At 43.6% G+C, this 57,355-nt stretch overlaps 3 protein-coding genes across 3 annotated transcripts; all 3 read left to right on the top strand.

Annotated features, from left to right (window-relative positions):
- Positions 1–18,305: 18,305 nt before the first annotated feature.
- On the top strand, positions 18,306–20,208 carry LOC139548516 (extracellular calcium-sensing receptor-like). Its single transcript, XM_071358206.1, has 3 exons — positions 18,306–18,505; positions 18,799–19,099; positions 19,197–20,208. Exons 1-3 carry the CDS (start codon positions 18,306–18,308, stop codon positions 20,121–20,123), a joined length of 1,428 nt encoding a protein of 475 aa, XP_071214307.1. The 3' UTR covers positions 20,124–20,208.
- A 428-nt stretch (positions 20,209–20,636) lies between these two features.
- On the top strand, positions 20,637–37,429 carry LOC139548366 (extracellular calcium-sensing receptor-like). The gene is made up of 7 exons (XM_071358001.1): positions 20,637–20,711; positions 33,366–33,609; positions 33,903–34,203; positions 34,301–35,089; positions 35,430–35,657; positions 35,890–36,013; positions 36,145–37,429. The coding sequence occupies exons 2-7, from the start codon at positions 33,392–33,394 to the stop codon at positions 37,059–37,061; spliced, it is 2,577 nt and encodes an 858-aa protein (XP_071214102.1). The 5' UTR covers positions 20,637–20,711; positions 33,366–33,391; the 3' UTR covers positions 37,062–37,429.
- An 11,853-nt stretch (positions 37,430–49,282) lies between these two features.
- LOC139548363 (extracellular calcium-sensing receptor-like) lies at positions 49,283–53,031 on the top strand. Its single transcript, XM_071357998.1, has 6 exons — positions 49,283–49,511; positions 49,801–50,101; positions 50,199–50,987; positions 51,300–51,527; positions 51,760–51,883; positions 52,015–53,031. Exons 1-6 carry the CDS (start codon positions 49,294–49,296, stop codon positions 52,929–52,931), a joined length of 2,577 nt encoding a protein of 858 aa, XP_071214099.1. The 5' UTR covers positions 49,283–49,293; the 3' UTR covers positions 52,932–53,031.
- The last annotated feature ends 4,324 nt before the right edge of the window (positions 53,032–57,355 follow it).

Below are 57,355 nucleotides of genomic sequence, written 5' to 3'. Positions count from 1 at the left end.
CCAATTTGCTTACCGCCCCAATAGGTCCACAGACGACGCAATCGCAACCACACTGCACACTGCCCTAACCCATCGGGACAAGAGGAATACCTATGTGAGAATGATGTTCATCGACTACAGCTTAGCATTTAACACCATAGTACCCTCCAAACTCGTCATCAAGCTCGAGACCCTGGGTCTCGACCCCGCCCTGTGCAACTGGATACTGGACTTCCTGATGGGCCGCCCCCAGGTGGTGAGGGTAGGTAACAACATGTCCACCCCGCTGATTCTCAACACTGGGGCCCCACAAGGGTACAGCTCAGCATTTAACACCATAGTACCCTCCAAACTCGTCATCAAGCTCGAGACCCTGGGACTCGACCCCGCCCTGTGCAACTGGATACTGGACTTCCTGACGGGCCGCCCCCAGGTGGTGAGGGTAGGTAACAACATCTCCACCCCGCTGATCCTCAACAATGGGGCCCCACAAAGGTGCGTTCTGAGCCCTCTCCTGTACTCCCTGTTCACCCACGACTGCGTGGCCATGCACGCCTCCAACTCAATCATCAAGTTTGCAGACGACACTACAGTGGTAGGCTTGATTACCAACAACGACGAGACGGCCTACAGGGAGGAGGTGAGGGCCCTCGGAGTGTGGTGTCAGGAAAATGACCTCACACTCAACGTCAACAAAACAAAGGAGATAATCGTGGACTTCAGGAAACAGCAGGGAGCACCCCCCTATCCATATCGACGGGACAGTAGTGGAGAGGGTAGAAAGTTTTAAGTTCCTCGGCGTACACATCATGGACAAACTGAATTGGTCCACCCACACAGACAGCGTGGTGAAGAAGGAGCAGCAGCGCCTCTTCAACCTCAGGAGGATGAAGAAATTTGGCTTGTCACCAAAAGCACTCACAAACTTTTACAGATGCACAATCGAGTGCATCCTGCCGGGCTGTATCACCGCCTGGTACGGCAACTGCTCCGCCCACAACCGTAAGGCTCTCCAGAGGGTAGTGAGGTCTGCACAACGCATCACCGGGGGCAAACTACCTGCCCTCCAGGACACCTACTCCAGCCGATGTCACAGGAAGGCCATAAAGATCATCAAGGACAACAACCACCCGAGCCACTGCCTGTTCACCCCGCTATCATCCAGAAGGCGAGGTCAGTACAGGTGCATCAAAGCAGGGACCGAGAGACTGAAAAACAACTTCTATCTCAAGGCCATCAGACTGTTAACTTCTCTGGGGCAGGTGGGACGCAAACGTCCCGCGCACCATATTCAAATAACATGTTATGAAAATCAAACTTTCATTAAATCACACATGTAAGATACCAAATTAAAGCTACACTCGTTGTGAATCCAGCCAACATGTCAGATTTCAAAAAGGCTTTTCGGCGAAAGCATAAGATGCTATTATCTGATGATAGCACAACAGTAAACAAAGAGAGTAGCATAATTCAAGACTGCAAGCACGACACAAAACGCAGAAATAAAATATAAATCATGCCTTACCTTTGACGAAATTATTTTGTTGGCACTCCAATATGTCCCATAAACATCATAAAAATTGTCCTTTTGTTCGATTAATTCCGTCGATATATATCCAAAATGTCAATTTGGACCGTTTCATCCAGAAAAACACAGCTTCCAACTTTCGCCAAGTCACTACAAAATATATCAAAAGTTACATGTAAACTTTACCAAAACATTTCAAACTACTTTTGTAATACAACGTTAGGTATTTTTAAACGTCAATAATCGATCAATTTGAAGACGGGATGATCTGTGTTCAATACAAAAAGAAAACAAACAGATGCAACTTTTTTCGTAACGTGACTCTCTCAAAAAATGTACTTAATGTGACCCTCATTTACGATAGCCCTACTTCTTCACTACACAAAGGAATAACCTCAACCGATTTCCAAGGACTGGTGACATCCAGTGGAAGCGGTAGGAACTGCAAGCAAGTCCATTAGAAATCTGGTGTCTCTAAGAAATCTCATTGAAAAGACAGTGACATCAAAAAAATATAAATTCTGAATGGTTTGTCCTCAGGGTTTTGCCTGCTACATAAGTTATGTTATTCTCACAGACATGATTCAAACCGTTTTAGAAACTTCAGGGTGTTTTCTATCCAAATATAATAATAATAATATGCATATCTTATATGCTGGGGATGAGTAGCAAGCAGTTGAATTTTGGCATGCTATTTTTCTGAAAGTGAAAATGCTGCCCCCTGCCCTCAAGAAGTTAAACAGCCACCACTAACATTGAGTGGCTGCTGCCATACATGTAAAAAATTGATCACTAGCCACTTTAAACAATGCCACTTAACTTCTTGTCAATACGGGGGCGCTGTTTTCACTTTGGAAAAAATCGTGCCCAAATGAAACGGCCTCGTACTCTGTTCTAGATCATCCAATATGCATATTATTATTACTATTGGATAGAAAACACTCTCAAGTTTCTAAAACTGTTTGAATTATACCTGTGAGTAAAACAGAACTCATTTGGCAGCAAACTTCCATACAGGAAGTGAAAAATCTAAAAACGAGGCTCTGTTTCAGGGCCTGCCTATTCAACTGGCTTTTATTTATGGATCTGTATGCACTTCATACGCCTTCCACTAGATGTCAACAAGCAGTGGAAGGTGGAATGGGCTGTCTAGCTTGATCTGAGGCCGAACAAGAGCTTTTGGAGTGACAGGTCCGGAATTTTCTTTGTCTTCGACGGCGCGCGGGGGAGCTCGACATTGTCTTCTGAAAAGCGTTCGGTATACACGCCGAATATCTCCGGCTCTGATTTTATTTGATAGATGTGATAAAAACATCATAAAGTAGTTTTTTTCAACCGAGTTTTATCAGTTTATTCAACGTTTATTGGGACTTTTGGAGTTTTCCGTTCTTTGCGCCAAGAGAGGATGGCAATGTTAGCAACCTTGGCTAGCAAATCGACAGAAGAAATGGACATTCTAAAACCAAACAACGATTTATTCTGGAAATAGGACTCCTTGTACAACATTCTGATGGAAGCTCAGCAAAAGTAAGAAAACATTTATGATGTTATTTCGTATTTCTGTGTAAAATGTTGACTCCTATTCTCTGCCGTTTTGGTGAGCGCTGTCTCACAATAACGCAAGCTGTATGTTATGGTAAAGTTATTTTAAAAAATCTAACACAGCGGTTGCATTAACATCTGCTAACCATGTGTATGTGACAAATACATTTAATTTGATTTGATTCGATTTGACTTTTTTACGAGGGTATGTTTGGCAGCATGAGTGAAGGATGCTTTGTTGCGAAATAGGAAGCCAATTCTAGATTTAACTTTGGATTGGAGATGTTTGATGTGAGTCTGGAAGGAGAGTTTACAGTCTAACCAGACACCTAGGTATTTGTAGTTGTCCACATATTCTAAGTCAGAACCGTCCAGAGTAGTGATGCTGGACGGGCGGGCAGGTGCAGGCAGAGATCGGTTGAATAGAAAGCATTTAGTTTTACTTGTATTTAAGAGCAGTGTGAGGCCACGGAAGGAGAGTTGTATGGGATTGAAACTCGTCAGGAAGGTTGTTAACACAGTGTCCAAAGAAGGGCCAGAAGTATACAGAATGGTGTCGTCTGCGTAGAGGTGGATCAGAGACTCACCAGCAGCAAGAGTGACATCATTGATGTATACAGAGAAGAGAGTCGGCCCAAGAATTGAACCCTGTGGCACCTCCATAGAGACCGCCAGAGGCCCGGACAACAGGCCCTCCATTTTGACACACTGAACTCTATCAGAGAAGTAGTTGGTGAACCAGGCGAGGCAATCATTTGAGAAACCAAGGCTATCGAGTCTGCCGATGAGGATGTGGTGATTGACAGAGTCGAAAGCCTTGGCCAGGTCAATGAATACGGCTGCACAGTATTGTTTCTTATCGATGGCGGTTAAGATATCGTTTAGGACCTTGAGCGTGGCTGAGGTGCACCCATGACCAGCTCTGAAACTAGATTGCATAGCGGAGAAGGTGCGGTGGGATTCGTAATGGTCGGTAATCTGTTTGTTGACTTGGCTTTCGAAGACCTTAGAAAGGTTGGGTAGTGTAGATATAGGTCTGTAGCAGTTTGGGTCAAGAGTGTCACCCCCTTTGAAGAGGGGGATGACCGCAGCTGCTTTCCAAACTTTGGGAATCTCAGAAGACACGAAAGAGAGGTTGAACAGGCTAGTAATAGGGGTTGCAACAATTTCGGCAGATAGTTTTAGAAAGAAAGGGTCCAGATTGTCTAGCCCGGCTGATTTGTAGGGGTCCAGATTTTGCAGCTGTTTCAGAACATCAGCTGACTGGATTTGGGAGAAGGAGAAATGGGGAAGGCTTGGACGAGTTGCTGTGGGGGGTGCAGTGCTGTTGACCGGTGTAGGGGTAGCCAGGTGGAAAGCATGGCCAGCCGTAGAAAAATGCTTATTAAAATTCTAAATTATAGTGCATTTATCGATGGTGACAGAGTTTCCTATCCTCAGTGCAGTGGAAAGCTGGAAAGAGGTGTTCTTATTCTCCATGGACTTTACAGTGTCCCAGAACTTTTTTGAGTTTGTGTTGCAGGAAGCAAATTTCTGCTTGAAAAAAATAGCTAGCCTTGGCTTTTCTAACTGCCTGTGTATATCTGTTTCTAACTTCCCTGAAAAGTTGCATATCGCGGGGGCTGTTCGATGCTAATGCAGAACGGCATAGGATGTTTTTGTGTTGGTTAACTTCTTTATGATAGGGGGCAGCATTTTCACTTTTGGATGAATAGCGTGCCCAGATCCTACTCTGTCCCAGATTCTAATATATGCATATTGTTGTTACTATAGGATGGAAAACACTATGAAGTTTCTAAAACTGTTTGAATGATGTCTGTGAGTATAACAGAACTAATATGGCAGGCAAAAACCTGAGACAAAATCCAAACATGAAGTGAGAATTCTGAGACTGGTCGATGTTAAACTCATCGCCTATTCAATTCCCTGTGATATATGGATATGTTTGCACTTCCTACGCCTTCCACTAGATGTCAACAGTCTGTAGAATGCTGAATGAAGCCTATACTGTGATGTGGGACCGGATGGGAGGTGTTTGAGTCAGTGGTCTTGCAGATTGCAAGTTCTTGGTCATGCGCATTCCTCATGTTATCGCCATGCGTTCCATTACTTCTAGAGACTGAAAGGAATTATCCGGTTGGAACGATATTGGATATATATGATAACAACATCCTGAAGATTGATTCTCTACTTAGTTTGACCAGTTTATAAGACTTGTAATATAACTTTTTGAAGTTTTCGTCCGACGTTTGCCTTCATCTGCGCGAGCGTTTGGACACGTGTACTACACATGATAGCAAAAGTAGCTACTTGGACATAAGTAATGGACATTATCGAACAAAACAACGATTTATTGTGGAACTAGGATTCCTGGCAGTGCATTCTGATAAAGATCATCAAAGGTAAGGGAATATTTATGATGTAATTTCGTATTTCTGTTGACTCCAACATGGCGGAGAAATGTTGTTAAATCTGAGCGCCGTCTCAGATTATTGCATGGTGTGCTTTTTACGTAAAGTTTTTTTTAAATCTGACACAGCGGTTGCATTAAGAACAAGTGTATCTTTAATTATGTGTAAAACATGTATCTTTCATCAAAGTTTATGATGAGTATTTCTGTTATTTGACGTGGCTCTCTGCAATTTCTCCGGATATTTTGGAGGCATTTCTGAACATGGCGCCAATGTAAACCGAGATTTGTGGATATAAATATGCACATTATTGAAAAAAACATAAATGTATTGTGTAAAATGATGACCTATGAGTGTCATCTGATGAAGATCATCAAAGGTTAGTGATTCATTTTATCTCTATTTCTGCTTTTTGTGACTACTATCTATTGCTGGGAAAATGGCTGTGTTTTTCTGTGGCTATGTACTGAGCTAACATAATTGTTTGGTGTGCTTTCCCCGTGAATCCTTTTTGAAATAAGACATGTTGGCTGGATTCACAACATGTGTAGCTTTAATTTGGTGTCTCTCATGTGTGATTTCATGAACGATAGAATATTATACTAATATATTTTAATTTGGCGCGCTACATTTTTTCTGGTTTTTGGCCAAGTGGGACGCTACCGTCCTACATATCCCAGAGAAGTTAAGGGCAGTCAGGTCTGGAGAGAACCAAGGGCTATATCTGTTCCTGGTTCTAAATTTCTTGAATCGGGCATGCTTATTTAAGATATTGAGGAAGGCATTTAAAAAAAATAACCAGGCATCCTCTACTGACGGGATGAGGTCAATATCCTTCCAGGATACCCGGGCCAGGTCGATTAGAAAGGCCTGCTCGCTGAAGTGTTTCAGGGAGCGTTTGACAAGGATGAGTGGAGGTGGTTTGACCGCTGACCCATTACGGATGCAGGCAATGAGGCAGTGATCACTAAGATCTTGGTTGAAAACAATAGAGGTGTATTTAGAGGGCATGTTAGTCGGGATGATATCTATGAGGGTGCCCGTGTTTACGGCTTTGGGGTGGTACCTGGTAGGTTCATTGATCACTTGTGTGAGATTGAGGGCATCAAGCTTAGATTGTAGGATGGCCGGGGTGTTAAGCATGTCCCAGTTTAGCTCACCTAGCAGCACGAGCTCTGAAGATAGATGGGGTCAATCAGTTCACATATGGTGTCCAGAGCACAGCTGGGGGCAGAGGGTGTTCTATAGCAGGCGGCAACGGTGAGAGACTTGTTTTTAGAGATGTGGATTTTTTTAAGTAGAAGTTCAAATTGTTTGGGTACAGACCTGGATAGTAGGACAGAACTCTGCAGGCTATCTCTGCAGTCAATTGCAACACCGCCTCCTTTGGTCGTTCTATCTTGTCTGAAAATGTTGTAGTTAGGGATGGAGATTTCAGAGTTTTTGGTGGTCTTCCTAAGCCAGGATTCAGACACGGCTAGGACATCTGGGTTGGCAGAGTGTGCTAAAGCAGTGAATTAAACAAACTTAGGGAGGAGGCTTCTAATGTTAACATGCATGAAACCAAGGCTATTACGGTTACAGAAGTTATCAAAAGAGAGCGCCTGGGGAATAGGAGTGGAGCTAGGCACTGCAGGGCCTGGATTCAGCTCTACATCACCAGAGGAACAGAGGAGGAGTAGGATAAGGGTACGGATAAAAGCTATGAGAATTGGTTGTCTAGGACGTCTGGAACAGAGAGTAAAAGGAGCAGGTTTCTGGGGGCGATAAAATAGCTTCAAGGTATAATGTACAGACAAAGGTATGGTAGGATGTGATTACAGTGGAGGTAAACCTAGGCATTGAGTGATGATGAGAGAGATATTATCTCTAGAAACATCATTGAAACCAGGTGATGTCATCGCATGTGTGGGTGGTGGAACTGAAAGGTTGGATAAGGTATAATGAGCAGGGCTAGAGGCTCTACAGTGAAATAAGCCAATGAACACTAACCAGAACAGCAATGGACAAGGCATATTGACATTAAGGAGAGGCATGCTTAGCCGAGTGATCATAAGGGTCAAGTGAGTAGTGAGTTTGGTTGGGGTCACGGCGATTCAGACAGCTAGCCGGGCCATGGGTAGCAAGCTGGCAGAGAATGGAGGTCTGTTTTTAGCCACCTCGTGCGTTTCCGTCGGTAGATTAGTGGGGTTCCGTGTGGTAGAGGGGACCAATCCAATTGGCAAAAAATATATAGGTATAGTGACCCAAGAAAATTGTATAGTAGATAGTAGGCCTAGTGGTAGTAGTGGTAGGGGTAGTAGGCCTGGTGGTAGTAGTAGTGGTAGTAGTAGTAGTGGTGGTAGTAGGAATAGTGGTAGTAGTAGTAGTAGTGGTTGTAGGCCTAGTGGTAGTGGAAGGAGGCCTAGTGGTAGTTGGCACAGTGGTAGTTGGCCTAGTTGTAGTTGGCATAGTGTTAGTTGGCCTAGTGGTAGTTGGCATAGTGGTAGTTGGCCTAGTGTTAGTGGTAGTAGTGGTAGTAGGCCTAGTGTTAGTGGTAGCAGTGGTATTAGTAGTAGTGGTAGTAGATATAGTGGTAGTAGTAGTAGTGACAGTAGACCTAGTGGTTGTAGTAGTAGTGGTAGAAGGCCTAGTGGCAGTAGTAGTAGTGGTAGTAGGCCTAGTGGTAGTAGTAGTGGTAGTAGGCCTAGTGGTAGTAGTGGTAGTAGTAGAAGTGGTAGTAGACCTAGTGGTAGTAGTAGTAGTGGTAGTAGGCCAAGTGGTAGTAGTACTAGTGGTAGTAGTATTGGTAGTAGTAGTAGTGGTTGTGGTAGTAGACCTAGTGGTAGTAGTAGTAGTAGTCGTAGTAGGCCTAGTGGTAGTAGTACTAGTGGTAGTAGTACTAGTGGTAGTAGTGGTTGTGGTAGTAGGCCTAGTGGTTGTAGTGGTATTAGTGGTGGTGGTATTCTCAAGCATACGAAAAAAGTGTTTCAAGACAAAGGATGGCGAAGAAGTGTATTTCACTGAGAATGGGGACGTGACTGCCAAGTATGACATTGTCAACTGGCAGCCGAAGGAGCATGGCAGTGTGGAGTGAGTTACTGTTGGTCTCTATGATGCCTCGCTACCTGCAGACAGGCAACATACTATCAACAACAGCTCCTTAGTATGGACACAGAATTTTGTAAATGCATGCTAGATGTTGTAGGCTGTCATTTGTAACAGTACACAGAGTAGTTGATTGTGTCACATTGGTCCCTTATGTAAACCACCAACGCTTCATTGCAGGTACCTGTGGATATAGGACTTCTGGCTGTCTTGTGCTTTGTGCTGGATTTTCTGGCTCGAAAGCTGCCTGATAACTTCAATGAGGCCAAATTCATCACCTTCAGCATGCTCATATTCTGTGCAGTCTGGATCACCTTTATCCCAGCTTATGTCAGCTCTCCTGGTAAGTTCACTGTAGCTGTGGAGAACTTTGCCATTCAGGCCTCCAGTTTTGGTTTACTTTTCTGCATGTTTTCTCCTAAATGTTTCGTTATTATGCTGAAGCCAGACCAAAACACCAAGAAACATATAAAGGGGAAGACATCCAATGATGTACGTTATAACATAACATTATGACATTATATCATATAACATTATAACGTGACTAACATATTTTAGAAAATGCCTCCGATCTGAGACAGTATATCTCAAATGTTCTGTAATGAACTATGAGGACAACATCTGCTTCATGTTTCCACCTAATTAAAGAATATAAGTCAATAGTGTGTTTTTAGTGTTGTGTGCATTCAAGTACATCACATTCAACAAGAGTATTGATTATTACCTTTTGTCAAATAATGGATTTTCAAACATGAACATGAGGACATTGTCGAAGATGGACAGGCTATCTCAAGATGTTAATATGTAAACAAAATCACAGGGCAGGAAGACAAACAGACAGACAAACAGACAGACATGCAGACAGACAGATTACCTGCTGCAGACACGCAGGACCTTTGACAAACACACACACACACACACACACACACACACACAAACACACACACACACACACACACACACACACACACACACACACACACACACACACACACACACACACACACACACACACACACACACACACACACACACACACACACACACACACACACACACACACACACACACACACACACAGACAGTAGGATGACTCTCTACAGGTACAGAGGAGCTGCTGCTAATGCCAGAGGGCTCAGCGCCAAGGGAGGAAAACCCTCAAGGCCCCCAGCTCATACTCTAACACAACAATAACAGTAGCAGCCTCCCATCCAGGGACACAGTATCATATACAGATACCGTCAAAAGTTGGCCATCTTTGCATTATTCACTATTTATTCTAAAGTAAGTTGAAGTTGAAATGGAAACATTTGGAAAATTTTGTAGACCTCCACAAGTCTGGTTTGTCCTTGGAAGCAATTTCCAAACGCCTGAAGGTACCACGTTCATCTGTACAAACAAAAGGACGCAAGTATAAACACCATGGGACCACGCAGCAATCATACCGCTAAGGAAGGAAACGTGTTCTGTCTCCTAGAGATGAATGTACGTTGGTGCAAAAAGTGCAAATCAATCCCAGAACAACAGCAATGGACCTTGTGAAGATGCTGGAGGATTCAGGTACAAAAGTATCTATTTCCACAGTAAAACGAGTCCTATATCGGAAATAACCTGAAAGGCCGCTCAGCAAAGAAGAAGCCACTGCTCCAAAACCGCCATAAAAGAGCCAGACTACGGTTTGCAACTGCACATGGGGACAAACATCGTACTTTTTGGATAAATGTCCTCTGATCTTCTGAAACAAAAATAGAACTGTTTGGCCATAATGACCATCGTTATGTTTGGAGGAAAAAGGGGGAGGCTTGCAAGCCGAAAAAAACCATCCCAACCGTGAAGCACGGGGGTGGCAGCATCATGTTGTGGGGGTGCTTTGCTGGGGGGAGGGACTGGCGCACTTCACAAAATAGATGGCATCATATGGACAGAAAATTATGTGGATATATTGAAGCAACATCTCAAGACATCAGTCAGGAAGTTAAAGCTTTGTCGCAAATGGGAATGTGATGAAAAAAATAAAAGCTGAATAAATCATTCTCTCTACTATTATTCTGACATTTCACATTCTTAAAATAAAGTGGGGATTCTAAATGACCTAAGTCAGGGAATTTTTACTAGGATTAAATGTCAGGAATTGTGAGAAACTGAGCTTAAATGTATTTGGCTATGGTGTATGTAAACTTTCGACATCAACTGTACATTACTAGTCAAAAGTTTAGACACACCTACTCATTTAAGGGTTTTAACTTATTTGTAATATTTTCTACATTGTAGAATAATAGTGAAGACATCAAAACTATGAAAAAACACATATAGAATCATGTAGTAACCAAAAAAGTGTTAAACAATCAAAATATATTTTATATTTGTGATTCTTCAAAATAGCCACTCTTTGCCTTGATGACAGCTTTGTACACTGTTGGCATTCTCTCAACCAGCTTTATGAAGTAGTCACCTGGAATGCATTTGAATGAACAGGTGTGCCTTGTAAAACATTTTTTTGTGGAATGTATTTCCTTCTTTATGCATTTGAGACAATCAGTTATATTGTGACAAGGTAGAGGTGGTATACAGAAGATAGCCCTATTTGGTAAAATACCAAGTCCATATTATGACAAGAACAGCTCAAATAAGGAAAGAGAAACAACAGTCCATCATTACTTTAAGACATGATGGTCAGTCAATACAGAACTTTTGCAAAAACCATCAAGCGCTATGATGAAACTGCCTCTCACGAGGCCCGCTACAGGAAAGGAAGACCCAGAGTTACCTCTGCTGTAGAGGATAAATTCATTAGAGTTACCAGCCTCAGAAATTGCAGCCAAATAAATGCTTTACAGAGTTCAAGTAGCAGACACATCTCAACATCAACTGTTCAGAGTAGACTGTGTGAATCAGGCCTTCATGGTCGTGCTGTTGCTAGTACTAAAGGACACCAACAAGAAGAAGAGACTTGCTTAGGCCTAGTAGCACGAGCAATGGACAGTAGACAGGTGGAAATCTGTCATTTGGTCTGATGAGTCCAAATTTGAGATTTTTGGTTCCAACCGCTTAGTCTTTGTGAGATGCAGAGTAGGTGAATGAATGATCTCCCCATTTGTGGTGCCCACCCTGAAGCATGGAGGAGGAAGTGGGATGGTGTGGGGGTGCTTTGCTCGTGACACTGTCAGTGATTTACTTAGAATTCAAGGCACACTTAACCAGAATGACTTCCACAGCATTCTGCAGTGATACGCCATCCCATCTGGTTGGCACTTAGTTGGTCTATCATTTGCTTTTCAACAGGACAATGATCAAAAAAAAGGCTGTGTAAAGGCTACTTGACCAAGGAGAGTGATGGAGTGCTGCATTAGACAACCTGACCTCCACAATCACCCCGCCTCAACCCAATTGAGATGGTTTGGGATGAGTTGGTATGCAGAGTGAAGGAAAAGCAGCCAACACGTGCTCAACATATGTGGGAACTCTTTCAAGACTGTGGGAAAAGCATCCATCATGAAGCTGGATGAGAGAATGCCAAGAGTGGGCAAAGCTGTCATTACGGCAATTTAAAACCACATTTAAAACCTCTCTGGGATAGGGTCTAGTTTCCTGAATTTCCTCCTGACTGACGTGCCCAAAGTAAACTGCCTGTTACTCAGGCCCAGAAGCCAGGATATGCATATAATTGGTAACAATGGATAGAAAACACGTTGACGTTTCTTAAACTGTTAAAATAATGTCTGAGACTATAAGAGAATTGATATGCCAGGCAAAAATCATGAGAAAATCCGACCAGAATATTATGTTTTGAGCTCCCAGGCTCCTATTATGGAAACCTATTGTTTCTATGTACATCCGTCTCCCAGATTGCAATTCCTATGGATACCACTAGCTTGAGGGCGAATATACACGGATGAGACTATAACTTTAGGTTACGACCGTAACCCCGGTTCTCTGATAGTACGAGTGAGGTATTTCACTTATGGGATATGCCCTCAGCGTATTCGTCAGAACCTTTTATTACACTACGCTAACCATGATTGGCTGAACGTTGAGACGTGTGTGTCAACGTCCCTATAAAGGACCCTATAAAGGTCACGCAGCGTTTCTGAGTCATTCAAAAAAAAGCAACACCTCTTCCTCGCTCATGTAAGGAGGATGGTCTGGTGGAATAGCACACTCATATTATCAGAGAACCGGGGTTATGTTCGTAACCTAAAGTTCTCTTTCAAGCATTTGTTTCGGTAGTTCACTTACGGGATATACTGACTCCCGTATTGCCGGACAAGCTTATCCCGACGACCGACCGCCCTGTGCGATATATCACACAAATTGACTTTGCCCCTCAGAAGATCCTACACGTAAAACAGTATGTGCCTGGGTCGGTGCAGTGACATTGAGCCTATAAAGCTTTGCAAATGTTTGAGGTGAAGCCAAACTCGCTGCTGAGAAAAGGCTTCTTTTTTGAAAAACAAACAAGTATTTGATGTTTTTTTTAGGAGACCAACTGAAGAAAATCAGTCTTTCGGCTCGCAAAAGAGACGGCGTGTGCCTATGAATTTTCCTTTCCTATTGAACATACTACTTTCCGTATGAAATATTATAGTTTATTTACATTTTAGAGTACCTGAGGATTAAATAAAAATGTCGTTTGACTTGTTTGGACGAAGTTTAGCGTTAGCTTTTTGGACTCCTTTGACTGCATGTTGAACAAGTGTATTACTGAAATCGATGGCGCCAACTAAACTGACTTTGGGATATAAAGAAGCATTTTATCGAACAAAACGACCATTCATGTTGTAGCTGGGACCCTTGGAATTGCGAACAGTGGACGATCTTCAAAGGTAAGTGATTTATTTAATTGCTATTTGTGATTTTGTGAAGCCTGTGCTGGTTGAAAAATATGTTGATGTGGGGCGCCTTCCTCAGACAATCGCACGGTATACTTTGCCGTAAAGCCTTTTTAAAATCTGACAACGCAGTTAGATTAACAAGAAATTAAGCTTTTAAATGATGTAAGACACTTGTATGTTCGATAATGTTTAACTTATTTTGGGTATGTGGGACGCTACCGTCCCACCTGGCCAACATCCGGTGAAATTGCAGAGCACCAAATTCAAAAACAGAAATATTCAAAATAAAAATTAATAAAACATACAAGTGTTATACATCGCCTTAAAGATTAACTTATTTTTAATCCAACCGCAGTGTCATATTTCAAAAAGGCTTTGACGGCGAAAGCATACCATGCGATTATCTGAGGACAGCGCCCAGCACACAAAACATTACAAACAGTATTAGAGTTACAAAATTCAGAAATAGCGATAAAATTTTGATAAAACTTTGATGATCTTCATATGGTTGCACTCACAAGACCCAGTTTTACAATAAATGTTCATTTTGTTCGATAAAGTCCCTCTTTATATCCAAAAACCTCAGTTTTGTTGGCACGTTTTGTTCAGTAATCCAATGGCTCAAAGGCAGTCACATCAGGCAGACGAAAAATCCAAATAGTATCAGTAAAGTCTGTAGAAACATGTCAAACGATGTTTATAATCAATCCTCAGGTTGTTTTTAGTCATAATAATCAATAATATTTCAACCGGACAATAGCTTCGTCAATATAAAACAAAACAAGAAATGTGCACCCTCTGTCGTGGGGACTTTCCACTATCCACTGACTCAGAGTGGTCTTACTCCCTCATTTTTCAGAATACTATTAAACCACCTTATCTCAAAACCTGAATATGAATATCTTTGCTGCAAATGTGCCATATGTCATTGCCTGTACACTTTACCGAAATTACACAAACCTTAAACACAACAAGGCAATTATCCAGGCAGACCAGTGGTTGCAGGAATAGGCTCAATGCTAGAGCCATTGTCGAACTTTGTAGACTCTTTTATTATGTGGTCCCGTGTAGCTCAGTTGGTAGAGCATGGCGCTTGCAACGCCAGGGTTGTGGGTTCATTCCCCACGGGGGGACCAGGATGAATATGTATGAACTTTCCAATTTGTAAGTCGCTCTGGATAAGAGCATCTGCTAAATGACTTAAATGTAAAATGTAAATGTATTAAAACTCATGTGCAAGCACTGCCAGCATATGTAAAAGACTCTATAGACTTCATAAACAAGATCTCACCAATAAAAGGTTTAAAAGAAGACTGTATTTTGGTCACATTAGATGTCGAGAGTCTATATACCAGCATTCCACATGTGGGGGGGCTGGCAGCACTAGCACACGATTTGTGAGACAGAGATAGTAATGAATATCCACCAACAAACTTAATTCTAGAGCTGGCTGAATATGTTTTGACGTATAACTATTTTAGGTTTGATGATGAATACTACCTCCAAATGATTGGAACTTCGATGCGCTCCACATCCGCTCCGAGCTATGCTAACCTTTATGTGGGTCTTTTTGAAGAACGTTTTGTTAATGATGAAAACGAAAATCAATTTTTGAATAAAGTCCTGAAGTGGTATCGATATATTGACGCCATTTTTTGCAGATGGGAAGTAACTGAAAAAGAGCTGTCAGATTTCATGGCACTACTCAATGACATTGACCGCAATCTCAAATTCACTATTGAATGTGACACTCAATGTGTTAATTACCTCGATATGTGGATTGAGAAATCAAATGTAACCCTGTTTACAACTCTGTATAGAAAAGAAACGGACAGAAATACTCTATTACAGGGTGACAGCTTCCACCCTGAGCCATTAAAAAGAGGACTTCCAAGAAGCCAGTTTTTCAGACTGCGCCGTATATGCCACTCCACAGAGGATTATCTAGATAAAGCAGCGGAGATGCGCATGAGGTTTCTAAGAAGAGGCTATTCTCCACAATGTGTAGATGAAGCTCTTAATTTGGCATGGGGGAAAACACGAGATGAACTGTTACAAAAAAGACCCGCTAAAGCTAAAGAACACTCTGTAATGTTCACAACCACATATACTTTGAATTCGCGAAATGTGGGAGGTGTGGTCAAGAAACACTGGCATATCTTATCATCGGACCCAGCTTTGCCGGCTGAATATAAAAATCCACCACTCATTGTGTATAGGAGAGGTCGCAATTTACGCGATAAATTGGTTCATGCCAACTGCCAGCCACAAAAGAAAATCAGCCAGACTCTTTTACGCCCTCTACCAAATGGTAGCTATAAATGCAGAGGATGCGCACAGTGCAACAATATGATGAAGTGTGAATATTTCTGCCACCCACACCCAGGGAAATGGTTCCAAATAAATTACATTATTACGTGTTCCATCACCCATGTTATTTATATTATTTAATGTCAATGTGGGCTCTGTTATGTCGGTAAAACCACCCGCTCTCTCAAACAGAGAATTAGTGAACATAAAAGTTCAATCAGGAGAAACGACAGGGATTATCCAGTCGCAGTACATTTTAATGACCTAAAGCATGACATTTCTGCCTTTAGATTTTGTGGCAAAGAGAAAGTTAAGATATCAGACAGGGGAGGTGACATTAATAATACTCTGAGTAAAAGAGAATGTTTTTGGATTTTCACCCTCCAGACATTATTTCCTAAAGGACTTAATGATGAAATGCCTATGTATGTTATGTTGTGAATTTGAACATGAATTATGTGCCTATTTAAGATTACTCTGATGTTTTTCGTACGATGTACCCAATGATTAATGAAAACTTGCTATGTCCTCATTGTGGTTTTACAGACGGGTTTAATACGTCTTATTTATACACTTTTGTAATATTTATGAAATGCATATTGGTATATTTGGTAGCACGCATTTGTTTTTCCTTTGCCTCCAACCCCGTTCTATGCGTGGAACGGATGTGGGTGGGGTAGGTCTACATAAGGGTGCTAATTTAAAAAATCCACCAAAGCTCAGACGAAGGCCGTAAGGCCGATAAGTAAGCTTATTAAAGATCAGTGATACTATCAAGAGCAGTGTGCGGTTTCCTTTTTCCTTCATCTTGTTCAACTGTTGCCATGCACCTGCAAAAAAGATTGCTTGGATGTGCGAGTGCCTTTTGAATTCAGAATACAAGCCTGAAACAATTTATAAAGACTGTTGACATCTAGTGAAAGCCATAGGAAGTGCAATTTGAGTCCTAAGTCATGAGATACTGTATAGGCATTTTATATAAAACTACAAACATAAAAAAATCCCATATCCTGGATGGATTTTTCTCAGGTTTTTGCTTGCCATATCAGTTCTGTTATACTCATAGACATTATTTCAACAGTTTCGGGAAACTTTAGAGTGTTTTCTATCCAACTCTACCAATTAAATGCATATCATAGCTTCTGGGCCTGAGTAACAGGCAGTTTACTTTGGGCATGCTTGTCATCCGGAGGTGAAAATAGTGCCCCCTACCCTAGTGAGGTTAATATTACGAATATTTATTTGAATTGCGCGCCCTCCAATTCCCCCGGAAGTTAGCGGCTTGTGTCCCGCTAGTGGAACAGTTAGCCCTAATTAACTCTAGGCAAGTCATTTAATAATAAAATCTTATTTACAAAGACGGCCTACCTCAGAACTGTGCGCCGCACAACGGGACTCCCAATCACAACCAGATGTGATATAGCCTGGAATCGAACCAGGGACTGTAGTGAGACCTCTTGCACTGTAATGCAGTGCCTTAGACTGCTGCTTCACTCGGGAGAAAAAAACAACTGCCAGAAGTGCAAACAACTGGCAAAGGTTGGCTACTTTGAAGAACCTCAAATATAAAATATATTGTTTAACACTCTTTTGGTTACTACATGATTCCATATGTGTTATTTCATAGTTTTGATGTCTTCAATATTATTCTAAAATGTAGGAAATAGTAAAAATAAACAAACAGCCTTGAATATGTAGTTGTGTCCAAACTTTTGACTGGTACTGTCTGTTGAAGTGTGTCAAATATGTTTGAAAACACTATGTTAAAAGCACTGTGTGGGCTTGTCCCTAGGATTACCAAAGACAAAGAGCTGGATTAGTGGTTCACCAATCAGGGCCTTGCAACAGTAACAAGCGGTGATGTGAATCAGTGGGTCACCAATCAGGGCCTTCTTTGCGACCATCAGGTTACGTCCCCGGGACAAACCGTGAGCTGGACAAAAACCTTGTCTATGATGAGATAAGGAGTTGGGATACTGACAGAGGCTGGGCTACGTTGCTAATATGAGCAAACAGTGGATAGATAAGTGCAGACTTCTGACATTGTGGAAATATAAATGTATATGCGTCATGATTTTCTAGATGTTTTTTTTGTGTGACAATTTCAACACACACGTAAAATAATAGAACAATTATTATTTATTTCAAACCCATACTTGTTCTATTGTTTTATGTATGTGTTTAAATTGTCATACAAAAAAACATGTGGAGGCATGACAGATAAATTTTTTAATCATTTTTTGTTTGAAATATAAAGTAATTATTCTATTGTTTTATGTACGAGTTTAAATTGTCAAACTAAAAAAAAAACTATGGAAAAAGCATGATGGATATGATGTGTTATATCCACAATGTCAGAAACCTGCACTTATCTATCCACTGCTTGCTCATATTAGCAACGTAGCCCAGCCTCTGTCACTATCCCACCTCCCTCTCTCATCCTGTACCCCGGGGAAACAATAAACACTAGAACCACATCCCACTCGTTGAGAGGGAGTGTATGGGCAGTTCCAGCGTCTTAGGGGGCACTTTCACCTCTATAAAAGAGGAACCCTTTTGTCTGCCCTCACAGACACAGCTGCCCTGCTGAAGGCTGGCATGGCACTGAGAACAGACATGGTTCTCCAGCTGCTGGTGGTGGTGATGAGGGGTATGGCTGCTCCAGCCACAGTCTGCTCTCTGCTGGGCCAACCCGCTCTGCCTCTCCTGTCTGCCGAGGGGGACATCAACATTGGGGCAGTGTTCCCTCTACATAGGAATGCCCTCTTCAAGGTCCATTCGTTCACCTCCAGACCAGAGAAAACACCCTGTATCAGGTAGGTGTTGAAAAAAACTGTCTTTGCGAACTTTTAGCTGTTTTGGAATATTTCTCATCAAGATAGATTTTTTTTGTCTCTCACTGAAATTAGGCACAGTGCTTAATAACACTATTGTAGATGATCTGTGCATTTATTTTTGGACAAAACAAGTATACAAATTGTTTCTGTTATACTAAACACTACTCAACTCATCTCGACTGAGTATATCAGTTTTGCTGGCATATGAGATTGTGGCACATGTGATTCCTGGCTTCAACTAACTTATTTTTTGGTTTGTTACCGCTGTCCAGTTTCAGCCAACGTGAGTTCCAGTTTGCACAAACCATGATCTTTGCCCTGGAGGAGATCAACAACAGCAGTGATCTGCTCCCAGGACTGTCTCTGGGTTACCAGGTCTATGACTCCTGTAGCTATGCCCCCCTGGCCATTCACTCAGCCCTGGCCCTGATGAACAGCCCTGGGCCTGAGGACAGCCTGGGAGACCCCTCCTCCTGCTCCAGATCTCCCGCCGTGTTGGGCATTGTAGGGGAGTCAAGCTCCACATCCACCATCGGAATATCATCCCTGGTCGGACCATTCAGCATCCCTGTGGTGAGACACCTTCTGGTTTGGGCTCTTTAGAGGAAGTATAATCAATGTCAGCTATGTATGAAAGATCAATTCAAATCTTCCCGTTTCTTCCACACAGATCAGCCACTTTGCCACCTGTGCTTGTCTGAGTAACAAAAAAAAGTTCCCCTCCTTCTTCAGAACCATCCCCAGTGACTTCTACCAGAGCAGAGCCCTGGCAAAGCTGGTCAAACACTTTGGATGGAACTGGGTGGGAGTGGTGAACAGCAACAATGACTATGGAAACAACGGCATGGCCACATTCCTGGAGGCAGCGTGGCATGAAGGAGTCTGTGTAGAGTACCAAGAGTCCATACACCGCACAGACCCCCGAGAGAAGCTCCTGGAAACCGTCAGGGTGATCAGGAAGGCCACAGCCAGGGTGGTGGTACTGTTCATGGGCTTGGGGGACATCGTCCCCCTGATGGATGAGATGGCCCTGGAGGGAGACCCAGGGCTGCAGTGGGTGGGCAGCGAGTCCTGGATCACAGCCAGACTGCTGGCGGAGAACAAGGCCTACGGCTTCCTGAGGGGGGCGGTGGGCTTTGCCATCAGGAATGCCAGGCTGGATGGTCTGGAGGGGTTCCTATACAAGGTGCACCCCTCCCAAGCGCCAGAAAACCTCCTGCTCAGGGAATTCTGGGAGACTGTGTTCCAGTGCTCCTTCGAGAGGGGCAGCAGCACGCTGTGCACAGGAACAGAGAGCTTAGCAAAGCTGAAGAACCAATACACGGACGTGTCAGAGCTGAGAATACCCAATAAAGTGTACACAGCTGTATATGCCATTGCACACGCTCTACACAACCTACTGACAGACTTAAAGAATGACACAGACAGCAGCAACAGACCAGTCTACACACCACAGCAGGTGAGCAAGCTCCAGAATCAACAAAACATAAATAACAAATTAAATGAATCATCTCTCTCTCTCTCTTTCTCTCTCGCTCTCTTGCTCTCTCGCTCTCTCTCTCTCTCGCTCTCTCTCTGTCTCTCTCCATGTTGTTGAGCAGGTGCTACAGTACCTGAAGGAGGTGAGGTTTAGAGTAAAGACAGGAGAGGAGATCTGGTTTGATGCTAACGGAGATGTGGTGGCGTGCTACGAGCTGGTGAACTGGCAGCAGGAGGAGAATGGGACCCTGCAGTTCCATGCTGTGGGGCTGTATGATTCCTCGATGCCACCTGAACAGCGCATTAGCTTCAACAAGGGAAAACTGGTCTGGGCAGGGGGCCAGGCAGAGGTAGGACTAAATACATGTTGACTATGTTGCAAAAGCATAACACTTGCAAACCTCAAACCACTACAAATGTAAAACATGCATTCTATAATGTTTACATAATCCACATAGTCTATCTCAATTGTCTTGTTTTGTATTGGTAATATAACTTCCACAAGTAGTGACATTAAATCATTTCTGCACGTTTATTTATATAAAATACACCAATATTCAGACGTGTTGTATTTCTCTACAGGCACCTGTTGCAGTGTGCAGTGAGAGCTGTCCCACAGGCACTCGTAAGGCTGTACAGAAAGGAAAGCCTGTATGCTGTTATGACTGTGTACCATGTGCGGAGGGAGAGATCAGTAATATCACAGGTAATATATAATGCATTTAGGGCTACCTGCAATACTTTCAAGCTCTGTCACTGCCCAAATAGATGTGGAAAAACACATGACACACTGATTCATGGAATGAATGACGTTCTAATCTCCTTACAGATTCTAACGGCTGCTATCGATGTGACTTGGAGTATTGGTCAAATGAAAAAAGGGACCGCTGTGTGTTGAAACCAGTTGAATTCCTCTCCTATGAAGAAATGATGGGCATAGTTCTGGTGTTTTTCTCCTTACTGGGGTCTGGTGTTACTACTCTGGTAGCTGTTGTGTTTTCAATTCATAAGGACACCCCCATCGTCAGGGCCAACAACTCTGAGCTGAGCTTCCTGCTGCTCTTCTCCTTGACTCTGTGTTTTATGTGTTCTCTTACTTTCATTGGCCGGCCCTCTGAGTGGTCCTGTACGCTGCGCCACACAGCGTTTGGCATCACCTTCGTCCTCTGCATCTCTTGTGTTCTGGGGAAAACAATAGTGGTGTTGATGGCCTTCAGGGCTACACTTCCAGCCAGTAATGTCATGAAATGGTTTGGTCCTCCACAGCAGAGACTCAGTGTTCTGGCTTTCACTCTCATACAGGTCCTGATCTGTGTTCTTTGGTTAACAGTCTCCCCTCCTTTCCCCTACAAGAACATGAAGACCTATAAGGAAAAGATCATTCTAGAGTGTGATGTGGGTTCAGCTATTGGTTTCTGGGCTGTGTTGGGGTATATAGGACTCCTGGCTCTCTTGTGCTTTGTGCTGGCTTTTCTGGCTCGAAAGCTGCCTGATAACTTCAATGAGGCCAAATTCATCACCTTCAGCATGCTCATATTCTGTGCAGTCTGGATCACCTTTATCCCAGCTTATGTCAGCTCTCCTGGGAAGTTCACTGTAGCTGTGGAGATCTTTGCTATTCTGGCCTCCAGTTTTGGTTTACTTTTCTGCATATTTGCTCCTAAATGTTTCATTATATTGCTGAGGCCAGAGCAAAACACCAAGAAAAATATGATAGGGAAGACATCCAATGACAAACGATATTAAAGAAACATATTTTAGGAAAGGCGTCAACCAAAGCCCTTCAGGATGAATACTGACCATTGACCTATTCAAAGTCTTTCTATAATAAACACAGACACATCATTTCAAAGTCAGTGATGGGTTAACCTCATCCCCAGGGTCAAATGATACCAAAAAATAGAGCCTGGAAACTCTGTGCAATGAAGTGGGACTTGAAAGGGGAAGGGTTCAAATCAAGACAGGAGAGAGAGATCCTGCTACAGTTTGACTTTGAAAACTGCAGAAAATCTCACAATGATCATATTACTTTTAGGACGCCCCAAATGATTCTGAGTTTTGGCATATACATTTTTTTATTATTTGCACCTTTCTTTTATCAGGTAAGGTAGTTCAGATCAAGTTCTCATTTACAACGGCGACCTGGCCAGGATTAAGCAAAGCAGCGCGACACAATCAACAACACAGTTACACATTGAATAAACAAACATGGAGTCAATAATACTATACAGTGTGTGCAAATGAGGTAGGATAAGGGAGGTAAGGCAATAAATAGGCCATAGTGGCGGAATAATTACAATATAGCAATTAAACACTGGAGTGATAGATGTGCAGATGATGAATGTGCAAGTAGAGATACTGGGGTGCAAAGGAGCAAAATATGAAGGTTACATGTGAGAACTAGGTGCATACTTTCTGATTTCCTGATCTCACTTCCTTGTTTAGCCTAATTCGTTTGTAGAGGGAAGGTTCTAAGGGTTATGTTGGACGGTGATGGACTGAGATATCAGCCAATGTAAATCCGCTCCTGCCATGGACTCCATTCCTGTCTCTTCATGAGACATTGCGAGAGACGGTTCGAAAGAGAAAGAGCCTCCTGGTGAACAAGATCTTTAATGGGTACCTAGATGTTCAATAAGTCCAATAAGTCCTGAACAAACATCCAACAGCACATTATGCCAAGCAGCCATATCTACATGGGTGTGGTCGCACATTATGAAAGTCATGACAATAATGAAGCAGAAAGAAAATCTCATTTTTTGACATAGCCGATGTTTCTCACTGCTCTACCCCAGCGGCCACTGACAGCCTGGTGTGCTTCCACAGGCCCCCTCAGTGACCCCCTCAGTGACTGCTGCTGTCCAGTCCAGGTCCAGATCAGGAGCCCACACACAAGCCCCTTACTGAGCCTCTGTCTCACAGGCCTGCTCTGGACAAGCATGGTCTACTATCTCATCAAAAACAACATTGACTTCTTAAACCTCTCCTCATAGGCCTGTGGGCCACAACCCAATGTGTGTCAATACACCAATGGGCATGTGGCATTCATACCACCATCAACACAAAGCAAGGTCTCAGTGAAATGTGTTATAATTAATATATGTCTGTACTGCATGTATGGTGTAATGTATTGGCTTCCCGTCATGTAATATTACAGTGGTTGTCATAAGCAATTCAGCTGTCTAATATATCTGGATCTCCAGTCTTACTTGAATTATCACAATGCTAGAGAAAGACACAAATAAAATAAAGAACTAGAATGGTAATTTTCTATGAATTGTGTGACTTGCTTCAGCTGGCCAAATGTATTTGTATGTAGTAGTAGAAACAAAAGTAATAGTAAATCAAATCAAATCAAATGTTATTAGTCACATGAGCTGAATACAACTGGTCTGGACCTTACAGTGAAATGTTTACTTACGAGCCCATAACCAACAATGCAGTTTAAAGAAATACAGATAAGAATAAGAAATAAAATTAACAAGTAAAATTAACAAACAACAAAAAATACAGCTAAGAATAAGAAATAACAGTAACAAGTAATTAAAGAGCAGCAGTAAAATAACAATACTGAGACTATATACAGGGGGGTACAGGTACAGAGTCAATGTGTGGGGACACCCGTTAGTTGAGCTAATATGTACATGCAGGTAGAGTTATTAAAGTGACTATGCAGAGATGATGACAACATCGGTGTAAAATAGGGTTATCTTATGGAGACAGCCAAAGAACACTTTTGGAACTCTATTTTTTCCTGGGAGTGGTAGTAGTAGTAGTGGTAGTAGTAGTGGTAGCAGTACTAGTGGTAGTAGGCCTAGTGGTAGTATGCTTAGCGGTAGTAGTTGTGGAAGTAGGCCTAGTTGTAGTAGGCCTAGCGGTAGTAGTTGTTGTAGTAGGCCTAGAGGTAGTCGTAGTTGTGGTTGTGGTAGTAGGCCTAGTGGTAGTAGTGGTGGTAATAGTAGTGGTAGTGGTAGAAGTAGTAGTGGTAGTAGTAGTAGTAGTAGCGGAAGTGGTAATAGTGGTAGTGGAAGTAGTGGTAGTAGTGGTAGTAGTCCTAGCGGTAGTGGTAGTAGTTGTGGTAGTAGTAATAGTAGAGGTAGTGGTAGTAGTTGTAGTGGTAGTAGTAGAACTAGTGGTAGTAGGCCTAATGGTGGTAGTATTTATAGTGGTGGTAGTAGGCCTAGTGGTAGTAGACATTTACATTTACATTTAAGTCATTTAGCAGACGCTCTTATCCAGAGCGACTTACAAGTTGGTGCATTCACCTTATGATATCCAGTGGAACAACCACTTTACAATAGTGCATCTAACTCTTTTAAGGGGGGGGGGGGGTTAGAAGGATTACTTTATCCTATCCTAGGTATTCCTTAAAGAGGTGCGGTTTCAGGTGTTTCCGGAAGGTGGTGATTGACTCCGCTGACCTGGCGTCATGGGGGAGTTTGTTCCACCATTGGGGTGCCAGAGCAGCGAACAGTTTTGACTGTGCTGAGCGGGAGCTGTACTTCCTCAGAGGTAGGGAGGCGAGCAGGCCAGAGGTGGATGAACGCAGTGCCCTTGTTTGGGTGTAGGGCCTGATCAGAGCCTGAAGGTACGGAGGTGCCGTTCCCCTCACAGCTCCGTAGGCAAGCACCATGGTCTTGTAGCGGATGCGAGCTTCAACTGGAAGCCAGTGGAGAGAGCGGAGGAGCGGGGTGACGTGAGAGAACTTGGGAAGGTTGAACACCAGACGGGCTGCGGCGTTCTGGATGAGTTGTAGGGGTTTAATGGCACAGGCAGGGAGCCCAGCCAACAGCGAGTTGCAGTAATCCAGACGGGAGATGACAAGTGCCTGGATTAGGACCTGCGCCGCTTCCTGTGTGAGGCAGGGTCGTACTCTGCGAATGTTGTAGAGCATGAACCTACAGGAACGGGTCACCGCCTTGATGTTAGTTGAGAACGACAGGGTGTTGTCCAGGATCACGCCAAGGTTCTTAGCACTCTGGGAGGAGGACACAATGGAGTTGTCAACCGTGATGGCGAGATCATGGAACGGGCAGTCCTTCCCCGGGAGGAAGAGCAGCTCCGTCTTGCCGAGGTTCAGCTTGAGGTGGTGATCCGTCATCCACACTGATATGTCTGCCAGACATGCAGAGATGCGATTCGCCACCTGGTTATCAGAAGGGGGAAAGGAGAAGATTAATTGTGTGTCGTCTGCATAGCAATGATAGGAGAGACCATGTGAGGATATGACAGAGCCAAGTGACTTGGTGTATAGCGAGAATAGGAGAGGGCCTAGAACAGAGCCCTGGGGGACACCAGTGGTGAGAGCATGTGGTGCGGAGACAGATTCTCGCCACGCCACCTGGTAGGAGCGACCTGTCAGGTAGGACGCAATCCAAGCGTGGGCCGCGCCGGAGATGCCAAACTCGGAGAGGGTGGAGAGGAGGATCTGATGGTTCACAGTATCAAAGGCAGCCGATAGGTCTAGAAGGATGAGAGCAGAGGAGAGAGAGTTAGCTTTAGCAGTGCGGAGCGCCTCCGTGACACAGAGAAGAGCAGTCTCAGTTGAATGACTAGTCTTGAAACCTGACTGATTTGGATCAAGAAGGTCATTCTGAGAGAGATAGCAGGAGAGCTGGCCAAGGACGGCACGTTCAAGAGTTTTGGAGAGAAAATAAAGAAGGAATACTGGTCTGTAGTTGTTGACATCGGAGGGATCGAGTGTAGGTTTTTTCAGAAGGGGTGCAACTCTCGCTCTCTTGAAGGCGGAAGGGACGTAGCCAGCGGTCAAGGATGAGTTGATGAGCGAGGTGAGGTAAGGGAGAAGGTCTCCGGAAATGGTCTGGAGAAGAGAGGAGGGGATAGGGTCAAGCGGGCAGGTTGTTGGGCGGCCGGCCGTCACAAGACGCGAGATTTCATCTGGAGAGAGAGGGGAGAAAGAGGTCAAAGCACAGGGTAGGGCAGTGTGAGCAGAACCAGCGGTGTTGTTTGACTTAGCAAACGAGGATCGGATGTCGTCGACCTTCTTTTCAAAATGGTTGACGAAGTCATCCGCAGAGAGGGAGGGGGGGGGGGGGGAGGAGGATTCAGGAGGAAGGAGAAGGTGGCAAAGAGCTTCCTAGGGTTAGAGGCAGATGCTTGGAATTTAGAGTGGTAGAAAGTGGCTTTAGCAGCAGAGACAGAAGAGGAGAATGTAGAGAGGAGGGAGTGAAAGGATGCCAGGTCCGCAGGGAGGCGAGTTTTCCTCCATTTCCGCTCGGCTGCCCGGAGCCCTGTTCTGTGAGCTCGCAATGAGTCGTCGAGCCACGGAGCAGGAGGGGAGGACCGAGCCGGCCTGGAGGATAGGGGACATAGAGAGTTAAAGGATGCAGAAAGGGAGGAGAGGAGGGTTGAGGAGGCAGAATCAGGAGATAGGTTGGAGAAGGTTTGAGCAGAGGGAAGAGATGATATGATGGAAGAGGAGAGAGTAGCGGGGGAGAGAGAGCGAAGGTTGGGACGGCGCGATACCATCCGAGTAGGGGCAGTGTGGGAAGTGTTGGATGAGAGCGAGAGGGAAAAGGATACAAGGTAGTGGTCGGAGACTTGGAGGGGGGTTGCAATGAGATTAGTGGAAGAACAGCATCTAGTAAAGATGAGGTCAAGCGTATTGCCTGCCTTGTGAGTAGGGGGGGAAGGTGAGAGGGTGAGGTCAAAAGAGGAGAGGAGTGGAAAGAAGGAGGCAGAGAGGAATGAGTCAAAGGTAGACGTGGGGAGGTTAAAGTCACCCAGAACTGTGATAGTAGCAGTAGTGGTAGTAGTAATTGTGGTAGTAGGCCTCGTGGTAGTAGACCTAGTGGTTGTAGACCTAGTGGTATCAGGCCTAGTGTTAGTAGTAGTTGTGGTAGTAGACCTAGTTTAGAGGGCCTAATGGTGGTAGTGGTATTATTGTCGGTAGTAGTGGTTGTAGACATATTAGTAGTAGTGTTAGTATGCCTAATGTTAGTAGTATTAGTAGTAGTGGAAGTAGTGGTAGTAGGCCTAGTGGTAGTTGTAGTAGTAGTTGTGGTGGTAGTGGTAGTAGACCTAGTGGTATTAGTGGTAGTTGTGGAAGTAGGTATACCGGTAGTGGTGATAGTATTACTAGTGGTTGTAGTGGTCGTATTACTAGTGGTAGTGGTAGTAGTGGTCGTATTACTAGTGGTAGTGGTAGTAGTAGTAGTGGTAGTGGTAGTAGGCCAAGTTGTAGCAGTTGTAGTGGTAGTAGGCCTAGTGGTAGTAGTAGTGGTAGTATTACTAGTAGTAGCGGTAGTAGGAGTGGTAGTAGTAGTGATAATGGTAGTAGAACTAGTGGTAGTAGTAGTATTGGTTGTTGGCCTAGTTGTAGCAGATGTAGTGGTAGTAGGCCTATTGGTAGTAGTAGTGGTGGTAGTAGTACCTAGTGGTAGTGGTAGTAGTTGTGGTAGTAGGCCTAGCGGTAGTGGTAGTAGTTGTGGTAGTAGGCCTAGCTGTTGTAGGTCTACTGGTAGTGGTAGTTTTGGTAGTAGGTCTAGTTGTAGTAGGCCTAGTGGTAGTGGTAGTAGGCCTAGTGGTAGTAGGCCTATTGGTAGTAGTCATAGTGGTAGAGGGCCTAATGGTGGTAGTAGACCTAGTGGTAGTAGTAGTAGTGGTAGTAGTAGTAGTAGTGGTAGTAGTAGTGGTGGTAGTAGGCCTAGTGGTAGTAGACCTAGTTGTAGTAGTAGTAGTAGTTGTAGTAGTAGTAGTAGTAGTAGGCCTGGTGGTTTAAGTAGTAGTTGTGGTTGTAGGCTTAGTAGTAGTGGTAGTAGTTGTGGTAATAAGCCTAGTGGTATTAGTAGTATTAGTGGTAGTGGTAGTATTTGTAGTGGAAGTAGGCATAGTGGTAGTAGTGTTAGTAGTAGTAGTGGTAGTAGTAGGCCTAGTGGTAGTAGTAGTTGTAGTGGTAATAGGCCTAGTGGTATTAGTAGTAGTTGTGGTAGTATGCCTAGTGGTAGTAGTTGTGGTAGTAGGCCTAAGGGCAGTAGTAGAGGTTGTGGTAGTAGGCCTAGTGGTATTAGTAGTAGTAGTAGTGGTAGTAGTTGTAGTGGGCCTAGTGATATTAGTAGTAGTCGTGGTAGTAGTCCTAGTGGTAGTAGGCCGAGTGGGAGTGGTAGTAGTGGTAGTAGGCCTAGTGGTAGTCGGCCTAGTGGATGTAGTAGTAGTGGTAGTAGACCTAGTAGCTGTAGTAGTAGTGGTAGAAGGCCTAGTGGTAGTAGGCATAATGGTGGTAGTGGTATTAGTGGTGGTAGTAGACCTAGTGGTAGTAGTCCTAGTGGTAGTAGCCCTAGTGGTAGTAGGCCTAGTGGTAGTAGTCCTAGTGGTAGTAGGCCTAGTGGTAGTAGTCCTAGTGGTAGTAGCAGTGGTAGTAGTCCTAGTGGTAGTAGGCCACTAGGGTGAGGGTGAGGAAGTGTATTTCACTGAGAATGGGGACGTGACAGCCAAGTATGACATTGTCAACTGGCAGCCGAAGGAGGATGGCAGTGTGGAGTGAGTTACTGTTGGTATCTATGATGCCTCGCTACCTGCAGACAGACAACATACTATCAACAACAGCTCCTTGGTATGGACACAGGATTTTGTAAATGCATGCTAGGTGTTGTAGGCTGTCATTTGTAACAGTATACAGAGTAGTTGATTGTGTCACATTGGTCACTAATGGAAACTACCCACGCTTCATTGCAGGTGCCTGTGGATATAAGACTCCTGCCTCTCTTGTGCTTTATGCTGGCTTTTCTGGCTCGAAAGCTGCCTGATAACTTCAATGAGGCCAAATTCATCACCTTCAGCATGCTCATATTCTGTGCAGTCTGGATCACCTTTATCCCAGCTTATGTCAGCTCTCCTGGGAAGTTCACTGTAGCTGTGGAGATCTTTGCTATTCTGGCCTCCAGTTTTGGTTTACTTTTCTGCATATTTGCTCCTAAATGTTTCATTATATTGCTGAGGCCAGAGCAAAACAACAAGAAACATATAATGGGGAAGCCATCTGTCATGACGTTGGCAGTGGGGGTAGGTTTATGACAGTCATAAATACCTCTTTCCCCCCTCCCCCGTTCCTCTTCCCTACTGATGTGACATAAGAAAACCCCTTGGTTAACATAGAGATTCTGGGGACATCAGAAGGTGGGGGGGAATGAACTATATTCTGGTAATCCGACCAACTGAACATATGCGGTGGTACTTAAGGTATATTATGTCAGTTCGGTTGCCCTTTGAGACATTCTCATCAATGATAGAATGACATAAACTCTACTGTGGAAAGTCTAAACGTCAGAGGTATCGGATTCACATGGAATTGTTGTTTAATTCAAATGTTTGAATATGAGATTATTTGTGAAGAGATTAAATGTAATTGTAGCTTCCAAATGAGAGATCTGGGTTTTCATAAATTTGGCTTCTGCTCAACCAGGGGCCCGCCCCTGTGAAGAGACATGGGTTATAAACTTTTCAGACACACCCCTCTCCCTCCACTATATAAATCCATTGACGAAAAGATAACTTTCTGTTCCGGGCACACCAGGATGACGATCCTGTGTCAGAATGGTTCAGATAATAGCTACAGAACTAAGCCAACATCAGCATGGACTTTGATTGTGAATGGTATGAACTTTGAACTCGTATTCACTACAGAAGTGATATCTCCTAACCGTTGAGTTAGCAACAGCTAAACGCAGGTTAGGAAGGACAGTCTGAGTATCCCGTCTACTATACACAACGTTACTCCAAAGTATCCCGTGACAACCAGAGACATTCTCCAAAGGACAGAGGACTCGGGTTGGCGATACGGCCTTCCATCTACCACCAACCTACTGAAGCGCAGCTCAGAGTAAATATGTATTGCATTTTCCTTTTCAAATGGGCGGTAATTTAGAATGCATCAGATACTGTATTTACGATAGCACAGCTCGCCTATGTTCCAGTCTCCGGCTCTTTCACTAAGGCTCAGCCCCTTCCCTTTGTGTAACAGGCTGTCATATCTATTCCGCCCGCTAGGGACGTTTTTCTGTATGACGTAATTTGTGATCAAGTTATGATTTAATTGTGTATGTGTGTTTCTGTGTGATTAGTTAGGTATTTAGTAAATAAATAATTAAACCCAATTTTGTATTGCTGATTCAACTTGTTAGCCAGGATTCTTGCAGATAATCAAGGACTTACAACTTTCAGATGAGACTGAATAAAATGACGATTAATGTGACTGCTATTTAGTAAAATATTACTAAATCTTTAAGAGTTTATTCGGAAGATAACAGCTCTATAAATATTATTTCGTGGTGTCCCTCTCTGGTTAATTAATATTTACATGATTAGTTCAATCAGGTAATATTAATTACGGAGAAATTATTTTATAGAATAGCATGTCATAGCAATTAATCTGGCATAGTCAAAGACACGACACATCCGATGATGTACGTTATAACATAACATTATAACATTATATCATATAACATTATAACTTTTAAACATATTTTAGAAAATGCCTCCTATCTGAGACAGTATATGATAAATGTTCTGTAAAGAACGTTTCCACATTAATAAAGAATATAAATCACTTGTGTGTTTTTAGTGCTGTGTACATTTAAATACATCACATTCAACAAGAGTATTGATTATTACCTTTTGTCAAATAAAATATTTTCAAACATGAACAGGCTTTCTCATGATGTTAATGTGTAAACAAAATCACAGGGAAGGAAGACAAACAGACAGACAGGCAGATAAACAGACAGACATGCAGAGAGACAGGCAGACAAACAGACAGACAGGCAGACAAACAGACAGACAGGCAGACAAACAGACAGACAGGCAGACAAACAGACAGACATGCAGAGAGACAGTAGGATGACTCTCTACAGGTACAGAGGAGCTGCTGCTAATGCCACAGAGCTCAAAATAGTCATCAACAAGTTTTGAAAAGAAAAACAGAACATTCTGCTCCATCGCACTCCATTGTATAGAGCCAGGATGCCAAGTATAGTTGAAGTCGGAAGACCTCCACAAGTCTGGTTCATCCTTGGGAGCAATTTCCAAACGCCTGAAGGTACCAAAAACAATAGTTCAAACAATAGTTCGCAAGTATAAACACTGTGGGGCCTTGCGGCCGTAATTCCGCTGAGGAAGAAGACGCGTTCTGTCTCCTAGAGATGAACGTACTTATGTGCGAATCCCAGAATCAATCCCAGAACAACAGCAACGGACCTTGTGAAGATGCTGGAGGAAACAGGTACAAAAGTATCTATACTCACAGTAAAACGAGTCCTCTATCGACATAACCTGAAAGGCCGCTCAGCAAAGAAGAAGCAACTGCTCCAAAACCACCATAAAAAAGCCAGACTACGGTTTGCAACTGCACATGGGACAAAGATTGTACTTTTTGGACAAATGTCCTCTGGTCTGATGAAACAGAAATAGAACTGTTTGGCCATAATGACCATTGTTATGTTTGGAGGAAAAAAGGGGACGCTTGCAAGCCGAAGAACACCATCCCAACAGTGAAGCACGGGGGTGGCAGCATCATGTTGTGGGGGTGCTTTGCTGCGGGAGGTACTGATGCACTTCACAAAATAGATGGCATCATGAGGACGAAAAATTATGTGGATATATTGAAGCAACATCTCAAGACATAAGTCAGGAAGTTAAAGCTTGGTCGCAAATGGGAATGTATTGAAAGAAATATAAGCTGAATAAATCATTCTCTGCTATTATTCTGACATTTCACATTCAGAAAAAAAGTGGTGATCCTAACTGACCTAAGACAGTGAATTTTTACTAGTATTAAATGTCAGGAATTGTGAAAAACTGAGTTTAAATGTATTTGGCTGAGGTTTATGTAAACTTCCGACTTCACCTGTACCTTACCAATCAAAAGTTTGGACACACCTACTCATTTAAGGGTTTTAATTTATTTTTACTATTTTCTACATTGTAGAATAATAGTGAAGACATCAAAACTATGAAATAACACACTTAGAATCATGTAGTGACCAAAAAAGTGTTAAACAAATCAAAATATATTGTATATTTGTGATTCTTCAAAATAGCCACTCTTTGCCTTGATGACAGCTTTGCATACTGTTGGTATTCTCTCAACCAGCTTCATGAAGTAGTCACCTGGAATGCATTTGAATTAACAGGTGTGCCTTGTTAAAATGTATTTGTGGAATGTATTTCCTTCTTTATGCATTTGAGACAATCAGTTATATTGTGACAAGGTAGGGGTGGAATACAGACAATAGCCCTATTTGGTAAAAGACCAAGTCCATATTATGACAAGAACAGCTCAAATAAGGAAAGAGAAACAACAGTCCATCATTACTTTAAGACATGAAGGTCAGTCAATACGGAACATTTGCAAAAACCATCAAGCGCTATGATGAAACTGGCTCTCATGAGGACCGCCACAGGAAAGAAATTAATTACTTAAAAATCATACAATGTGATTTTCTGGATTTTTGTTTTAGATTCCGTCTCTCGCAGTTGAAGTGTACCTATGATAAAAATTACAGACCTCTACATGCTTTGTATGTAGGAAAACCTGCAAAATCAGCAGTGTTTCAAATACTTGTTCTCCCCACTGCAGTTGTGTCCAAACTTTTGACTGGTACTGTCTGTTGAAGTGTGTCAAATATGTTTGAAAACACTATGTTAAAAGCACTGTGTGGACTTGTCCCTAGGATTACCAAAGACAAAGAGCTGGATCAGTGGTTCACCAATCAGGGCCTTGCAACAGTAACAAGCGGTGATGTGAATCCGTGGGTCACCAATCAGGGCCTTCTTTGCGACCATCAGGTTACGTCCCCGGGACAAACCGTGAGCTGGACAAAAACCTTGTCTATGATGAGATAAGGAGTTGGGATACTGACAGGCTGGGCTACGTTGCTAATATGAGCAAACAGTGGATAGATAAGTGCAGACTTCTGACATTGTGGAAATATAAATGTATATGCGTCATGCTTTACCTGATGTTTTTTTTTTGTGTGACAATTTCAACACACACGTAAAATAATAGTACAATTATTATTTATTTTAATCCCATACTTGTTCTATTGTTTTATGTACGAGTTTAAATTGTCAAACTAAAAAAAAACTTTGGAAAAGCATGACGGATATGATGTTTTATATCCACAATGTCAGAAGCCTGCACTTATCTATCCACTGCTTGCTCATATTAGCAGCATAGCCCAGCCTCTGTCACTATCTCACCTCCCTCTCTCATCCTGTACCCCGGGGAAACAATAAACACTAGAACCACATCCCACTATTTGAGAGGGAGTGTATGGGCAGTTCCAGCGTCTTAGGGGGCACTTTCACCTCTATAAAAGAGGAACCCTTTTGTCTGCCCTCACAGACACAGCTGCCCTGCTGAAGGCTGGCATGGCACTGAGAACAGACGTGGTTCTACAGCTGCTGATGGTGGTGATGAGGGGTATAGCTGCTCCAGCCACAATCTGCTCTCTGCTGGGCCAACCCGCTCTGCCTCTCCTGTCTGCCGAGGGGGACATCAACATTGGGGCAGTGTTCCCTCTACATAGGAATGCCCTCTTCAAGGTCCATTCGTTCACCTCCAGACCAGAGAAAACACCCTGTATCAGGTAGGTGTTGAAAAAAACTGTCTTTGGGAACGTTTAGCAGTTTGGGAATATTTCTCATCAAGATAGATTTTTTTTGTCTCTCACTGAAATTAGGCACAATGCTTAATAACACTATTGTAGATGATCTGTGCATTTATTTTTGGACAAAACAAGTATACAAATTGTTTCTGTTATACTAAACACTACTCAACTCATCTCGACCGAGTATATCAGTTTTGCTGGCATATGTGATTGTGGCATATGCGATTCCTGGCTTCAACTAACTTATTATAATTTTTTTTACCGCTGTCCAGTTTCAACCCACGTGAGTTCCAGTTTGCACAGACCCTGATCTTTGCCCTGGAGGAGATCAACAACAGCAGTGATCTTCTCCCAGGACTGTCTCTGGGTTACCAGGTCTATGACTCCTGTGGCTCTGCCCCCCTTGCCATCCACTCAGCCCTGGCCCTGATGAACAGCCCTGGGCCTGAGGACAGCCTGGGAGACCCCTCCTCCTGCTCCAGATCTCCCGCCATGTTGGGTATTGTAGGGGAGTCAATCTCCACATCCACCATCGGAATATCATCCCTGGTCGGACCATTCAGCATCCCTGTGGTGAGACACCTTCTGGTTTGGGCTCTTTAGAGGTAGTATAATCAATATCAGCTATGTATGAAAGATCAATTCAAATCTTCCCGTTTCTTCCACACAGATCAGCCACTTTGCCACCTGTGCTTGTCTGAGTAACAGAAAAAAGTTCCCCTCCTTCTTCAGAACCATCCCCAGTGACTTCTACCAGAGCAGAGCCCTGGCAAAGCTGGTCAAACACTTTGGATGGAACTGGGTGGGAGTGGTGAACAGCAACAATGACTATGGAAACAACGGCATGGCCACATTCCTGGAGGCAGCGTGGCATGAAGGAGTCTGTGTAGAGTACCAAGAGGCCATCCACCGCACAGACCCCCGAGAGAAGCTCCTGGAAACCGTTAGGGTGATCAGGAAGGCCACAGCCAGGGTGGTGGTGCTGTTCCTGGGCTTGGGGGACCTCCTCCCCCTGCTGAATGAGTTGGCTCTGGAGGGAGACACAGGGCTGCAGTGGGTGGGCAGCGAGGCCTGGATCACAGCCAGAGTGCTGACGGAGAACAAGGCCTACGGCTTCCTGAGGGGGGCGGTGGGCTTTGCCATCAGGAATGCCAGGCTGGATGGTCTGGAGGGGTTCCTATACAAGGTGCACCCCTCCCAGGCGCCAGACAACACCCTGCTCAGGGAGTTCTGGGAGACTGTGTTCCAGTGCTCCTTCGAGGGGGGCAGCAGCACGCTGTGCACAGGAACAGAGAGCTTAGCAAAGCTGAAGAACCAATACACGGACGTGTCAGAGCTGAGAATATCCAATAAAGTGTACACAGCTGTATATGCCATTGCACACGCTCTACACAACCTACTGACAGACTTAAAGAATGACACAGACAGCGGCAACAGACCAGTCTACACACCACAGCAGGTGAGCAAGCTCCAGATTCAACAAAACATGAATAACATATCATATGAATCATCCCACTCTGTCTGTTTCTCGGTGTCTCTCTCGGTGTCTCTCTGTGTCTCTCTGTCTCTCTCTGTCTCTCTTTGTGTCTCTCTCTGTCTCTCTGTCTCTCTGTCTCTATCTGTCTCTCTCTGTCTATGTCTCTGTGTGTCTCTGTGTGTCTCTCGGTGTCTCTGTGCCTCTCTCTCTCTCTCAATGTCTCTCTCTCAATCTCTCTCACTCTCTCTCTCTCTCTCTCTCTCGCTCTCTCGCTCTCTCGCTCTCTCGCTCTCTCTCTGTCTCTCTCCATGTTGTTGAGCAGGTGCTACAGTACCTGAAGGAGGTGAGGTTTAGAGTAAAGACAGGAGAGGAGATCTGGTTTGATGCTAACGGAGATGTGGTGGCATGCTACGACCTAGTGAACTGGCAGCAGGATGAGAATGGGACCCTGCAGTTCCATGCTGTGGGGCTGTATGATTCCTCGATGCCACCTGAACAGCGCATTACCTTCAACAAGGGAAAACTGGTCTGGGCAGGGGGCCAGGCAGAGGTAGGACTAAATACATGTTGACTATGTTGCAAAAGCATAACACATGCAAACCTCAAACCACTACAAATGTAAAACATGCATTCTATAATGTTTACATAATCCACAAAGTCTATCTCAATTGTCTTGTTTTGTATTGGTAATATAACTTCCACAAGTAGTGACATTAAATCATTTCTGCACGTTTATTTATATAAAATGCACCATTATTCAGACGTGTTGTATTTCTCTACAGGCACCTGCAGCAGTGTGCAGTGAGAGCTGTCCCACAGGCACTCGTAAGGCTGTACAGAAAGGAAAGCCTGTATGCTGTTATGACTGTGTACCATGTGCGGAGGGAGAGATCAGTAATATCACAGGTAATATATAATGCATTTAGGGCTACCTGCAATACTTTCAAGCTCTGTCACTGCCCAACAAGACTAATAGATGTGGAAAAACACATGACACAGTGATTCATAGAATGAATGACGTTCTAATCTCCTTACAGATTCTAACGGCTGCTATCGATGTGACTTGGAGTATTGGTCAAATGAAAAAAGGGACCGCTGTGTGTTGAAACCAGTTGAATTCCTCTCCTATGAAGAAATGATGGGCATAGTTCTGGTGTTTTTCTCCTTACTGGGGTCTGGTGTTACTACTCTGGTAGCTGTTGTGTTTTCAATTCATAAGGACACCCCCATCGTCAGGGCCAACAACTCTGAGCTGAGCTTCCTGCTGCTCTTCTCCTTGACTCTGTGTTTTATGTGTTCTCTTACTTTCATTGGCCGGCCCTCTGAGTGGTCCTGTATGCTGCGTCACACAGCGTTTGGGATCACCTTCGTCCTCTGCATCTCTTGTATTCTGGGGAAAACAATAGTGGTGTTGATGGCCTTCAGAGCTACACTTCCAGCCAGTAATGTCATGAAATGGTTCGGTCCTCCACAGCAGAGACTCAGTGTTCTGGCTTTCACTCTCATACAGGTCCTGATCTGTGTTCTTTGGTTAACAGTCTCCCCTCCTTTCCCCTACAAGAACATGAAGACCTATAAGGAAAAGATCATTCTAGAGTGTGATGTGGGTTCAGCTATTGGTTTCTGGGCTGTGTTGGGGTATATAGGACTCCTGGCTCTCTTGTGCTTTGTGCTGGCTTTTCTGGCTCGAAAGCTGCCTGATAACTTCAATGAGGCCAAATTCATCACCTTCAGCATGCTCATATTCTGTGCAGTCTGGATCACCTTTATCCCAGCTTATGTCAGCTCTCCTGGGAAGTTCACTGTAGCTGTGGAGATCTTTGCTATTCTGGCCTCCAGTTTTGGTTTACTTTTCTGCATATTTGCTCCTAAATGTTTCATTATATTGCTGAGGCCAGAGCAAAACACCAAGAAACATATGATGGTGAAGACATCCAATGACAAACGATATTAAAGAAACATATTTTGGGAAAGGCGTCAACCAAAGCCCTTCAGGATGAATACTGACCATTGACCTATTCAAAGTCTTTCTATAATAAACACAGACACATCATTTCAAAGTCAGTGATGGGTTAACCTCATCCCCAGGCTCAATTGATACCAAAAAAATCTCATATGATCATATTACTTTTAGGAAGCCCCAACTGATTCTGAGTTTTGGCATATATCATTTTTTATTATTTTCACCTTTATTTTATCAGGTAGCTAGTTGAGATCAAGTTCTCATTTACAACTGTGACCTGGCCAAGATAAAGCAAAGCAGTGCGACACAAACAACAACACAGAGTTACACATGGAATAAACAAACATGGAGTCAATAATACTATACAGTGTGTGCAAATGAGGTAGGATAAGGGAGGTAAGGCAATAAATAGGCCATAGTGGCAAAATAATTACAATATAGCAATTAAACACTGGAGTGATAGATGTGCAGATGATGCATGTGGAAGTAGAGATACTGAGGTGCAAAGTAGCAAATATGAAGGTTACATGTGAGAACTAGATGCATACTTTCTGATTTCCCGAACTCACTTCCTTGTTTAGCATAAATCATTTGTAAAGGGCAGGTTCAAAGGGTTATGTTGGATGGTGATGGACTGAGATATCAACCAATGTAAATCCGCTCCTGCCATCGGCTCCATTCCTGTCTCTTCATGAGACATTGTGAGAGACGGTTCGAAAGAGAAAGAGCCTCCTGGTGAACAAGATCTTTAATGGGTACATAGATTTTCAATAAGTCCAATAAGTCCTGAACACACATCCAACAGCACATCATGCCAAGCAGCCATATCTACATGGGTGTGGTCGCACATTATGAGAGTCATGACAATAATGAAGCAGAAAGAAAATCTCATTTTTTGACATAGCCGATGTTTCTCACTGCTCTACCCCAGCGGCCACTGACAGCCTGGTGTGCTTCCACAGGCCCCCTCAGTGACCCCCTCAGTGACTGCTGCTGTCCAGTCCAGGTCCAGATCAGGAGCCCACACACAAGCCCCTTACTGAGCCTCTGTCTCACAGGCCTGCTCTGGACAAGCATGGTCTACTATCTCATCAAAAACGACATTGACTTCTTAAATCTCTCCTCATAGGCCTGTGGGCCACAACCCAATGTGTGTCAATACACCAATGGGCATGTGGCGTTCATACCACCATCAACACAAAGCAAGGTCTCAGTGAAATGTGTTATAATGAATATATGTCTGTACTGCATGTATGGTGTAATGTATTGGCTACCCTTCATGTAATATTACATTGGTTGTCATAAGCAATTCAGCTGTCTAATATATCTGGATCTCCAGTCTTACTTGAATTATCACAATGCTAGAGAAAGACACAAATAAATAAAAACACTAGAATGGTCATTTTCTATGAATTGTGTGACTTGTGTGACTTGTGTATCTGTATGTAGTAGTAGTAACAATAGTAATAGTAAATCAAATCAAATCAAATGTTGTTAGTCACATGAGCTGAATACAACTGGTCTGGACCTTACAGTGAAAGGCGTACTTACGAGCCCCTAACCAACAATACAGTTTAAAGAAATACAGATAAGAATAAGAAATTAAATGAACAAGTAGTTAAAGAGCAGCAGTAAAATAACAATAGTGAGACTATATACAGCAGTGTACAGGTACAGAGTCAATGTGCGGGGGCACCGGTTAGTTGAGCTAATATGTACATGCAGGTAGAGTTATTAAAGTGACTATGCATAGATGATGACAACAGACAGTAGCAGCAGTGTAAAATAGGGTTATCTTATGGAGATAGTCAAAGAACACTTTTGGAACTCAATTTTTTCCTGGGAGGGGTAGGAGTAGTAGTAGTAGTAGTAGTAGTAGTAGTATTAGTAGTAGTAGTAGTGGTAGTGGTAGTGGTAGTGGTAGTAGTAGTAGTGGTAGCAGTACTAGTGGTAGTATGCCTAGTATTAGTAGTAGTGGTAGTAGGTCTAGTGGTAGTATGCTTAGCGGTAGTAGCTGTGGAAGAAGGCCTAGTTGTAGTAGGCCTAGCGGTAGCAGTTGTGGTAGTAGGCCTAGAGGTAGTAGTGGTGGTAATAGTAGTGGTGGTGGTAGAAGTAGTAGTGGTAGTAGTAGTAGTGGTAGTAGGCTTAGTGGTCGTAGGCTAAATGGTGGTAGTGGTATTAGTGGTGGTAGTAGACCTAGTGGTAGTAGTAATAGTGGTAGTGGTAGTAGTGGTAGTAGCCTTAGTTGTAGTAGGCCTAATGGTGGTAGTGTTTTTAGTGTGGTAGTAGACCTAGTGGTAGAAGCAGTAGTGGTAGTAGTAATTGTGGTAGTAGGCCTAGTAGTAGTAGTAGTAGTGGTGTAGTAGATGTGGTAGTAAGCCTAGTGGTAGTAGTGGTAGTAGACCTAGTGGTAGTAGCCGTAGTGGTAGTAGACCTAGTGGTGGTAGTAATAGTAGTGATAGTAGGCCTAGTGGTAGTAGTAGTGGTAGTAGACCTAGTGGTGGTAGTAATAGTAGTGATAGTAGGCCTAGTGGTATTAGTAGTAGTAGTGGTAGTAGGCCTAGTGGTATTAGTAGTATTAGTGGTAGTGGTAGGTTTTGTAGTGGTAGTAATAGTAGTAGTAGTAGTGGTAGTATTGGTAGCAGGCCTAATTGTAGTAGTAGTAGTAGTGGTAGTAGTGGTTGTGGCCTAGTGGTAGTGGTAGTAGTGGTAGTAGGCCTTGTGGAAGTAGGCCTAGGGGTGGTAGGCCTAGTGGTAGTAGGCCTAGTATAAGAGGCCCTAAAGGTGGTAGTAGGCCTAGTGGTAGTAGTAGTAGTGGTAGTAGACATAGTGGTAGTAGTAGTAGTGGTAGTAGTAGTAGTGGTAGTATGCTTAGTGGTTGTAGGCTTAATGGTGGTAGTGGTATTAGTGGTGGTAGTAGACCTAGTGGTAGTGGTAGTAGTGGTAGTATCCTTAGTGGTAGTAGGCCTAATGGTGGTAGTGTTTTTAGTGGTGGTAGTAGGCCTAGTGGTAGTAGACCTAGTGGTAGTAGCAGTAGTGGTAGTAGTAATTGTGGTAGTAGGCATAGTGGTAGTAGTAGTAGTGGTAGTAGGCCTAATGGTGGTAGTGTTTTTAGTGGTGGTAGTAGGCCTAGTGGTAGTAGACCTAGTGGTAGTAGCAGTAGTGATAGTAGTAATTGTGGTAGTAGGCCTAGTGGTAGTAGTAGTAGTGGTAGTAGGCCTAGTGGTAGTAGACCTAGTGGTTGTAGACCTAGTGGTATCAGGCCTAGTGGTAGTAGTAGTTGTGGTAGTAGACCTAGTTTAGAGGGCCTAATGGTGGTAGTGGTATTAGTGGCAGTAGTAGAGGTTGTGGTAGTAGGCCTAATGGTATTAGTAGTAGTAGTGGTAGTAGTGGTATTAGGCCTAGTGGTATTAGTAGTAGTTGTGGTAGTAGTCCTGGTGGTAGTAGGCCTAGTGGGAGTGGTAGTAGTGGTAGTAGGCCTAGTGGTAGTAGGCCTAGTGGATGTAGTAGTCGTGGTAGTAGACCTAGTGGTGGTAGTAGTAGTGGTAGAAGGCCTAGTGGTAGTAGGCCTTATGGTGGTAGTGGTATTAGTGGTGGTAGTAGACCTAGTGTTAGCAGTATTAGTTGTAGTAGTAGTAATGATAGTAGGCCTAGTGGTAGTAGCAGTAGTGGTAGTAGGCCTAGTGATAGTAGGCCTAGTGGTAGTAGGCCTAGTGGTAGTAGTACTAGTGGTAGTAGTACTAGTGGTAGTAGTGGTTGTGGTAGTAGGCCTAATGGTGGTAGTGGTATTAGTGGTGGTAGTATTCTCAATTACATGAAAAAAGTGTTTCAAGACAAAGGAGGGTTGAGGATGGGGACGTGACTGCCAAGTATGACATTGTCAACTGGCAGCCGAAGGAGGATGGCAGTGTGGAGTGAGTTACTGTTCGTCTCTATGATGCCTCGCTACCTGCAGACAGGCAACATACTATCAACAACAGCTCCTTGGTATGGACACAGGATTTTGTAAATGCATGCTAGATGTTGTAGGCTGTCATTTGTAACAGTATACAGAGTAGTTGATTGTGTCACATTGGTCACTAATGGAAACTACCCACGCTTCATTGCAGGTGCCTGTGGATATAGGACTCCTGGCTCTCTTGTGCTTTGTGCTGGCTTTTCTGGCTCGAAAGCTGCCTGATAACTTCAATGATGCCAAATTCATCACCTTCAGCATGCTCATATTCTGTGCAGTCTGGATCACCTTTATCCCAGCTTATGTCAGCTCTCCTGGTAAGTTCACTGTAGCTGTGGAGATCTTTGCCATTCAGGCCTCCAGTTTTGGTTTACTTTTCTGCATGTTTTCTCCTAAATGTTTCGTTATTATGCTGAAGCCAGAGCAAAACACCAAGAAACATATAATGGGGAAGACATCCAATGATGTACGTTATAACATAACATTATGATATTATATCATTTAACATTATAATGTTATTAACATATTTTAGAATATGCCTCCTATCTGAGACAGTATATGATAAATGTTCTGTAAAGAACATGTTTCCACATTAATAAAGAATATAAGTCACTTGTGTGTTTTTAGTGTTGTGTGCATTTAAATACATCACATTCAACAAGAGTATTGATTATTACCTTTTGTCAAATAAAAGATTTTCAAACATGAACATGAGGACATTGTCGAAGATGAACAGGCTTTCTCAAGATGTTAATGTGTAAACAAAATCACAGGGCAGGAAGACAAACAGACAGACAGGCAGATAAACAGACAGACATGCAGACAGACAGATTACCTGCTGCAGACACGCAGGACCTTTGACAAACAAACACAAAACACACACACACACACGCACACACACGCACACACACACACACACACACACACACACACACACACACACACACACACACACACACACACACACACACACACACACACACACACACACACACACACACACACACACACACACACACACACACACACACACACACACACACACACACACACACACACACACACACACACACAGACAGTAGGATGACTCTCTACAGGTACAGAGGAGCTGCTGCTAATGCCACAGGGCTCAGTCCCAGGGGAGGAAACACCTCAAGGCCCCCAGCTCGTCCTCTAACACAACAATAACAGTAGCAGCTTCCCATCCAGGGACACAGTATCATATACAGATACCGTCAAATATTGGCCATCTTTGCATTATTCACTATTTATTTCAAATTAAGTTGAAGTTGAAATAGAAACATTTAGTGTTTACATTTGATTTAAAAGTGCACAGGGCCAATACAAATGAAAATGTCCAAATTAATTTGGTTGGTAGTAATGATACACGTTTACAGTGTAATTTAACTCACCTGGGGTTAGTTGCACGTGCGTACAGGGTAAAAATAGTCATCAACAAGTTTTGAAAAGAAAAACAGAACATTCTGCTCCATCGCACTCCATTGTATAGAGCAAGGATGCCAAGTATAGTTGAAGTCGGAAGACCTGCACAAGTCTGGTTCATCCTTGGGAGCAATTTCCAAACGCCTGAAGGTACTACGTTCATCTGTACAAACAATAGTTCACAAGTATAAACACTATGGGGCCTTGCGGCCGTAATTCCGCTGAGGAAGAAGACGCGTTCTGTCTCCTAGAGATGAACGTACTTTGGTGCGAGAAGTGCAAATCAATCCCAGAACAACAGCAAAGGACCTTGTGAAGATGCTGGAGGAAACAGGTACAAAAGTATCTATACTCACAGTAAAACGAGTCCTCTATCGACATAACCTGAAAGGCCGCTCAGCAAAGAAGAAGCCACTGCTCCAAAACCGCCATAAAAAAGCCAGACTACGGTTTGCAACTGCACATGGGGACAAAGGTCGTACTTTTTGGAGAAATGTCCTCTGGTCTGATGAAACATAAATAGAACTGTTTGGCCATAATGACCATTGTTATGTTTGGAGGAAAAAAGGGGACGCTTGCAAGCCGAAGGACACCATCCCAACAGTGAAGCACGGGGGTGGCAGCATCATGTTGTGGGGGTGCTTTGCTGCGGGAGGGACTGGTGCACTTCACAAAATAGATGGCATCATGAGGACGGAAAATTATGTGGATATATATATAAGCAACATCTCAAGACATAAGTCAGTAAGTTAAAGCTTGGTTGCAAATGGGAATGTATTGAAATAAATAAAAGCTGAATAAATCATTCTCTCTACTATTATTCTGACATTTCACATTCAGAAAAAAAGTGGTGATTCCAACTGACCTAAGACAGTGAATTTGTATTAGTATTAAATGTCAGAAATTGTGAAAAATTGAGTTTAAATGTATTTGGCTAGGTGTATGTAAACTTCCGACTTCACCTGTACCTTACCAATCAAAAGTTTGGACACACCTACTCATTTAAGGGTTTTAATTTATTTTTACCATTTTCTACATTGTAGAATAATAGTGAAGACATCAAAACTATGAAATAACACACTTAGAATCATGTAGTAACCAAAAAAGTGTTTAACAAATCAAAATGTGTCCAATGTGTCCTCCTCCCAGAGTGCTAAGAACCTTGGCGTGATCCTGGACAACACCCTGTCGTTCTCAACTAACATCAAGGCGGTGACCCGTTCCTGTAGGTTCATGCTCTACAACATTCGCAGAGTACGACCCTGCCTCACGCAGGAAGCGGCGCAGGTCCTAATCCAGGCACTTGTCATCTCCCGTCTGGATTACTGCAACTCGCTGTTGGCTGGGCTCCCTGCCTGTGCCATTAAACCCCTACAACTCATCCAGAACGCCGCAGCCCGTCTGGTGTTCAACTTTCCCAAGTTCTCTCACGTCACCCCGCTCCTCCGCTCTCTCCACTGGCTTCCAGTTGAAGCTCGCATCCGCTACAAGACCATGGTGCTTGCCTACGGAGCTGTGAGGGGAACGGCACCTCCGTACCTTCAGGCTCTGATCAGGCCCTACACCCAAACAAGGGCACTGCGTTCATCCACCTCTGGCCTGCTCGCCTCCCTACCTCTGAGGAAGTACAGTTCCCGCTCAGCCCAGTCAAAACTGTTCGCTGCTCTGGCACCCCAATGGTGGAACAAACTCCCTCACGACGCCAGGTCAGCGGAGTCAATCACCACCTTCCGGAGACACCTGAAACCCCACCTCTTTAAGGAATACCTAGGATAGGATAAAGTAATCCTTCTAAACCCCCCCCTTAAAAGAGTTAGATGCACTATTGTAAAGTGGTTGTTCCACTGGATATCATAAGGTGAATGCACCAATTTGTAAGTCGCTCTGGATAAGAGCGTCTGCTAAATGACTTAAATGTAAATGTAAAATATATTGTATATTTGTGATTCTTCAAAATAGCCACTCTTTGCCTTGATGACAGCTTTGCATACTGTTGGTATTGTCTCAATCAGCTTCATGAAGTAGTCACCTGGAATGCATTTGAATTAACAGGTGTGCCTTGTTAAAATGTATTTGTGGAATTTATTTCCTTCTTTATGCATTTGAGACAATCAGTTATATTGTGACAAGGTAGGGGTGGAATACAGACGATAGCCCTATTTGGTAAAAGACCAAGTCCATATTATGACAAGAACAGCTCAAATAAGGAAAGAGAAACAACAGTCCATCATTACTTTAAGACATGAAGGTCAGTCAATACGGAACATTTGCAAAAACCATCAAGCGCTATGATGAAACTGGCTCTCATGAGGCCCGCCTGTCACAATCGCTGTAATGATGAGACCAAGGCGCAGCGTGCATAGAGTTCCACATCATTTTAATAAAGAGAAACTCACTAAACAAAACATCAAACGAAACGTGAAGCTACTGGAGTGCACAAAGGCAACTTACTGTAGACAAGATCCCACAACTAACAATAGGGAAAATGGCTACCTAAATATGATTCCCAATCAGAGACAACGATAAACAGCTGTCTCTGATTGGGAACCATATCAGGCCAACATAGACATACAAAAACCTAGATGACCCACTCTATTCACTATCACGCCCCAAACAACACAGAGAAAAACAGCTTACTATGGTCAGGGCGTGACACCGTCACAGGAAAGGAAGACCCAGAGTTACCTCTGCTGCAGAGGATAAGTTCATTAGAGTTACCAGCCCCAGAAATTGCAGCCAAATAAATGCTTCACAGAGTTCAAGTAACAGACACATCTCAAGATCAACTGTTCAGAGTAGACTGCGTGAATCAGGCCTTCATGGTCAAATTGCTGATAGTACTAAAGGACACCAACAAGAAAAAGAGACTTGCTTAGGCCAAGAAGCATGAGCAATGGACAGTAGACTGGTGGAAATCTGTCAATTGGTCTGATGAGTCCAAATTTGAGATTTTTTGCTTCCAACTGCTGTGTCTTTGTGAGATGTAGAGTAGGTGAATGAATGATCTCTGCATGTGTGGTGTCCACCGTGAAGCATGGAGGAGGAAGTGGGATGGTGTGATGGTGCTTTGCTGGTGACACAGTCAGTTATTTATTTAGAATTTAAGGCACACTTAACCAGAATGGCTTCCACAGCATTATGTAGTGATACGCCATCCCATCTGGTTGGCACTTAGTTGGTCTATCATTTGTTTTTCAACAGGACAATGTCCCAAAACAGGCTGTGTAAGGGCTATTTGACTAAGGAAAGTGATGGAGTGCTGCATTAGATGACCTGACCTCCACAATCACCCCACCTCAACCCAATCGAGATGGTTTGGGATGAGTTGGACTGCAGAGTGAAGGAAAAGCAGCCAACACGTGCTCAAAGTATGTGGGAACTCCTTCAAGACGGTTGGAAAAGCATCCCTCATGAAGATGGATGAGAGAATGCCAAGAGTGGGCAAAGCTGTCATTACGGCAATTTAAAACCACATTTAAAACCTCTCTGGGATAGGGTCTAGTTTCCTGAATTTCCTCCTTACTGACGTGCCCAATGTAAACTGCCTGGTACCAGGTCCAGAAGCCAGGATATGCATATAATTGGTAGCATTGGATAGAAAATATGTTGCAGTTTCTACAACCGTTAAAATCATGTCTGAGACTATAAGGGAATTGATAGTGCAAGCAAAAATCCGAAGAAAATCTGCCCAGAATTTTCTTTTTTGAGCTCCCAGGCTCTTATTATGGAAACCTATTGTTTCTATGTACATCCGTCTCCCAGATTGCAATTCCTATGGCTTCCACTAGATGTGAACAGTCTTTATTCAAGGTTTCAGGCTTCTTAAAAAAAAAAAAAAGCATTTGGAGTTTTTGTTAGGAGATCACCTGAAGATAGATTGTCTTTCGGCTAACGAGGGAGAGGGAGAGCGCTTACAAATCTTTCTTTCCTATTGAACATACTACTTTCCATATGAAATATTATAGTTTATTTACATTTTAAGTACCGGAGGATTGCATAGAAACGTTGTTTTACTTGTTTGGACGAAGTTTAGCGGTAGCTTTTTGGACTCCTTTGTCTGCATGTTGAACGTGTGGATTATTGAAATCAACGGCGCCAACTAAACTGACTTTGGGATAAAAAGAAGCATTTTAATTGAACAAAACGACCATTAATGTTGTAGCTGGGACCCTTGGGATTGCTACTTTGCTACTTTGAAGAACCTCAGATATAAAATACACTGCTCAAAAAAATTAAGGGAACACTAAAATAACACATCCTAGATCTGAATGAATGAAATATTCTTATTAAATACTTTTTTCTTTACATAGTTGAATGTGCTGACAACAAAATCACACAAAAATGATCAATGGAAATCGAATTTATCAACCCATGGAGGTCTGGATTTGGAGTCACACTCAAAAATTAAAGTGGAAAACCACACTACAGGCTGATCCAACTTTGATGTAATGTCCTTACAAGTCAAAATGAGGCTCAGTAGTGTGTGTGGCCTCCACGTGCCTGTATGACCTCCCTACAACGCCTGATGAGGTGAGGTGAGGTGGCGGATGGTCTCCTGAGGGATCTCCTCCCAGACCTGGACTAAAGCATCCGCCAACTCCTGGACAGTCTGTGGTGCAACGTGGCGTTGGTGGATGGAGCGAGACATGATGTCCCAGATGTGCTCAATTGGATTCAGGTCTGGGGAACGGGCGGGCCAGTCCATAGCATCAATGCCTTCCTCTTGCAGGAACTGCTGACACACTCCAGCCACATGAGGTCTAGCATTGTCTTGCATTAGGAGGAACCCAGGGCCAACCGCACCAGCATATGGTCTCACAAGGGGTCTGAGGATCTCATCTCGGTACCTAATGGCAGTCAGGTTACCTCTGGCGAGCACATGGAGGGCTGTGCGGCCCCCCAAAGAAATGCCATCCCACACCATGACTGACCCACCGCCAAACCGGTCATGCTGGAGGATGTTGCAGGCAGCAGAACGTTCTCCACGGCGTCTCCAGACTCTGTCACGTCTGTCACATGTGCTCAGTGTGAACCTGCTTTCATCTGTGAAGAGCACAGGGCGCCAGTGGCGAATTTGCCAATCTTGGTGTTCTCTGGCAAATGCCAAACGTCCTGCACGGTGTTGGGCTGTAAGCACAACCCCCACCTGTGGACGTCGGGCCCTCATACCACCCTCATGGAGTCTGTTTCTGACCGTTTGAGCAGACACATGCACATTTGTGGCCTGCTGGAGGTCATTTTGCAGGGCTCTGGCAGTGCTCCTCCTGCTCCTCCTTGCACAAAGGCGGAGGTAGCGGTCCTGCTGCTGGGTTGTTGCCCTCCTACGGCCTCCTCCACGTCTCCTGATGTACTGGCCTGTCTCCTGGTAGCGCCTCCATGCTCTGGACACTACGCTGACAGACACAGCAAACCTTCTTGCCACAGCTCGCATTGACGTGCCATCCTGGATGAGCTGCACTATCTGAGCCACTTGTGTGGGTTGTAGACTCCGTCTCATGCTACCACTAGAGTGAAAGCACCGCCAGCATTCAAAAGTGAGCAAAACATCAGCCAGGAAGCATAGGAACTGAGAAGTGGTCTGTGGTCACCACCTGCAGAACCACTCCTTTATTGGGGGTGTCTTGCTAATTGCCTATAATTTCCACCTGTTGTCTATTCCATTTGCACAACAGCATGTGAAATGTATTGTCAATCAGTGTTGCTTCCTAAGTGGACAGTTTGATTTCACAGAAGTGTGATTGACTTGGAGTTACATTGTGTTGTTTAAGTGTTCCCTTTATTTTTGTGAGCAGTGTATATTGTTTAACACTTTTTTGGTTACTACATGATTCCATATGTGTTATTTCATAGTTTAGATGTCTTCAATATTATTCTAAATGTAGGAAATAGTAAAAATAAACAAAAAGCCTTGGATATGGAGATGTGTCCAAACTTTTGACTGGTACTGTCTGTTGACGTGTGTCAAATATGTTTGAAAACACTATGTTAAAAGCACTGTGTGGGCTTGTCCCTAGGATTACCAAAGACAAAGAGCTGGATCAGTGGTTCACCAATCAGGGCCTTGCAACAGTAACAAGCGGTGATGTGAATCAGTGGGTCACCAATCAGGGCCTTCTTTGCGACCATCAGGTTACGTCCCCGGGACAAACCGTGAGCTGGACAAAAACCTTGTCTATGATGAGATAAGGAGTTGGGATACTGACAGGCTGGGCTACGTTGCTAATATGAGCAGTGGATAAATAAATGCAGACTTCTGACATTGTGGAAATATAAATGTATATTTTATATTTTTATATTCATCTGCTTTACCAGATGTTTTTTTTTTTGTGACAATTTCAACACACATGTAAAATAATATAACAATTATTATTTATTTTAATCCCATACTTGTTCTATTGTTTTATGTATGTGTTTAAATTGTCATACAAAAAACATGTGGAGGCATGACAGATACAATTTTTTATTATTTTTGTTTGAAATATAAAGTAATTATTCTATTGTTTTATGTACGAGTTTAAATTGTCAAACTAAAAAATACTTTGGAAAAAGCATGATGGATATGATGTTTTATATCCACAATGTCAGAAGCCTGCACTTATCTATCCACTGCTTGCTCATATTAGCAACGTAGCCCAGCCTCTGTCACTATCCCACCTCCCTCTCTCATCCTGTACCCCGGGGAAACAATAAACACTAGAACCACATCCCACTATTTGAGAGGGAGTGTATGGGCAGTTCCAGCGTCTTAGGGGGCACTTTCACCTCTATAAAAGAGGAACCCTTCTGTCTGCCTTCACAGACACAGCTGCCCTGCTGAAGGCTGGCATGGCACTGAGAACAGACATGGTTCTACAGCTGCTGGTGGTGGTGATGAGGGGTATAGCTGCTCCAGCCACAATCTGCTCTCTGCTGGGCCAACCCGCTCTGCCTCTCCTGTCTGCCGAGGGGGACATCAACATTGGGGCAGTGTTTGCTCTACATAGGAATGCCCTCTTCAAGGTCCATTCGTTCACCTCCAGACCAGAGAAAACACCCTGTATCAGGTAGGTGTTGAAAAAAACTGTCTTTGGGAACTTTTAGCAGTTTGGGAATATTTCTCATCAAGATAGATTTTTTTTGTCTTTCACTGAAATTAGGCACAGTGCTTAATAACACTATTGTAGATGATCTGTGCATTTGGACAAAACAACTATACAAATTGTTTCTGTTATACTAAACACTACTCAACTCATCTCGACCGAGTATATCAGTTTTGCTGGCGTATGTGATTGTGGCATATGCGATTCCTGGCTTCAACTAACATATTTTTTTTGTTTTGTTACCGCTGTCCAGTTTCAACCCACGTGAGTTCCAGTTTGCACAGACCCTGATCTTTGCCCTGGAGGAGATCAACAACAGCAGTGATCTTCTCCCAGGACTGTCTCTGGGTTACCAGGTCTATGACTCCTGCAGCTCTGCCCCCCTGGCCATCCACTCAGCCCTGGCCCTGATGAACAGCCCTGGGCCTGAGGACAGCCTGGGAGACCCCTCCTCCTGCTCCAGATCTCCTGCCGTGTTGGGCATTGTAGGGGAGTCAAGCTCCACATCCACCATCGGAATATCATCCCTGGTCGGACCATTCAGCATCCCTGTGGTGAGACACCTTCTGGTTTGGGCTCTTTAGAGGTAGTATAATCAATGTCAGCTATGTATGAAAGATCAATTCAAATCTTCCCGTTTCTTCCACACAGATCAGCCACTTTGCCACCTGTGCTTGTCTGAGTAACAGAAAAAAGTTCCCCTCCTTCTTCAGAACCATCTCCAGTGACTTCTACCAGAGCAGAGCCCTGGCAAAGCTGGTCAAACACTTTGGATGGAACTGGGTGGGAGTGGTGAACAGCAACAATGACTATGGAAACAACGGCATGGCCACATTCCTGGAGGCAGCGTGGCATGAAGGAGTCTGTGTAGAGTACCAAGAGGCCATCCACCGCACAGACCCCCGAGAGAAGCTCCTGGAAACCGTTAGGGTGATCAGGAAGGCCACAGCCAGGGTGGTGGTGCTGTTCCTGGGCTTGGGGGACCTCCTCCCCCTGCTGAATGAGTTGGCTCTGGAGGGAGACCCAGGGCTGCAGTGGGTGGGCAGCGAGGCCTGGATCACAGCCAGAGTGCTGACGGAGAACAAGGCCTACGGCTTCCTGAGTGGGGCGGTGGGCTTTGCCATCAGGAATGCCAGGCTGGATGGTCTGGAGGTGTTCCTAGAGAAGGTGCACCCCTCCCAGGCGCCAGACAACACCCTGCTCAGGGAGTTCTGGGAGACTGTGTTCCAGTGCTCCTTCAAGGGGGGCAGCAGCACGCTGTGCACAGGAACAGAGAGCTTAGCAAAGCTGAAGAACCAATACACGGACGTGTCAGAGCTGAGAATATCCAATAAAGTGTACACAGCTGTATATGCCATTGCACACGCTCTACACAACCTACTGACAGACTTAAAGAATGACACAGACAGCGGCAACAGACCAGTCTACACACCACAGCAGGTGAGCAAGCACATATCATATGATTCATCCCCCTCTGTCTGTTTCTCTGTGTCTCTCTTTGTGTCTCTCTGTGTCTCTCTGTGTCTCTCTGTGTCTCTCTGTGTCTCTCTGTGTCTCTCTGTCTCTCTCTGTCTCTCTTGGTGTCTCTCTGTCTCTATCTGTCTATGTCTCTGTGTGTCTCTGTGTGTCTCTGTGTGTCTCTGTGTCTCTGTGTCTCTCTCTCTCACTGTCTCTCTCTTTCAATCTCTCTCATTCTCTCTCTCTCTCTCACTCTCTCTCTCTCTCTCTGTCTATCTCCATGTTGTTGAGCAGGTGCTACAGTACCTGAAGGAGGTGAGGTTTAGAGTAAAGACAGGAGAGGAGATCTGGTTCGATGCTAACGGGGATGTGGTGGCGTGCTACGACCTAGTGAACTGGCAGCAGGAGGAGGATGGGACACTGCAGTTCCATGCTGTGGGGCTGTATGATTCCTCGATGCCCCCTGAACAGCGCATTACCTTCAACAAGGGAAAACTGGTCTGGGCAGGGGGCCAGGCAGAGGTAGGACTAAATACATGTTGACTATGTTGCAAAAGCATAACACATGCAAACCTCAAACCACTACAAATGTAAAACATGCATTATATAATGTTTACGTAATCCACATAGTCTATCTCAATTGTCTTGTTTTGTATTGGTAATATAACTTCCAGAAGTATTGACATTAAAACATTTCTGCACGTTTATTTATATAAAATGCACCATTATTCAGACGTGTTGTATTTCTCTACAGCCACCTGCAGCAGTGTGCAGTGAGAGCTGTCCCACAGGCACTCGTAAGGCTGTACAGAAAGGAAAGCCTGTATGCTGTTATGACTGTGTACCATGTGCGGATGGAGAGATCAGTAATATCACAGGTAATATATAATGCATTTAGGGCTACCTGCAATACTTTCAAGCTCTGTCACTGCCCAACAAGACTAATAGATGTGGAAAAACACATGACACACTGATTCATGGAATGAATGACGTTCTAATCTCCTTACAGATTCTAACGGCTGCTATCGATGTGACTTGGAGTATTGGTCAAATGAAAAAAGGGACCGTTGTGTGTTGAAACCAGTTGAATTCCTCTCCTATGAAGAAATGATGGGCATAGTTCTGGTGTTTTTCTCCTTACTGGGGTCTGGTGTTACTACTCTGGTAGCTGTTGTGTTTTCAATTCATAAGGACACCCCCATCGTCAGGGCCAACAACTCTGAGCTGAGCTTCCTGCTGCTCTTCTCCTTGACTCTGTGTTTTATGTGTTCTCTTACTTTCATTGGCCGGCCCTCTGAGTGGTCCTGTATGCTGCGTCACACAGCGTTTGGGATCACCTTCGTCCTCTGCATCTCTTGTATTCTGGGGAAAACAATAGTGGTGTTGATGGCCTTCAGAGCTACACTTCCAGCCAGTAATGTCATGAAATGGTTCGGTCCTCCACAGCAGAGACTCAGTGTTCTGGCTTTCACTCTCATACAGGTCCTGATCTGTGTTCTTTGGTTAACAGTCTCCCCTCCTTTCCCCTACAAGAACATGAAGACCTATAAGGAAAAGATCATTCTAGAGTGTGATGTGGGTTCAGCTATTGGTTTCTGGGCTGTGTTGGGGTATATAGGACTCCTGGCTCTCTTGTGCTTTGTGCTGGCTTTTCTGGCTCGAAAGCTGCCTGATAACTTCAATGAGGCCAAATTCATCACCTTCAGCATGCTCATATTCTGTGCAGTCTGGATCACCTTTATCCCAGCTTATGTCAGCTCTCCTGGGAAGTTCACTGTAGCTGTGGAGATCTTTGCTATTCTGGCCTCCAGTTTTGGTTTACTTTTCTGCATATTTGCTCCTAAATGTTTCATTATATTGCTGAGGCCAGAGCAAAACACCAAGAAACATATGATGGTGAAGACATCCAATGACAAACGATATTAAAGAAACATATTTTAGGAAAGGCGTCAACCAAAGCCCTTCAGGATGAATACTGACCATTGACCTATTCAAAGTCTTTCTATAATAAACACAGACACATCATTTCAAAGTCAGTCATGGGTTAACCTCATCCCCAGGGTCAATTGATACAAAAAAATAGAGCCTGTAAACACTGTGCAAAGAAGTGGGACTTGAAAGGGGAAGGGTTCAAATCAAGGCAGGAGAGAGAGATCCTGCTACAGTTTGACTTTGAAAACTGCAGAAAATCTCACAATGATCATATTACTTTTAGGAAGTAATTGATTCTGAGTTTTGGCATATAACGTTTACGTGTGAGAACTAGTTGCATACTTTCTGATTTCCCGATCTCACTTCCTTGTTTAGCCTAATTTGTTTGTAGAGGGCAGGTTCTAAGGGTTATGTTGGTTGGTGATGGACTGAGATATCAACCAATGTAAATCCGCTCCTGCCATGGTCTCCATTCCTGTCTCTTCATGAGACATTGTGAGAGACGGTTCGAAAGAGAAAGAGCCTCCTGGTGAACAAGATCTTTAATGGGTACATAGATGTTCAATAAGTCCAATAAGTCCTGAACAAACATCCAACAGCACATTATGTCAAGCAGCCATATCTACATGGGTGTGGTCGCATATTATGAGAGTCATGACAATAATGAAGCAGAAAGAAAATCTCATTTTTTGACATAGCCGATGTTTCTCACTGCTCTACCCCAGCGGCCACTGACAGCCTGGTGTGCTTCCCCAGGCCCCCTCAGTGACTCCCTCAGTGACTGCTGCTGTCCAGTCCAGGTCCAGATCAGGAGCCCACACACAAGCCCCTTACTGAGCCTCTGTCTCACAGGCCTGCTCTGGACAAGCATGGTCTACTATCTCATCAAAAACGACATTGACTTCTTAAACCTCTCCTCATAGGCCTGTGGGCCACAACTCAATGTGTGTCAATACACCAATGGGCATGTGGCATTCATACCACCATCAACACAAAGCAAGATCTCAGTGAAATGTGTTATAATGAATATATGTCTGTACTGCATGTATCGTGAATGTATTGGCTACCCTTCATGTAATATTACAGTGGTTGTTGTCACAACTCCCACCGAAGGTGGCTTCCCTTCCTGTTCTGGTAGCGCTCGGCGGTCGTCGTCACCGGCCTATAAGCTGCCACTGATCCTTTCCCCCCCGCCCCCTTGTCTGTTTATTAGTTGCACCTGTGTTTAGTTAGGTTAATTGGTTGGGCTTTATTTACCAGCCTGCCCGCCTGCTGGTTGTGCGGGATTATTTTCAGTATACGTTTGTACTCGACTGTAAATCACGGTTGTTTGTGTATTGGTCTTTTTTGCTGAACTGTTTAGTTCCCCCTGTTTGGGGCATTTGTTTGAGTTGTCATTTTCACCGGTGTGGTGTAAATAAAGCTACCCTGAACTCGCTGCTTGCTGCGCCTGACTTCTTCCTCCACTACACCCCTGACGTTACAGTTGTCATAAGCAATTCAGCTGTCTAATATATCTGGATCTCCAGTCTTACTTGAATTATCACAATGCTAGAGACAGACACAAATAAATTAAAAAACTAAAATTGTCATTTTCTATGAATTGTGTGACTTGCTTCAGCTGGCCAAATATATTTGTATGTAGTAGTACAAACAATAGTTATAGTAAATCAAATCAAATTAAATTTCATTAGTCACATGCGCTGAATACAACTGGTCTGGACCTTACAGTCAAATGCTTACTTACAAGCCCATAACCAACAATGCAGTTTAAAGAAATGCAGATAAGAATAAGAAATAAAACTAACAAGTAATTAAAGAGCAGCAGTAAAATAACAATAGTGAGACTATATACAAGGGGTACCGGTACAGAATTAATGTGCGGGGGCACCGGTTAGTTGAGCTAATATGTACATGCAGGTAGAGTTATTAAGTGACTATGCATAGATGATGACAACAGACAGTAGCAGCAGTGTAGTATTCGTAGTAGCAGCCTAGAAGTAGTAGTAGCAGCAGCATGGAAGTAGTATTCGTTTTTTTGGTTTGGTAGTAGTGGTAGTAGGCCTAGTGGTAGAGTTGGTTGTAGTACTAGTGGTAGTAGTACTAGTTGTAGTAGTGGTAGTAGTACTAGTGGTAGTAGTAGTAGTAGTGGTAGTAGTGGTAGTAGTACAAGTGGTAGTAATGGAAGTAGTACTAGTGGTAGTAGTAGTAGTAGTAGTAGTAGTAGTAGTAGTAGTAGTAGAAGTAGTAGTAGTAGTGGTAGTAGGCCTAGAAGTAGTACTAGTATTGGTAGTAGTGAAAGTAGGCCTAGTTGGAGTGGTAGTAGTGGTTGTAGGCCTAGTGGTATTAGTAGTAGTGGAAATGGTAGTAGTGATAATAGACCTATTGGTAGTAGTAGTAGTAGTAGTGGTAGTAGGCCTAGTGGTAGTAGTAGGTATAGTAGTAGTAGTAGTAGTAGGCCTAGTGGTAGTAGTATTAGTAGTAGTACTAGTAGTAGGCCGAGTTGTAGTAGTAGTGGTAGTAGGCCTAGTGGTAGTAGTAGTGGTAGTAATAGTAAGAGTAGTAGTTTTAGCCCTAGTGGTACTAGTAGTGGTAGTAGTAGTAGTAGTAGTAGTAGTAGTGGTAGTACTAGTAGTGGTAGTAGTGGTAGTAGTGGTAGTAGTAGTAGTAGTAGTAGTAGTGGTAGTGGTGGTAGTAGTAGTAGTAGTGGCAGTGGTGGTAGTAGTAGTAGCAGTAGTGGTAGTGGTAGTAGTAGTAGTGATAGTAGAAGTAGTGGTAGTTGAAGTATTAGTAGGCCTAGTGGTAGTAGTAGCAGTAGTTGTAGTAGTGGTAGTGGTAGTAGTAGTAGCAGTATGCCTAGTGGTAGTAGTAGTAGTAGTAGTAGTAGTAGTAGTAGTGGAAGTAGGCCTAGTGGTGGTGGTAGTAGTAGTAGTAGTAGTAGTAGTAGTGGGCCTAGTGGTAGTAGTAGTAGTAGTAGTAGTAGTAGTAGTAGTAGTAGTGGTAGTAGGTCTAGAAGTAGTATTAGTGGTAGTAGTAGTTATCGTGCTAGTAGTAGTAGTGGTAAAAGTAGTAGTAGTAGTAGTAGTGGTAGTAGTGGAAGTAGGCCTAGTGGTAGTGGTAGTAGTGGTAGTAGGCCCAGTGGTATTAGTAGTAGTGGTAATGGTAGTAGTGGTAATAGGCCTATTGGTAGAAGTAGTAGTAGTGGTAGTAGGCCTAGTGGTAGTAGTAGTAGTGGTAGTAGGCCTAGTGGTAGTAGTAGTAGTAGTGGTAGTATGCCTAGTGGTGGTAGTAGTGGTAGGAGTAGTAGTAGTAGTAGTAGGCCTAGTGGTAGTAGTAGTGGTAGTAGTAGTTGTAGTGGTAGTAGTAGCTGTATTAGTAGTAGTGGTGGTATTATTAGTACTAGTAGTTTTGGTAGTAATAGTAGTAGTAGTAGTAGTAGTAGTAGTAGTAGTAGTAGTAGTAGTAGTAGTAGTAGTAGTATTAGTGGTAGTAGTAGTAGTAGTAGTAGTTGTAGTGGTAGTAGTATTAGTGGTAGTAGTTGTAGTGGTAGTAGTTGTAGTAGTAGGCCGAGCGGTAGTAGTAGTGGTAGTAGTAGAAGTAGTGGTAGTGGTAGTAGTAGTAGTAGACCTAGTGATAGTAGTGGTAGTAGTAGTAGTAGTAGTAGCAGTAGTAGTAGTAGTAGTAGTAGTAGTATGCCTAGTGGTAGTAGTAGTAGTAGTAGGAGTAGTAGTAGTAGTAGTGGGCCTAGTGGTAGTAGTGGTAATATGCCTAGTGGTAGTAGTAGTAGTGGTAGTAGTAGTAGTGAAAGTAGGCCTAGAAGTAATATTATTGGTAGTGGTTGTGGTAGTAGTAGTAGTTGTGGTAGTACTAGTATTGGTAGTATTGAACGTAGGCCTAGTTGGAGTGGTAGTAGTGGTCGTAGGCCTAGTGGTATTAGTAGTAGTGGAAATGGTAGTAGTGATAATAGTGGTAGTAGTAGCAGTAGTTGTAGTAGTGGCAGTGGTAGTAGTAGTAGTAGTAGAAGTATGCCTAGTGGTAGTAGTAGTGGTGGTAGTAGTAGTAGTAGTAGTAGTAGGCCAAGTGGTAGTAGTAGTAGTAGTAGTAGTAGTAGTAGTAGTGGTAGTAGGCCTAGTGGTGGTAGTAGTAGTAGTAGTAGTAGTAGTAGTAGTAGTAGTAGTAGTAGTAGTAGTAGTAGTGGGCCTAGTGGTAGTAGTAGTAGTAGTAGTAGTAGTAGCAGTAGTGGTAGTAGGTCTAGAAGTAGTATTAGTGGTAGTAGTAGTTATCGTGGTAGTAGTAGTAGTGGTAAAAGTAGTAGTAGTAGTAGTAGTAGTGGTAGTAGTGGAAGTAGGCCTAGTGGTAGTGGTAGTAGTGGTAGTAGGCCTAGTGGTATTAGTAGTAGTGGTAATGGTAGTAGTGGT

This window comes from Salvelinus alpinus, chromosome 21, assembly GCF_045679555.1.
Source record: "Salvelinus alpinus chromosome 21, SLU_Salpinus.1, whole genome shotgun sequence".
Classification (NCBI taxonomy): Eukaryota; Metazoa; Chordata; class Actinopteri; order Salmoniformes; family Salmonidae; genus Salvelinus; species Salvelinus alpinus.
Note: the sequence above shows the minus strand (reverse complement) of the source record. Positions and strands in the feature narration are given on the sequence as shown.

Excerpts from the sequence above, each read along its gene's own strand:
- LOC139548516 (XM_071358206.1), top strand. The coding sequence starts at position 18,306 with ATGGTTCTCCAGCTGCTGGTGGTGGTGATGAGGGGTATGGCTGCTCCA. Across the intron at positions 18,506-18,798 it reads GAGAAAACACCCTGTATCAG|TTTCAGCCAACGTGAGTTCC; the intron begins GTAGGTGTTGAA and ends ACCGCTGTCCAG. Across the intron at positions 19,100-19,196 it reads GACCATTCAGCATCCCTGTG|ATCAGCCACTTTGCCACCTG; the intron begins GTGAGACACCTT and ends TCTTCCACACAG.
- LOC139548366 (XM_071358001.1), top strand. The coding sequence starts at position 33,392 with ATGGCACTGAGAACAGACGTGGTTCTACAGCTGCTGATGGTGGTGATG. Across the intron at positions 34,204-34,300 it reads GACCATTCAGCATCCCTGTG|ATCAGCCACTTTGCCACCTG; the intron begins GTGAGACACCTT and ends TCTTCCACACAG. Across the intron at positions 35,090-35,429 it reads CAGTCTACACACCACAGCAG|GTGCTACAGTACCTGAAGGA; the intron begins GTGAGCAAGCTC and ends GTTGTTGAGCAG.
- LOC139548363 (XM_071357998.1), top strand. The coding sequence starts at position 49,294 with ATGGCACTGAGAACAGACATGGTTCTACAGCTGCTGGTGGTGGTGATG. Across the intron at positions 50,102-50,198 it reads GACCATTCAGCATCCCTGTG|ATCAGCCACTTTGCCACCTG; the intron begins GTGAGACACCTT and ends TCTTCCACACAG. Across the intron at positions 51,528-51,759 it reads GGGCAGGGGGCCAGGCAGAG|CCACCTGCAGCAGTGTGCAG; the intron begins GTAGGACTAAAT and ends ATTTCTCTACAG.